The sequence below is a fragment of the Genypterus blacodes genome, unplaced genomic scaffold (assembly GCF_046128005.1).
Source record: "Genypterus blacodes isolate CSIRO-AG114 ecotype Tasmania unplaced genomic scaffold, CSIRO-AGI_Gbla_v1 ptg000020l_1, whole genome shotgun sequence".
NCBI classification, from domain to species: Eukaryota; Metazoa; Chordata; class Actinopteri; order Ophidiiformes; family Ophidiidae; genus Genypterus; species Genypterus blacodes.
In genome coordinates, this window is record NW_027466833.1 from 1,204,494 (window position 1) to 1,273,857 (window position 69,364).

A 69,364-nucleotide genomic window follows, 5' to 3' on the forward strand; every position below is an offset into this window, starting at 1 on the left:
CATGTAAAGACCCCCGAGCAGCGCCTCCTCTCACACACTGCACAAGTCTGACACTGACTCTCACTCTCAAGCACCAAAACTAATATCGTTCTTGTCTATCAGCCATTCTCACATCAGTCATTTCAGATAATAACTCTCTGAGCTGAGAGAGAGAGGGAGAGAGAGAGAGAGGGAGAGAGAGAGAGAGAGAGAGACAAAGAGAGAGAGACAGAGAGAGAGAGAGAGAGAGAGAGAATCAGCAGACACGCTTTGCGCCTGCCTGGCTTGTTCTTGGTGTAAGGATGGGATGAGGATGAGGAGAGCGTGGGTAACTATCAGTTATCAGTGTGAGGATTAGGGACTGTCATCAGCAGCCATATGCCTCATATTACCCTCCTGATGACACTAGATGGATCGAGCGAGGAGAGAGCGAGAAGGAGGCTCGGGGGAAGGATTACGCCCGCTCTAAGATTTCAGGGTAAAAGTCAGGTGGAGAACAGAGCCTGTCAAAGTAAAGTCTGATAAATGCGGAGACTCCATTCCTCCTGGGGATGTGGGGGTTTGAACACACACACATACGCACACACATACACGCACGCACGCGAGCACACACATGCTTACACACAAAGTAAGAGCTCTCTCCTACCACAAAAAGTCAAGCGAAACACAATGGAAGTTCCTGTTGGAGCAGCGTTGGTGTGCAGCAGGGAGCGAGTAGACTTCAGTACTGGAGTAGAAGTATTAAAGTAACACAAGGACAACAACAACAACAAGTACAGTAAATATGCTGCGGTCAAAATATGGATTTGGTAAAAAAGGATTAGTGTTGAGATTTAGTATTTGATATAGGAAGGGACGAAGGAAAGAATGAAAGTCAGAGAAGGGAAGTAATGGGGAAGGAAATGAGGAAGGAAGGAAGGAAGGACAGAAGGATTTAACAAAGGACAGAAGGAAGGAAAGAGGGAAGGAAGGGAGTAAAAGTCCACTTTCAAAATTCAATTAAATTCACCACTAACAAGAGGACACTTTCTACCACTGTGTGTGTGTGTGTGTGTGTGTGTGTGTGTGTGTGTGTGTGTGTGTGTGTGTGTGTGTGTGTGTGTGTGTGTGCGTGTGCGCTTCATTCTGCTTTTGGCCCCCGGCTGTGCGTGTATTATCCTGTACAATGGGCACATACTGTATGTGCTCTGCATCGATCACGTAAAGGGAATAAGTCTCTGTGTGCGTGCGTCTGTGTGTGTCTGTGTGTGTGTGTGTGTTTTTGTGTTGAGGAAGGGGAGGGGGTCAACAGTGACAGCAAAACAGTAAGTGTTTCCATGTGCTTCTCTTATTCACACACACACACACACACACACACACACACACACACACACACACACACACACACACACAACTCATGACTCAGTGGGTGACTCAGGTCTCCTCAATAAAAATAACATCTGAAAACATTTACAGTAAATTCATTAACAGTTTGTCCAACTTATAATAAAACTGGGATTATAAGAAAAAAACACATTGTGGATCGTCGCCATGGACACAAAATTTCCTGACTCATTTGATTTTCCAGGCCGTCTTCACCTGTCCACGGGAGAAACATCGACTAATTCTTTCTCGTACAGTACACACGCGGGTACACACGCGGGTACACACTCACGTACACACACAGGTACACACACAGGTACACACACAGGTACACACAACTAATTGACCAAATCACTCAAAGTTTCACTCGACACTTTCCCGCTCATTTTCCCCCCCCAAAAAACTAATTACACATTTTTCCCGAACGTTCCCAAAATGAGGAGCGGAGTAGAGATCCTCCCTGATCCTGGGAGGCTTAAAGTACTCACATAGCAGGGAAAATACGGGATTAAACTGCTTAACGAACAGATGCATTAACCGCTCTGTGCCGCTTTGTGCCGCTCTACACGTAGGCCACCTTGTTTCCATATTTCTCCTTCTGCTTTCCCGTTTCCACTTCCTCTTTTTGCCCTACTTCCCGTGTGTGTGTGTGCCATCACAGGCCGTCGGGCTACAGGTGGGGATGATCGGCTGAAACGTTGACCAAGTACGGCGTGCAAAATAGTGAGAAACTCCTTCACCTGCTGTGGTGGCGTGACAAGTGTTGACTGAAAAGTTCTGAGCCTGGCAAAGAAGGAAGTGAGGGTAATAGAATTCACATCAGGGTCACATTTGGGATCAGAACTTTTCAATCAACCTTCATAAGCTCATTTTTGGATGATACAATATGATCAGAGGTTGCTGTGTTGTTGTTATGGTTACTTGCAACTTCTCTTACCTGGTGTGGAGCAGAACTGATGTCGTCCCCGAACACCTGCCAGCCAATCAGGGACGAGTATTTTCCATGGCCGCCACGTGACGTTAGGTGACGTTTGCGGTGAAAACACTGAGATATTAACTTGATTAGTGAACATTTGTTGGAGGATGTTTGCTGGTTTCCCTCAGCAGACCACCAGGAAGAGAAGCAACAACACACCATATGTGTGAGCATGAGTGTGGGCACACAGAGCTGATCTGCCTGTGGTCCTGAGTGGGCTTATGTGTGTCTGTGGGAGGCAGAGTATGACTCTGTACATATACTGTAGCCTGTGTGTGTGTGTGTGTGAGAGAGAGGGAGAGGAAGAGAGAGAGAGAGAGCGAGAGCACGCTGGTCTACACGTGTGGGTGTGTGCATGTGTGTACTTTTTCCACTGTCAGTCGTGCTGCTGCTGTCTTTGGTAACTTACAGTGCGTGTGTGTGTGCGTGCACGTGTGTGCGAGCGTGTGTGTATGTGTGTGTTTCAGCTTTTGTTTAATTTCTACTTCCTGTTTTATTCTTGGCCTAATCCAAACGCAACACAGCTGTGCAGTCAGCCAGAGAAAGAGGGCTTGGGGGATGGGTTGCCAGGTCCTGGTGCTCTACAACTGCTACCAACAGATGGAAGGGAAATGGGGTTACCAGCTTGGGTTTATCTTCTCTTTGTAGGCCAGACTGACCTCCACCTCCCTCCCCAGACCCCCCATCACCACCACCACCAACCCCCAACCCCCATTTGGTCATAACACAACACTTAAACCTCTATATTTGGTGTGTGTGTATGTGTGAGTGTGTGCCAGTGGTTTTTTTTCTTCTTCTCTCCTATGTGGAAAACGAGAAAGACGAGCTGGACCAGAGCTTCTTGTCGCAGACGGCGTGCGATGCCTTTGCCGTGTCAGAATGTCTGGTTTTCTGTCGTATCAGTGAGTGATGACACACGGCGAGGCGTCCTGGTGTACAAAGTAACGGCTGTGTGAGAGTTTCAGGAAAGCTCAGAGGGAAGTTTTGGTGCCAAAACATGAGCACTTTCTATCCCAATTATCCTCCATTTTGAAGGTTTTTTTGGTGACTTTACTTCAGTACTTTCCCTTTCTCGCCTCTACTCGCCTTCTTTTACCGCCGCCAAGGAGATCAGGTTTCTCCCCGTGTTGGTCGGTTTGTCTGTCGGCTCCTTTGTCAGCTGTGAGACGACTCGGAAACATGTTGGCAGGCAGGCTGTCATGGTTCAATGGAAGAAACTATGGAATCTAAATCAAGATTAGCACTAAAATAAAGAAATATTTTGACTTTATATATAAATATTTCATATATTGTATCAAAAACACGATGACAGACTTTGGCACTGAGGTAAAGGTCAAAGGTTGTGGGCCCAACGTTAATGCAGGAGGAACCGACTTCAGGCATATGAAGTGGGAACGACATGAGAGCTGACAGTAGAGGAGTAAACATGTTTGCTCTGGTCATGCTGCACGTGTTTATGTGTCTTATTCATCCTTTTCCTCTTAGACGTTTCTAACGACCGCCAGATGATTCACATGTTCAAAGCCAAACATCCGTCCGCCGTGGAGAAGAACCCCCTACAAAGAGACGACGCTTATTGGGGGGGGGGGAGATGGAACGTCTTCGCATGTACTTCTCTCCGCTGTTGCCCCGTGTTTGTGTGTATGAATTTGCTGAAGAGGCCAAATCAAAGGCGAGACGCGAGACTTGTCGAGCTTGATCTCACCTAGTGAAGCGGGAGGAGGAGGAGGAGGGGGGGTTCACTTCACCCTCGTCTGCCTGTGGAGAACCGGAGCGTCTCGCAACCCAGCGCATGCAGCACATCCATTATTAATCTACCACAGTCTCTCTCTCCCTCTCTCTCTCTCTCTCTCCCTCTCTCCCTCTCTCTCTTTGCTTCTCAGCTCAGCCAATTACAGTCGGGCCCTTGCGACCGTTGCCTGTCTCATTCGTCTCTGAGCTGGATGGCTTTGATGTCTCTATCAACACGAGAGAGCCGGGGCCCGAGTCTTAATAGAGCAGAGGGGGATTATGTGACTGCCTGCCTGCCTCTGGAGGTGGAACACTTTTGAAAAAAAAATATATATATGTATAATTCATACTTTATTTCATTATCAGGAGACTTTGGGCCATGCTGTAGCCGGGGTCTCGCCACTCCCTGCCTTCCTATCGCGGCGACACGGTGCTTAATCCTGTTACTCTTCATTTGCACGAGTCTGGCACGAGTCGGAGAGCAGAGGAGGCTTGCTGTCCCTCCTGGGCTCTCGTGGCCTCCTTGCATCCTTTACTCATTTCGTCTTGAGCGAACGCCTCCGTCACCGGCAGGCAGCCACCGAGGGGGTCTCGCTTACGTGACGCCGGGCCAATGCGGTGTCGGCGGCGGAGGTAGAAGAGGCAACATCAGCATGTACGAGGCTCCTTCAGGTCCTGGATTAACACGGCATTAAAGGAGGAGGAGTGTTTATGGAGAGGAATGTCAAATATGATGGTTTTGATTTTAATTTTATGGTGATTTAAGTATTAAAGTGATGCACCGGGGGGTATATCTAGTAAGTTGGAGCATTTCTGAGGTATTTGCTCTTCATTCAGGGCCCTAAGGGAGCCACAGAACACCAGCATTACATGCATGATGATGTCAGTGCAGTTAGATGCCAACATGCAGTGTTTCCAGATGACCTTTGACCCCTGACATGACTGTATTTCTCATGGATTGCTATCTGGAGCGACTCGTCATCAATCATTCAGTGATCTGTGATGTACAACTACTGATTAAATCCAAGTGCTAAGGAGTAAAGTTGCTAAATCAGAAATAAAAATACAAGTTTGTCTGAAAAGTACTTTGCAGTTGAGGAAATGGGATTAACTGCACAAGTTCTCTTAATATCTGATCAGGTTCAGAAGATATAGTTCTATAGTTCTCTTCTCAACTACATCCTGGTGTGTCAGATGTGGGTCTCATCTAGCCCAGGTTCATATCCTGAGGTCTCTGCTTCTGTACCACACCTTCGCCCCTCCGGGTGAAGCAGAGTTCATTACCTAGACTCCTCTGCTGGCTCCTCTGCCCTCAGTTTAACTTGAATACTAATCCCCGCTTCTGGTCTCCACCTCGGCTCCCACCCTCTATTCGCAGCTCTGACCTTTGCAGCAGGAAGTCACTGTTAACACAGCCCCAGCCGCTGCAGCGACAACCTGCTCTACTGCATTTTTCTCATCAAGCTCGGCTCTCGCACATTTCCCTCCGACTCGCTCGTGCTCCAGTTTGACTACAGTCTGGCCGCCATCGCTTAGACGGGTAAGAGACTTTAAAAAAGCGACACCTCGGCCCGTCTGCAGCCGCAAACAGGACCGGGACTTCAACCTGTGATGCAATTCTCTGAGCCCCGCCCCCCCCACGCACAAGACACATCGCAAAGCTGGTTTCTTTAAGAAAAGACAACATTGCATACATTTATTAGGGATGGACGCCAATTCCAATACATGCAAATCACCATTCGCCTTTAAATGTAGTGTTGACATTATTGCAAACACTTGTCTCCCTGCTGTTTCGTGTATTATATTTTTATTATCTTAGGATAAAAAAAACATTGACAATTACATGGGATGCCTTGTTCTGCATAATTTAACGTATACACAGTGGGAACAGGAATGGCAATGCTTTAGACATCATCACAGCCTCTTCATGACCCCCGCCCACCCCCAACCCGCTGCCCGCATGCAGTTTGCACTGCACAAAGGCCAAAAGTCACGTGAGACAGCCTGCAAAGAGCACAAGAAGCATTCACAGTAAAGGAGGATGGGGAAAGGTGAAGGGGGGGGGGGAGGGTGGGGGGGGTGCAGGAGAGGGAGAGTAGAAGATGAGAGGAGAAAGAGGAGGGAGGGAGGGAGGGGAGGAGGAGGAAAAGAGAGGGAGTGAAACAAAGTGACTGCAGCACTGGCCTTGGTTTAGACAGGAGAAGGAGCAGCATAGTCCTGGTTTATCATTCTAACTTCTCCCACACTTTGACTCCCGTCTCCTGATTGTGGTACTCTTTCCATTGTCTTTGACACAAAAAAAAGTTGGTTTATATATGCATGTGTATATGTATATACATATACGTATGTATATACTGTATATATAAACACATTTTTATAGCTACAGCACCTTTTCCCATGGGGCAACAGTGTCAATACCTTGCACATGGTACATGGCCGTGCCGAAGAAAAAAAGAATAATAAAAACAATATATTGGTCAGAATATTTATCTTTTTTTCCCTAAAATTGGCATTTGACATGATGATATTCTATTGCCGTCTGGGGGAGGGAAGGGACAAAGGTTCTTCTTTTGAGTTTATATTCAAGTTTTCTCCTTTTTTTTCTGATGTATATTTTCTTCTTTCATGTTAAAAAGAGTTCACACTTTCGTGATTTGCGTGTGCTGCTCCTCGTCAAACGGTTCATTCTCCGGGTCAGAGTCAGTGGTGTCGGAATATCGGTAATGGTCTGGCTCATTGTCGCTAACATCCGGGGTGACGGACGTCGAGGTGCTCGCCTCGGAATTCGGCTCCTCCACGGTTTTCGTAAAATACAACTTCACCTGCGACGGAAGGACAGGAAACAAGAAACGGACTTCAGATTGATTGTTCCTTAACTCATAACGGCTCATTTGGTCACTTAGCAGAGTTGTAAGATGGCAGGAAGGTCACACACACACACACACACACATTAACACAACTCAATCCCGTCTCTTCGCTCTTACCTTGAAGTTTGGCGAGAAGTAGCGGTTAGCTTTGTCTTTATTCGCCTTGTCCAAATCGTTCTTGGTGAGCGTCAGGATGAGGTAGTCCCTGTCCCTGTCCCTATCACTGTCCCTGTCCCCCCTGTCCCTGCGCTCGGTGCTCTGCGGCTGGTCCTGGGCCTGGCCCGGCCCCCCCTTCTGGCCGGCGAAGCCGCCCTCACCCGCCAGGCCGCCCTGGCTGGCGAGGGCGCCGAGGCTCCCCTGGCTGGCGAGGCCGCCCTGGTAGGCGAGGTTGCCCGTGTCGCTCACCACCGCGCCGTTCTCCACCTTCTCCTGGCTCTCCTCTGGTCCGGGGATGAAGAAGGTGTTCACCCAGAAGTGAAACATTTTGTCCTGCAGGGGGAGAAGAGAGATTCCAGCGACCTGAGACAAGTTTAGGGACAACTTCACACTTCCTGAGGTGTCAAAAGGTCAAAGATCATGAAGCTTAATAAGCGGCGCCACTGTGGAACCACAAACAGACACACACACCAACCTTCTTCATCATCTTATTCTGCTTATGGAAGAACTCCACTTTGATGTCTCCGCAGACGGGCAGCGGCTGTGGGAACTCGAAAAACATGTGCTTGTCCTCGCGCCGCGTGTGCGCCGGGTTCGACGTGTGAATCTTCACTTTCAGCTGGTACACCACGAACTGGGGATCTGCGGGCGTCACACGGGTGAGACAGGGGGTGACCAAAGGGGGGGAGGAGCCGCGAGCGGAGACACAAAGATCAAAGCAAAGGAGGACCAATCAGAGAGAGGCGGGGACGTCGGGTGGTGTTATTGACTTTTTGTTTAGTGTCAAGAGGGGGGAAAGCACCCTGCCACCACCCACACACAACTGCTTCTGAACAGGTGTGACAAGTTACTAAACAGTCTCCCAAAATAAAGACAGAGAAAGTAAACAAGAGACAGAAAATCAAAAACACCCAAAGAGACCCAGAACCAAAGATGCAGGACCCCTATTCTGATTTGGGTCGGACCTGGTCTAGGGACCCCCCTTGTGAGGGGTTTGGGGGTGGGCGGGGCTGGGCTGGGAGTTAACCTTGACCCTGCCTGCTGGATCTCTGCGACCGTGACAACAGTTGAGTGACATCATAACAGTGTACAGTAAGAGTAAGAATGGATGAAAGCTCATTTACCCCAGTGCCAATTCCCTTTCTTGAAGCCCTGAGGGGTCGGCTCGCTCCTGTTTTTAAAGGTGTCCCCTTAGAGAGAGAGAAGGACATGGTCACACACCGGGGCCTGGTGGAGGAGGGGGGGAGGGGAGGGGGAGGGGGCTGGGCGGGACAACACAGCTCACGGGGAACAGGACAGACGGACATCGATGAGGACCCGGGGTGAGAGGAGAAGACCTGAGTGTGTGTGTGTGTGTGTGTGTGTGTGTGCAGCTCTGAAGTGGAGGTTTGTGTGTGTGTGTGCGCGCCCTCGATCGTCGACACAGGAACTGTGTACTGAGAGAGGCGCAAAGGGGAAGGAAGCGAGGAGGAACTTGAGACTGCTGACAACCTCAAACACGGGGTTTGACACAGAGCGACGTGAGAGAAGTCCCTCTGAGATTATTACAGAGGTGTGTGTGTGTGTGTGTGTGTGTGTGTGTGTGTGTGTGTGTGTGTGTGTGTGTGTGTGTGTGTGTGTGTGTGTGTCGAGAGAGAGACGTCAAACTCAGAATAGGGTCTTTTTTCACGGGGGGAGTTAGAGGCAGAGCTCAGTCAGTCAGTCAGTCAGTCAGTCAGTCAGTCAGGTGTGAGCGTGAGAAAGCCGCAGCAGTAAAACGGGAAGCTCGCTCTGACCAGCAAACGTCACGCAGAAGAAGATAAAAACATTCTGTGAGTCACATGGGAGCAGAAAATAGGATTATTTCACTGATACACACACACACACACACACACACACACAGAGATGCACATGCACAGAATCACAGTCCTGACAAAGTGAAGCAGCACCGGACAAGAAATGTTCATTCACACACACATACATGTATGATACACACACATCTTCTTCTGTTTGCTTTATAAACCATTTTACAGCTAATATGCTAATGAGCCTAACTGAGTGATTACATGATCAGATGCCGTAAACTAAACGGCCTCACATTGTAATAATATGTAACTTTGCCGTGACAGCAGGACGATCGATTCACTTCCTGCCGGTGTGAAGATCAATCTGCCTGCCGTTTGCTTTGTTTCGCTCAAAAACCTCAAATTATTACAAACTAATTCTGGGTGCTACACTTTTTGGCGCCCGGCCGTACCGAGACCACAGCGGCTGAACTCCGCCTTCCACAGCTCTACAGGCTGCGGCGTGGGCGAGCCCTGCTGTGTACGTGCGTGCGTGCGTGCGTGCGTCGGCGCCTACGCCCTAGTGTGGAGTATCGTGCGGGTGACTCACTGCAGGTGCCCCCGCTGAACATGGGGAGAGTCTCAAACACCATTTTGTGGAAGAGGAGCGCCACTGGCTTGTACTCTAGCCGGTTCTTCAGTAGGTAGCTGTAGTAGTAGACGTAGCGACGCTGGCTGGGGATCGTCACGCCCTGCAACGACAGAACGCCGATATGTTGAGTGAAGAACACGGGGGGGGAGACGTTGGCGTTTCCTGTGCGTGTTCATAACAAACAAAAGCCCTGGCCTCACCTTCTTGTCCCTCGTCCTGACCTCGCCGTAGAAGTCCAGCGCCTCCTGGGCCTCCATGAACTTGCCGCGGTGCAGGAGATAGGCGCAGATCATCACGCCGGTGCGGCCCTTCCCGGCCTTACAGTGGATGGCCGCCACGTGATTGTCGTCCTCGCTGAGCCACTGGTCCAGGTCTTCACAAAACGGTTTAATCAGCTCCAGCTGAGGAGGGTTGTGGTCTTCGAAGGGGTACTGTGCAACTGATGTGTGACGGGGATGCAGACCCACGCAGAGGAGTAATGAGAGGGAGAGGAGGGGGGGGGGGGAGAGAGAGAGAGAGAGAGACGGGGCACCAAACAGGTTGGGGACAGGACGGGGAGGAGGGGAGGAGGAGACACAGTGGACACAGATTGCAGTGAGACCGCACGCTCGGGGTTTTCAGGTCAGAAATAATGAGCGGCTACGACAGAGCGGATGAGTGCGTCTTACGCGTGAGGCGGCTTACCTCTGCAGTTAAATTTGGCAGCATCGTAGTGTCTTTCTGCACAGCTGAGAGGGGAAGAACAAAATCCAGTTAGCCTTCACACACAGAGAGAGAGAGAGGGAGGGAGGGGACAGGGGACATTTAGGGACAGACGCCGGGGTGGAGACACTTACAGGTTGTAGATTTTGTAATGGTCTTTATGCTTCGAATCGAGGAACCTGTTGGGGGAGAGAACAGAGAACAGAGAGTGTATGTATTAGATCAGTCGCCAAAGCAAACCGAGTCAAAAAAAAGGAAACATCCCTTAATGAAATGTTTTGCTTGCGCTCCACATTTCCCCTTTTTCCCCGTCTCAGATCAAAATCCGGCGACTCACCGTACGACGTCGTCTATATTGTTTCTGTACACGCCTTCGAGTCTCTCTGCTGGAAAGCCCATAGCGATGATGTTTGGGTAGATATCTGTTCGGGGGTCAAGGAAAGGTACAACATTTGTGCTCCGCCTCCTCTGGAGACGCGAGGGGCCATTACCACGGCAACACACGCCACATCTGTAACTCTGCCACTCCTTCGGCCGGAGGAGCACCTGAGGCGACGCCGGACGCGGAAACAAGACAGAGAAATGGGTGGCAATTACTTTTACCGGAGCACATTCCTCTCCAAACGGCACGGAGGTCTGGGAGGAGAGGTTCAACCGTTACGCCGCAATTGTGTGTGAACGTTTCAGCCATGTGTCAAGGAGGGAGTCGGTGTAGTTATGGATAGATGAGAGCCATGGGGAGGGGCACTGATCGGCGTGTGCATATGTGTGTGTGTGTGTGTGACAGATGGCCTTGACAGTGAGCGGCAGGGAGAGAGAGGACAGGAGCAGCACGGCGCTCCTGCTGGAGTGGAGCCGGCGTGTGTGTGTGTGTGTGTGTGGGTACACGAGAGGAGAGTCTCCGCTCCCTGACCTGCGTGTATTTATAGAGCCCCCAAGTTATATTCAGATCATCACAAATGCTCGGCTTATCCCTCAGACGGAATGAGATTAATACGCAACGCGCACACACACACGCCGCAAAACTTCGGGACCATCAATTGTGCGAGGACCCGGGCGAGGGTTGGGACGGAAACGGCGGCAAATTTAGGGGCAAAAGCTGCGATTCTGTGTGAAGTAACTCCACATTTCCAGGTGATCCAACCGCCGTGTCACCACCAATTACAGCGCAACGTACGGGCGATCTCACAGCGGGCGATCAGTGTCACGTTGCAGCGGGGAGAATAATTGAGCTGGCATGCACGTCTGCAACGCCTACCTGTAACTGAAGTCTGCTGAGGGAACACACGTGAACCGCAGACTAAAGGGCAACCTCCTCTTACACTTCCTGTGTCACGGTGTCAGAAATAGAAAAAGCTGAATGTTTCTAATTGGATGAGTCGCTTTCATATTACATATTATTTTTTCCCCCGCTCAGTTTTTTTTTTTTTTTTTAAACCGGTCAGAAAGATTTGACACACACACACCTGACGACGGCGGTGAGAACGGGCAGCTGCTGCGCTCGCTCGCGTACACACACACACACACACACACACACACACACACACACACACACACTTAGTGCTATGTGAAAAAAAAACATTTGAGTACAGAAGAAGTGGCAGCGGAGGTCGACTGCATGAAGGCGGGCGAATACACGATGAAGATGATGGCAAATAGAGCAAACATTTTTAAATGGAGAAACCCAAGCGCTAAAGAGTGAAACCCTGTAGGTGGAATCCTATAAAGACCCCGCTGCAGCCTCATCAAGTGCACTCTAAAGGGAACCAACACGGCCCCGACGCACAAATCCACCAAACCCCACAGCTAAAAATCCGTCTATTTATTTGCATACGGCCCCGCAGCCCCCGACACAGGAGCCTATCTGTGCGTACTGTACCGTAATCCCTGCCATTAATGCCTCAAAGAACTAATTAGGAACCAAATGCAGGTTTTCTATTCTGATTTAATAGGCTGCTCTAACCCCTGGACCTACTGGCAAAGTGATCCCAGTCACTCTATTCTAAGTGTTTTTAAAAAGCCCCACAGCTCCCAGGAGAGCTGCAGCCCAGGGCATGGGGGGCTCGCTCTCTGCAGCTGGGAGGAAACGCACATGCGGGACCCCCGACGGAAGCTCCAAGTAGGAGGGAAAGAAGAAGAAGGAGGAAAAAAAAAATCTGCCGTTTCAGGCACGCCTTTTCTTTAAAGCCGGCCCTGCTTCGGCTCTATGCATCCACCAAATCCACAACTGAGAGCGAGAGGGAGAGAGAGAGAGAGGGAGAGGGGGGTGGGGGGAGGAGGAGGGAGAGTGGGAACCGGGGAGTGCTGAGCGAGGAGGAGGGGGTGGGGAGGACAGGAAAGGAGGAGAGCAGAGGAAAGGGGGCAAGCGGGAGGGAGAGTTAGAGTGGGAGTAGTAAAGAAAAGGAGCAAAGGAGAGATATGAGCGAGCGAGAGAGAGAGAGAGAGAGAAAGAGAGGGAGAGAGAAAGAGAGAGAGAAGGGGAGAGAGAGAGAGAAGCACTCAGACAGCAATGCTGATACAAGATCACTGGCAACTCTATTTTAAGGGCAATTCCCAGAACTGTGATACTGCATTACATAACTGCAGAGGGTCCATATTGTTTTTAGACGCCGTGCCAAAAATTATAAAAAGGGACGATCCAAAAAGGACCCACACGTCTGAACAACAGGACCCCTCCGGCCCGAGCCAGACGCCACTTTGAGTAGCAAGACCCTTCACACCTTCACACTCCTCAGTCCTGCCACCAGCCGCACACACACGACACACACGCCTTGCCACCTATCAGAACCAGGTGAGAAACATCTGGGAGAGATTGGGGGGTGAGAGATCCCCCACATCTCAGCGTCTACGGTTACACAGAAATCACGCCGGACGGTCCTGCTGCAGGTCGGGCGCCGTGGATCCTTTTCCACCCGCAGACGCAATCTTTGAATTGAGGTAATTTTAGATTTCCACTCATTTAGAAAAGAGAAATCCCATCCCTGCGCTCAGAATCAGCCATGTTATCCCTCAACACTACCGTGCATCTGAGGTTCAACACCACAACACCGATACCAAAGCCAGCAGATTTTGAAGATAAATACTGTTAAATTCTTTACATTTTAACCAGATTTAACACCAAAAGACGAGCAGCCGTACTGAGCTCATCCAGAGCAGCATCTCATGTAACCGAGCCTCCTCTCTGTCACACATTACATCTTTCTCTCCATCGTCTGAGGTCAAATCACTCTGCCGGGTTAATCGATGGACTATCAACCGCCTAAAACCTAAAGGTGCCAACTTAAAGCTCCATAAATACTCCAGGAGGGAACCAGGTCAACTATTATCAGTGATCAGACGAGGAATTAGTCCTGCCTTAGTGCCTAAAATAGCCATTACACAGTCTGAAATGATGACAAAAGGACTTATAGGAGGAATATTACCAACATCTAACATTCATATCAGCTGGATTCTTAAACATTTAAACACTTACCTCAGGCTTTAGTTACCTGTAATCAAACACTGAGTCATTTGCATAAATATAATGTAAGAATAAGTAAGAGTATAAACACATTCACAACACTAATCTAGGTGACTAGGGGGCAGTTTAAGCCTTCAAATTCTCCCTTATCTTTGCATTAATGTGACATATATATATGCCGCTCTGACAGATCCACCATCTTTCATGGTTCAACATGCTGGCTGACAGCAGAGCCTGCTAGCCGAGTAGCAGCCAAGCTAACCGCCTCACGTTAGTCTGACATTTTGTCTGCAGATCTACTAATCAATGCAAATATAAAATCATTACTAATCACTGCCCCGGCCGCTGGGAAATGACTTATACGGGGAAGGATACACGTTAAGTCCAAGTCGAAGCCGTCCTCTTGATATCTCCTTTTGTTCCGACTGACCATTTCTTTTATAATCGCAGCCATCGTAGCAGGTGAAAGGAGTCTGTGAGAGTTTAAAATGGTGAAAACTGTTTTTTGGAGAATTCGCAGTCTGATGGTTTGTGTCGCAGTGTGTCGCTTTGCTCTGCGGGTTTTTGCAGGTCCCCCCTGAGCCCGCAGACGTAGCTGTGGATTAGAAAGGCTTCCTCTGGATCAGAATCGGGCCTGGCTCCGCTCCTCCGCGCAGGCCCCGCTTTCCACAATCCGGGAATTCGTCTTGCAAACAGCCCCGAGTTAAATACATGCAGTTGTCCTGGGGGAAACCTTCAGACGGCAGACGCGGTCCACGCCGATGGCTCGACCGCAGCCGCCGTGATTGACAGTGAGGGGGACAGAGGACTCACCGGCTCCCGAACCCGTATCCAGCCGCTCAGACGGAGCTAGCGCGCTAGCTAACGGGCTAGCCAGCGCAGCTAGCTAGCAACAATAGCTAACACTGCCTCCTGTTTCGATCCAAACGCCTCCTAACGAATCAACATTGTCATCGACCGATTGCCAAAAAAGCATCTGAAAAAAGTGACAGGCTCCACCTTGACTGTATATAAGCTATACAAAGCTCAAAGGTCTGCACCGATTGGTTTGACAGCTCCGTCCCGGGGAATCATCTTCTCTGTGGCCGCTGTGTGTCCAGCTGAAGTCTCAGGCTCCCATCACGGCCTCCGCGAGGAAAAAAAGAAGCTAGAGCAGGCTGGGATTTTACAGCACATACCGCTCCGCCCCCGACATATAGTCCCGCCGTTTCACCAAAACCGACACTTGCGGTTTATATCTGCATTATTTCTATTCTTTATACGACGTATTTGTGAGTAACTTGTTATACGCGGTGCCGTTTTAGTCGTTAGACGCCGTAGTAATGGAGTTATGACTCGCTTTCGGCGGAAGGATCAAGTGAGACCGCACGCGACGCGCCCTTCTGTCAAAGTGATCACGTGTGTGTGTAATTAGGGAAGTTTCCAACATAATGTCACAAACTGTCACTTCATACACAGCAATAAGACACAATAACGCGTTTATCTGCCGCACAAGGGAATAAAAACGCGTTCTTTTCTCTTCACGTCATATTTTAATATTAATAATAGATCTCAACGACGTAATTAACCGCACGGATAAACCACAATGCTACAGTAATATGAATGTACATGATAAAATATTGATTATTATTTAAGAACGATAGCAAATACACAGAGATGACATCATGCGGTGAACAGTGCAGATGCTCACCTTTATATATATTTTTAAAAAATATTTCTTCTTTATATATTTCTCACACGAATACATTTTCAGAACCGTATGGTATATTTTGAAAAATATATTTTATTGTATTGGTTTAAAAAAAACTGTAAGCGTCAAATTTGTCTCAATATCTACTGTGAATGTGTGAAAACGTTGGCAAATAAATCTAGTGCCACCACTGATTAGTCATAGTTACAATCATTGTAACACAAAATGGTCAGACTACAGCCACACATGCAAACTAACTCCGGTGCCAACAAACTTGAACAAAATGGTTACTGGACATAACTTTCTAATGTTTTATTCAAAATCCTAATTACACATATTCCTCTATTAAAAGATACTACTGTTCTTTGTGACTCCTGCTGGTCCTGAAAATGTTTATAAGCTCCCTGTGAATATTAACACGATTCTGCTTCTGCCTCATTCTGGCACAATAAGCAACCACAGATCAGAGTTATTATGGCTCTGGTCTGCGTTTCTATTAAAATTTTAGCACACATACCGAAGATATACAGGTATTATAGAACAACACACCTCCTCATTGTGTTCTCATACTGGAATAAACTTGGAGCAAAACACTCCACATGAAACGAGACTGAAGAATCAGACATTTATTCCGATTTGTTATCATTGTTAGGATTTCATAAGACTTTCTCGAACCACAAAATCATCATATCAGTATTTTTGACCCAATATCTCCTGTTGTTTCACTCAAAAATATGGTCTTGTGACGTGTTTATGTGTGATTGATCTCTAAATATAACAGAATTGTAGTAGTGTTGTATTTTGTAAATGTTTCTTATTTCAAATAGATACAGAACATTGCAATAACACACGAGTCAGTGTAGTAGTAGTCAATGTGGCTTTTACTTTTCCATGGTCAGTTAACAAAAACAGCTTTTAGGTTGAGAATAATACCATATTAAGCCCTTACATATAATCATGAATTATAATCTTTATGCAGAGACATAATTTGCCTGTTTAGCCCATAAATTGGTTGTATATTGCTTCAATTCATTTCCAGCACCATTCATCTCTCCTGTACCGTTTCTCGCCAGTAGGTGGTAGCAATGCACTTCCCTCTGTGCATCACTGAAAATGTCAACCTGCACCATCGACTTTGATCTTTGACCTTCATTTGATAAGCGTGCACTCCGTACAGCCAGAAATGGACACACATTATGTTGCATAATCCTACACACGAGATCAAAGCTGAGATATCACAACAAGAATTCAAGAATACCGCCGCAGTTGTGGACGCGACTGCTCGGACCAGTTTGGATACACAACCTCCCAGCACGCCGCCAACAGGGATTCACAGTAACAAATCATTTCCTGTATGGTTTCATCTTCCATATTTCCTCTTCCTTATCTTACAATCCTATTTGTTTTAATATATGAATCTTATTCAGATCACATTGAGGACATTTCGGTCAAATGCCAGTGATAAATATACAGAGTGCTGGTTTTGTTGACATTCAAGACAAAGGCACTTACAATAGAATAATCTCAGTCATCAGAACATGAACTGTATCAAATGCATTTTGTCGTGTAGCCTTCAGATATTCCCTTAACATTAAAACATTAAAAAGGATTTAGAAAGTGACGCTACGATTAAAAGCGTTGCAGAACTATAAAGAAAATAATATCATGTTACTTTTCATTAATTAGAATATATAAGTTAATATGTATACAAACATACAATTGATTAAGATTGACTTACACAATCACATCAGAGTAAAGTCAAAGTTTTGATTTGGTGACAAAATTGCCAAGTCTGCAAGAAATGACATCATTGCAGTTTAAACCCATCAGCTTCAGTAAATGTATTTGGATGTATGCTGGACCCCCGGTGACTTTATGAACAGAACCCGTCTCTCAGTGTGTCGTGGAGCGCTGAGCCCAGTGCCGTGTTTGTTACTTGTCCTTCTTCAGAAAATTGTAGTAGTCCACCAACACCTTCCAGGCTTTGGGGGCCATGAAACCATCCGGAGGGTTCTCTCCGCTCTGAGCCATGTTCCTCATCTTGGTACCGGAGATGAACTCAAACTCGCCATGGCTGAGCGGGATAGAGGAAAAGCAGTGTGGAGACAAAGAGCGGGACATTTAGAGAGGAGTTTCAATACATATACCATCGGGAAAACTTGTTGTGATGCGTTTGACTCACCGCTCTTTGTCGTAGAAGTCCATGGCCTTTTTCGTCTTGTTGTAGGCGGCGACCCGAAAGGGGATGATCTCCACAGAGGTGAGACCCGGGGCCATGGTGAGGACCTTGCCCCCGTGGGTGGGCTCATACAGGTCCTTTTTACTCTCCGGGTGCGGCATTCCAGCGGGATCCCGACCCACAATGTAAAAGTTGGCTCCGGCGATCATTCTGGCCCTGCAGTGCCACTGCACCTGAAGAGAGAAGGGAAGACTTACAGACTCACATCATGGAGAACTGGCAACTTAACGTACCATGAGGACATACCGGAGTAGATTTATGATCTCTAACCAAACCTTGAACTTTAAAACTTTCTCTCTAAGCCAAACTAACATGATCCAGGAGCGTCCTTACCTCTGTGGGTCCAGCGTACATCATAGGTGAGGGGAAGATTGCCACGATGGTGCTGGCCGGGTCCAGGACGCCCTCCTCCAAGACGGCGGCGTGCTGCTTCATCCGCCAATCCAGAGGCACGTCGTCGTCTTTGGTCCAGCCGCCCAGCGGGTGCAGGAGCAGGACGGGCTTCTTGTAGCCTCGCTCCAGCAGGCGACGCTTGGTGTCGTGCATCAGGAGTGCGTGGCCGTTGTGGACGGGGTTACGCAGCTGGAAGGCAAACACGGCGTCTGGAGACAGTAGAGAGGAGGGAGGCGGTTAAAGCGGCGTGACAAGTATACATTATGTATGCAGTAGCAACAGAGAGCACAATCGTTGGTGTGGGGGGTGTTCTGCAACTTCCACAGCAAACATGCATCTCTCAGAACTCAAACGCTCTTTGTCCCACGATGACATCTCTAATAGTTTGTGGTTTTGTTATTGCCAAGTGCACATCACAACATGCACACACCAGAACTAACATGAGCAAAGAACACTGAGGCCAAAATACATCACAGACCAAACCATCATCACTAATAGGCTACTTATTTGCTGTTGGATGTGTTGAACATTGTCAGCGTTGCTAAACATGAGGTTCGTGCCAAAACAAATGCATCCACAGGCCTTGAACTGTCCTGAAGTTTGTTTTACTTGTGTCACTTGATGTCATTGCAGGACACATTGTTTACACTCAGGATGCACAGTGGTGCTGCATTAAACTACAGTAGGATTTGCCGAGCTGTTTGTGCACGAAACACTGCAAACATATTCCTTTCACCACATAAAATGTCATGCATCTTAACATTTACCATTCTACTTGCCATCTGGCCCTTTGTCAAGTTCCTCTGAAAGACAAACGGCACACTGCTGTACTGGGATCTAAATGTCATCCATTTATAAATAGAGAAACAAGAGTTGATTTCAGTGTTGTTCCTGTGCTGTTTGGTGATTTTCGATACCTGCATTCATTGCTTTAAACTTCTGCTTGAGCTCCTGTGGAGTAAAGCGGTACTGGTCCAGCCCGTCGTTCCACTTGATTCGCTCCAGCACCTCCAGGTCACCACCTACCAGCCAATCACCTCCCTCCATTACCATCTGCACCAGGGGAAAAAGAGGGAACGGCAATTATCTCTATGAATGCAACTTTTACAATGGAAGTGCATCCTTTTAAACTAACAGCCACAAAGGAAACACAATCAAATAGACCAAAGCCTCTTTACCTTGATGTACGGGTGCTGGGGACAGGTGGTGCCCCACTGCCTGGCACAGCGTTCCTCCTTACGGTGCTCGTAGAACTCTGGGTTCCGGAGAATAGCCACACGAGAGCCCTTGTACTCCAGAGCCACGGCCGCAGAGCCGTCCAGTTCCTCCTTGGTCTCGGTGGTGACGGGCAGGACGATGGGGACGGACATGTTGATCGCTCCCTCTGCGACAAAGACGGAAGAAACCATGGAGCCAAAGCACAAAACTCAGAGACATTCTTGATATATTTCAAACCAAGTCACTTTGGTTTCCAGCTTTCTCAGGAAATCTGGATTTGTCTAATTTTGTGTGGATTTTGTTTTGTTTTGTGTTACTTAAGTGCTAGTTTGTATTCCTGCTTCATCAACTCACATATAAACCATTCCCAACACAAATATTCACTACCTGACTTTTCTAATTTGGGCCCTCAGTCACATTTGCTAGATATGATCTTTCGAATTCGGCCCCGCCTTTCCTGTTTCACTAAAAGAAGGCATAAGAGATTGTATTTGTCCGGCAAGTTAGGATAAAAAGTCGACTTGCCGGCCTGGTGGTCTCTTACCGTCCAGCAGATTGCCAAAGTGTAAGACCTGGAGGAACTCTCTCTCCGTCATGAAGCCCTTCAGAGGACTGGCCCAGCCCTCGGACAGAACCTGCACCCACTGAAGGTCCAACTGTGGGAAAAGAACAATCACTCAGCAAACCGTGAAAGGACAATGAGATTGGATTTACACAAGATAAAATGTAGGTAGAGGGGGGGCGCTTGTCTTTTAACTCCTTTGATGGCGCTGGGGAGCTTTGTAACTGTGCCACATTCCGACCAATATGCTAATGAGGCGGCCTAGAATCAAAAAATCATGAATGAAGGAACTGTGGAAGTCAAATGCTGAGAAAGACGGAGATGTGGAACACGAGCTCGCATACCCAGATACATTTTTAAACTTGTCTAACCATATAACAGCCTCACTATTGTTGACGTGCACATGGCCAACTCTCTCATTACGTCATAGCACAGGCGGTACACGCACGTTTGACCACATGACTCATACATCCTCTAATCTTTACTCATACATGCAGAGGGACAGCATCTTTAAAGCTTAGGTACTAAGGTATACACTGTATTTGCTGTATGAGGGTGCAGCTTCTACAACACTACACTAGATCCCTCTTTTGTGTGACTCCCTCGCTTCTAAAAGAGCACCTATGGTTATCATGGAATATTAATTTGTGTTTGATAGAAGTCTTCATCGCTGGGGATTTGACCTCTGCCGTGATTAGATAAGACAGTCGTGTTGGCGTGCGTGAAACACGGCTGGGCTCAGGCTTTTATGTCTTTATTAGCGCCCAGGGAAGTCAGAGCAGTTCATTAGGAGATGAGATCCAAACAGCAGAGGATTTTTATGGGCCCAGCATAAGCAGCACCCCTCCTTCCCCCCCCCCCCCCGCTCCACACACACACACACACACACACACACACACACACACACACACACACACACACACACACACACACACACACACACACACACACACACCACCCTCCATCCCTTTAGTGTGTGATAAAAAAGAAGCTTATATGCTGGGAGTGGAGTGTTACCTTGGTGATACTGATGGTGGGAAGTGTGTTTGCGTCAGCCACAGCCAGATTCAGCTTGTTGTCCGGAACAAAGAGTTCATTCTCCCCCATGATTTCTGTAGGTACAATATTCTACATGCAAGCATAGAGAAGCAAAAGCCTCATGTGACATTTGGAATCTTTTTGATAGAAAACAGATCAAATTACACCCACACACACGAACACACACACACACAACCGGTTAGGTGAGGTGAGGTATTGTACAAGTCCTCTAAAACCCTACAGTTCGTCAAGATGAAGTTTTAAGCTTCAGGTCAGTAGGCGGCAGTGCGTAGTTTGTATTTGCACAGTTTAGTACGGCCCATGGCCCAGGGCTCAGGGCTCAGGGCTCAGGGCTCAGGGCTCAGGGTTCAGGGCTCAGGGCTCCAGTTTGCTCCGTGTCCATACTGAGGTAGCCCAGTGAACAAGACATGAGTGGACTTCCTGTACAGTCAAACTGACACAGCTTGTGTGTGTTGCACGTGTCCACACACCTGATTATGTAATATGACCTCTTGGTTTGGGTTTATGGCTTCTTTTCATAGTGCAATAGAAAAGTAAGATAGTCACTGAGTGCAGGGCAATACCTGAATACTACACTTATTATGATTGTATCTCTACATACAGGACGTGCTGTAGATCTTTGGTTTGCTATGGCCTGATGAGTTCACCTACATACCTACAGTTTCTATAGTAACAGTGTTCAATATCTACAGTGTTTTCCTTACATATGTGTCCTGTAGTGGGCTGTGACCCGTTATGGGTTCACTGCCTCAAGCACAATGAACGCTACGACCGGCTCCACATGACCTCTGACCCTGTGCAGGATGTGTGTGTGTGTGTGTGTGTGTGTGTGCATACATCATGAATGGATACATACGGCTGCATTCCTTATTGAAGCATTATGATACTGTCTTCCCTGCTGTCTGTCTGTCTGTCTGTCTGTCTGTCTGTCTGTGTTGGTGGTGCCTGTGTGGGGCTCTGTGCTCGCCTTTAAACATCCTGATTTAAGAATCGTTGGAGGGATGTGGCGGTGTGAGAACGGGTAGGTGCGATGTTTTCCGTGGCTCCCACCTGTTCCTTGAGCAAATCCAACACTTGGCGGAGACATTCGTTCACAGACAACTCGCTGGTCTTCAGCACCAAATCTGGCACCTCGGGACGCTCATAACCCGAGTCGATCCCAGTGAAGCCTGAAGAGAATACAGGAGGAGACGTCTTTGAATGACAGAGGACGTAAATATGACAGTAGAACAGTGGAACCGAGCACAGTGGCATTGTAGAACGGTGTTTATATGGATGTCATAACTTGGATGAGGAGGGTTTGTCAGACGGACCTTTAATCTCTCCGGCCCGAGCCTTCTTGTAAAGCCCTTTCACGTCCCTCTGCTCACACACCTCCAGAGGAGCGTGGATGAAAACCTCAAAGAAAGGAAGGCCGGCAGACGCGTGGATCTTCCTCGCTTCCTCCCGATCCTGCAGAAAGACAACAACAACATATCGCCTTTATTTAGGGAACATCTGCAAACCCTCGACAGCAGCAGAGGTCCGAACTGTCATCTGCTGAACGTTTAGACGACCTCCTGACCTTAGTGAAAGGAGAGATGAAGCTGGTGACGCAGACCAGCCCGGCGTCGGCGAACAGTTTGGCCACCTCGGCGATACGGCGGATGTTCTCCTCGCGGTCTTCTGCGGTGAAGCCCAGGTTCCTGTTCAGGCCTTGGCGGATGTTGTCTCCGTCCAGCGAGTAGCAGGGGATGGCGTGCGACACCAGGTACTCTTCCAGTGCAAAGCTGATTGTCGTCTTGCCAGCGCCAGACAAACCTGTGATCAAAAATTCATAGCAAACACAACAAATCAGCACATAGAGCAGGTCGGACGAGCTGCCGGGAGCCTTCAGCAGCGACTGCGCAGCATTGGTGTTTCACTCTTTGCCTTTATATGACACGTTTACAGTTTGAAGACGAGGTGGGGGCGACTCACCTGTGAGCCAGATGGTGCAGCCTCTGAAGCCCCCCCTGGTGCCCACCACCTGCCCCCTCTTGAAGCGGCTCACATGGTGGGCCTGGTACACCACGTTGGTCGATCTGTGGAGATCCTGTGGAGACAGAGGAGCGCATGCTCAGACAAGGAACGTCGGGAGAGACACACCAAGCATTTCCCGCCACTGAAATGACGTAAAGCAGCTTTCCTGAATCTTTGCGAAATAGATCCCACGTCCAACTCGTCATGCGTGACTACAAGGGTTGAACTCGGAATACTTGGCTCACTTGTGTTCCATTTAATTAGAATTTGACGTTTTGATTTTGTCAAAACCTGCAAAACAGGAATCTGAGCCGCATGCACGCCTCCGCCTGTAGCAAAGATCCGGACCATGTTTAGTTCTATTGGTATAGAACTGAATCAGGTATATAATTAAAATCTGTTGTTTTGCCGTGTGAGTCCACAGGTGTTCTGTGTCTTTTGTGTAATTTTGTGTAATTCCCAGTCGGTCCCTGCTGGAGTGTGTGTGTGTGTGTGTAGGAAACACCATTTGGACCCTGTGAGCTTTGGTGTATTTACATTAACAAAGAGATAGTTGGATTTAGAGATATTAAAGCAGGCGGCACCTCAGGTTGCTGCTAAGTTGGAGATCATATAGAAACAATGAGGTTATACATTTTCCCTTTTGGGTCCAGCCCGTCTGGCCAAGACCCGACGGAGCCAAAGTAGCATGACTGCGACTTTGTGGACGGCAACTGTGGATAAATGAGGCTGTATTGACTTCTGAGATGGGAGGGGACGGCTGGGGGGAGGGGGGGAATGAGGGATGGAGGAGGGGAGGGCGAGGACCGACTGGACAATGTGTCCAGTGTGCTGCCTGCAGTCCAGCGATGATGTGGCAGTGCTCATGCCCACACGTTCGCCCTCTGCACCCACTCTCCCATCCTCCCTCCATCCATCCCATCCCTTCTTAGTTTACATACCCCCCTCCCCCTCTCTCCCCCTCTCTCCCCCTCTCCCCACCCTGATCCCTTTCCTCTGGGGCCACACAGTGCTGGCTCTCCCACAGCCCCACCCAGTGTTCCACATGCATATGAACAAGCCTGATTTGCCTTGCAAGGTTCAGGAGCCTGGTCTCTCACGCCACAGCCACAGTTGAACATCTGAGACGTCACCGCACACGTCACAAAGGTGTGTTTGGGTGAAGGATATTGACGTCCAATATCGACGTCACGGATGCTCTCATGGTTTACAATGTGGATGTGTGCACCAACGTCACCATTCTGCCCTTTGGCAATTTTTAACCAGTGATTGGATGATGATGACCCGCCTCTTTATACAGCTTGGTCTTCACCTTTACCTGTACTGCTCTTTTCCTTTGTGCTATAAAGTTTTACTATTGTCTTATTGTCTTGTCTTATTATCATGAACTGTTTTCTACATTTGTTCCTTCATCTCCTCTGCCTTTTCCTCTCCTTTCCTTCCCTTGAGGTCTGACCAGTTAAACACACTGTCAGTTCTGTTGATCTTGGACGGGCATTTATTTGTTTTACTCTAATTTCCATCAACCTTATTATTAATCCTTATACAGAATTGAATCACCGATAATGTTCTGGCTGAAGCGATAAGAAAAAGTAAAGGAGCCAGAATTATGATAACAAAAACGTAGATAATATTCAACCAGTGAGTCTGGTAATGCTGGAAGACAGCTGTCACACTTAACAAAGGCAGAAATGGTACGATCCAAACATTCCTAAAGGAGCCGGCATGCTGGATTCTCCCAGTCAGCGTATTCCCATGCAGCGTTTCTGCTCTCCGTCTGCCATTTCACAGAGGTTTCTTTCTTCCTGACGCGTTATGAAAGCTACAGATTGATAAAGATATGTTACTACAACAACTAAGCCATTCAGGGCTGCGTTCAGGAGCAGGAGACCTGGTACGAGCCAGAGCAGGAGCAGGAGGATGGACAGAATGTACTGAGAAGGAATTATGAAAATGCAGATGTTTGGTTATCTTCCATGTGTGCGGGGGATAGAACTTCCCTCCTTAAATTAGATGATTTGATCATCTGACCTCTGCTGACGTTATAGGAAGTCTTGCGTCACTTTTTGAGGCTTTTCAGTGAATTTGTCTTTTTTGTTAACAGCTACACAGTGACAAATAATGTTTCATCTTCTTGTTTCTCTGCCTCGTTCCAACACACTGACACACATTTCTTGGAAAGTTCCTGAAATGAGCTTGTTTGTCTTGGGAAACATTCTGGCAGTCTCAGCAGAGAACTTCACACTTTACCAGGACACGATGGAGACGCTTAGTAACTCCAACATGAACATATAATTATTATTTCTCCTTATATAATCCAAATAACAACACAAACACAACTACTTACTTCACTTTTTCTTTAAAAAAAATGAAAACTCTTCTTCATAATACCTGTTTCTACTCAGTGTGCACGCTAGATCACAGTTAATAATCTGACTTTCTGGCTGGTTTTGTCCACTTTTGTGTTAAAATGATGATTTAAAAAGTTCTGACCAACAGTTGAAACTTCAGAGGATAAACATCAAAAGAAAGAAGGAATCTAGGAAAATCTGTCTAACAGTCACTAGGGGACTCTGCTGACTCTGCTGTGTGTTACAGTCTGGACTCAACTCAACAAAGTTCAACTAAAAAGTCACTTTAAAGCGTTTAAAGTGTTCGCTCACACACACACTGACACACACACACCGCCGTTAAAAGTCTGATGACAGCTTCGATCTGTGCGGCTGCCGCTGTTTCTTCCTCCGGTGCAAACTTACCGTGCGAAGCTTTTTCACCCCGGACATTTTTCTCGCGAGTAAACGCCGCCGCTGACGGGACTGTGGAACCCCGGACTCGGAACTGAGCGCTGCACCGGGCCGTGGATTGCGGGAGAAACGGTTGGAAGTTGTCGTGGAAGTTGTTGGCAGCGATGAGGGAGGAAGACGGAGGGGCTTTTAAAAGGGACTTCCAAGACACGTAGCAGTCCGCTGGCCCAGCCTCCATCCCCCTCCTTCTCCTCCTCCTTCTCCACCTCCTCCTGCTCTTCCTCAGCACACACATACACTCATCGTAAGGATCAGCAGCCAATGCCCGAGCCTGACGACACCGAGGGGCCGAGCGAGCAGAACTGACCGGACCGGGCCGTCAGATGACCCCTCGGTCCGTAGGAGTGAACCGACGACCGGACTGCAGACAACAAACTACAAAATGTCGTTGTTTTGTTGCTTTTTGCACGAAACGATTACAATTACCACCGCCAAGGACGTGGTGTTTTCGGTCGTGTTTGTTTGTTTGTTTGTCAGTGTAACGCGGTGGGCAGGTTGGTTCTGATCCAGAGAATAACCCGTTAATGTTCGGTACCGCTCGGCCCCATGGTGGCGCTGTAATGTCCACCTTAAGTTTGAGTCTGTTGATCTCGAATAACAAGTCATAGAATCAAAATTATTCTTTTATCTTGTTTTATCTTTGACAAAGGCAGACAGGCAGACAGCTAGATAGCTAGACAGACAGACAGACAGACAGACAGATAGCTAGATAGATAGCTAGATAGACAGACAGACAGACAGACAGACAGACAGATAGATCGATCCAGCAAACAGTGTCTCTAAAAATCAGTTTATTTGGAATGCTGTGGGTTTTACAAAACACTTCAGTGCTTCTTGGAAAGCAGTGCAAAGAAAGCAACACTTTGATCTAATTGTATAAAAACTCCTATTAAAAGCTTATATGGTGCAAAAAATAAAGTCTTTGATGTCCTCTGTGAGTGAAGACTGAAGACCCTGTAATACTCTGTCCTGTCAGTGGACAACACTAATACTGTAATGGGACAGAGGAACTCCTGGGATGGGATCTTTGGAGTTTGGAGGATCATCTCTCTCTCTCAAACTATCATGTGTTCAATTCAAGCCAAAGTGCTGCTACAGAAGACAAAAGAATAAAACCTGCATTATGTAAACTCTTGGTCACATAATTACTCAAGGATAAGCGGAGAGAAGAATTCCTTCAATCTGCCCAATTAAAGGAGTATAAAGCCAAAGTTAAGCAGGTGGAGGGAACAGCTGACATTCACTCTCAAAGTCACAGCCGCGGAGAAGTTCCCCGTAGCGTGCTCTGACATCGCTGTAGAGCGGCACGGACGTCTGCTGGTCCGTCATTCCCGGGAACGCCATGGGCCTCTCGTTGAGCAGCGGCTGCAGCCTCAGCTGGCCTCCTCCGCAGTCATACAGCACCAGGAGCAGGTTGGCGGCGTAAGGCAACATGCGGCTGGTGCGGAAGGAGCGCTGGGTCTGTGCGGCGTAGTTGGTTGACGTCAGCCTTTCCGGGTCGTTGAAGAGGCCCAGCAGGGTCAGCAGGGGCAGGAGGGTCTCGGCGTGTCCCACCTGGACAGTTACGGCCTCCGTCACCTGCTGGCCATTTCTGGTATGGAAAATGTGTTGGGTGGGAGAGGGGAGGTAATGGTAGAATATAATCAGAAGTATGGATGGATCCTTTTACTCCCACATACATCCAACAGATGAGATATTTCCAGACCGCCACTTTCCGTGCAGTGGCAGCCACAAACCACATGGAACAACTATAGGAACGTAAAGCAGGACAGACAGTTTAGATGTGAAGAACGAGATGCGTCTCTGAGACCTGAGGTTTACTAGAAAGCGGCTTTCGTATTTAGGATAGAAGACATTTGGAAAATCTGCGTCGGTTTAAGTCTGTGTTAGCCAGGAGGCATCAGAATCTTGTGTCTGTTCAACGCCTCAAAGACAGTTGGCTCCACAAACAGAACAACAGTTACAAACAGGTAATCAAAACTCAAAAAGCCCGATAGCTCAAACTTCTCTGAGAAAGTTAACATAATTCCAGCGGTGCTGTGTTACCACTGGTGTGAGCATATTGTCGTTTAAGTAGTTCAGGGCCACTGGACTGACCTGGTTTGCAAAAAAAGTGATAGGGATCTCCCCCTAACGAGCCACTACACACACATTTAGATTTAGATCAGATAAACCCTCTTCCTGACACACACACACATGTGCAAAGGTGTGCTCACACAACATCCTAGTCACAATGGTAGCAATATAGAAACAGCATCGCTCACGTTTCTGTACTTTTCCTGCACGATGTCATAGAAACATTTACTCACATGATCTCATTGGCAGCCTTGTCCAGGCGACTGAACACATCGTGGAAGAGGATGCAGCTGGACTTGCTGTTGATATCGTAGCCGTAGCTTCTTTTCCAGAATTGTTTCAGGTCGTTTGCATACTCCATGACCTGTGAGTGCACAAGACAGGAAGCATAGTAGGTCGGCCTTTATGTAACGCACACACACACACACACACACCACCATCCAGAGCTATCGCTATCTGACAGGCTCTTGTTGCATTGGGTAACATCTAAGCCAGAGTTAGATCAGTCTGTAACACAAGACACAAAACAGGCTTTGTGACAGGAATAATGACAAACGGTCTCCAAGTGATTTAATACCGCAGCACAAGAGAGACAGAGATCCCTTGTGATGTTTGTTTTCAGCAGGTCATAGAGGGGAGGTGTTGGTTGCTCTGGCTTGTGTTGCTTTGATTCGTGGCAGAGTTTAGTCTTCCCGTTCCCGACGTTCCTACCTGTGCGTCGGTCTCATCAAACAGGCGGCACCAAGGGGAGTTCACGGTCTTGATGGCAAACTCGTAGGCACACAAGTAAAATGCAGCTTCAGCCATATCTACCAGAGACAGGAAGCCACATCATGTTGAGATCAAACTGAGACACGGGGCCTTTAAAGTGAACACAACAAAGCACATGGAGGTACAACATTCTACAAAACATAAATATCGCATTTTATAAAGCATGTGACTGCAGAAAACACTGGAATACTTAGTCTTGTTTAATAATGCACTGGCTTGTGGACTTTAATCAATGCCAGTCAACAAACCACAGTGCTAGCAATCTAGAAAACAGCTCCACCTAGTGTACAAGTACTCACTTAGAAATAAGACCAATGAGACTTTCTTTGTTTCCAAGAGCGAGAACTTTGCTATTTTGGCTTTTAGATTGGATTTGTTTCATAAATTCTAGGAATATAAATCAAACATAACATGCGTGTTTGTTTTGTTTGATTCAAACATCTTTGAGAAACAGACCTGGAGCCCTGGAGCCGGTTAGTAACACCGATAGGAGGATTCATACATATACTGTGTATGTTTAGAAATCAGATTTGTAAGTGACATCACCATCATTCATCAGATTGTACTGGACTCTGATGCGGTCTGCGATCTTCTCCTGCACCCTCTTCATCTCCGGTCCTTTCCTGAACTTGTCCACCTCCGCCAAGGCTGATGGGTTGTCACTGACACTCTGCACAAAACGCGTGCACTGGTCGAAGAACCTCATCAGAGCATCGTTCACATCATGGTCAAACTGCACATCTGGACACAGGGGGAGGGGGGAAGGCAAAGGTCAAACAAAAGTGGTAAGACCCTTCACATAATCATATCACTGCCCGGCCAAAAGTATGTGGACAACTGAACTTTACATCCATATGTCATCACTGAACATCTCTTTTCAAAACTGGAATATGAAAGAATACAGCAGGTTCCATAGTGTAGTGGTAATCACGTCTGCTTTACACGCAGAAGGTCCTGGGTTCAAGCCCCAGTGGAACCATAGATCTTTTAGGCGGCAGCTCATTCTGCAGGGGGACTTGGCTGGGAGCCTCAGTAGACCAATGGATTTGCTGCGTTTGCATGTGTGTGTTTCCTAGTCTGTGTACATGTGATGTAAACAAAGAGGAAAAAGAATTTCCTAGGCAAAGCAGTGTGTTTCTTTCTTTCTATGGTGTTGATTCTGATTTGCAGTTACACAACCTCGCTGCCTTGTCGTGTTTTATCTTTGAGTCTCCTGTGTCAGTATGAGGGGATGTAGCTCAGTGGTAGAGCGCGTGCTTCGCATGTACGAGGCCCTGGGTTCAATCCCCAGCATCTCCATTATGTTTGCTGTTTTATGTATATTGCATGCATCTTATATGTAACTTTTTAATAAGTGATTGTGTTGTAATTGCACAATAACTTGTGTAACAAAATGATCGTAATGTAATGTAATGTAATGTAATGTAACTTTGGAAATGTGGGCTTAGAGTGAAATTGTGCTGTAAAACTTCTTGCAACAGCTTGTTTATGACTTAGGGATTAAATTGGCTTCATTTTCACGGTAAATCCTGTTGAAGTGCAGTTTAATTGACCCGATTGTGTAGTTAGGTTTAATTGGGTTCAGTGTCCTAAGAACTTATCTGTGTTCAGGGGCCGTACGTGCCTCAGTGTCTTGACTCCATAATTCATGCTTTTCTTTCATCTTGCCTGTTCTCCTGGGATTCATCACTCATCTGCCTCACAAACGGAGCTCTGAAGAAGCTACAGCTGCTGCAAGATAGAGTTCAAGATCCTCCAATAAACTAGACGTCCTTACTGTCTCCTAACTCACACATGACCTGCAAAAAAAGTGCTACCACAAAGTCAGAATCACATTATTGTCTAAAATACAACTGTAAACACTTTAGTGGCTCCTCCTCCTCCTCCTCCTCATCCTCCCTGTCCTACCTTGAATCCCCCACAGCTGTGTCAGTCCTGCTTTGAAGGCCTCCGTGCTGTTGACACACCTGTGCTTGGAGCTGGTGATGAACTTGATGCGTCCACCTCGGAGTTTCTCCTCAGAGATCAGAGAAGGAAACAGCTTGGATAGCCTGACAGCCAGATGTTTGTGATCGTCTGCACCTTTCTGCACCAGTCTACCGTCCATGTCCTCCGTGTACCACATCCTCCAGTGCTCCTGGATCTCCCTCAGCCAGCTCTCTTTACCAGAGGCCTTCTCCCGCACTAGCTGGTTCATCTTGTGCATCTTCCTGACGTTCTTGCTGGTTGGGTATCTCGTCCCGTGTCTTATGATGGCCGTCAGATGGATTTGTCGACATTGCGCAGATGGAGGCTGGAGGATCGATGTGTTTACGGCGAGTATGTCGTCCACGAGCTGCGGGTTCACTTCCTCGTATCGCCCTTTCGTGCTGAAGTATTTGGCGATGGCCGGAATGTTGTGATTCTCTGCGCAATTCAGGGAACAAGGCGAGATGAGAGGAAAGGCGAGAATGTAAACAAAGCTGAGGAATCCCCGAAGGGTGATCGGCATGTTTCCGACCATGTTTCACCGCCGATTGGAGCCGTAAACGGCGTGCCGTCACAGCCCGAGCTGCCAGCCAATCAGCTACCAGGATGTTCAGGCTTGATGGTCCAATCAAAAGATTTGGCTTAGAAAATGTCTCTCGCGAGCTAAATAAAGTAAACAGTGATTTTAAGTGAACTCACACACAAGATTACACTAAACTAAACTAAACTAAACTTTCTCTTTTCTCTTTCTAAACTTACCGGAAGGTACCAGGATTACGCCACACATTCTTCACACGTGTGCATTTAAAGTGACGACAAACATATTTGGCATGACATCATAACCACAAAAATTATGGTTTGTTCCGTTTTAATTAGTTGCCCGATTATTTATCTTTTGAGAGCATTGACAGTCTTAAGTATCACACAGTGTATTTATGTGTTATTGTTTATTATAATAGTGTTTATTATAATAGCAGCAATATTCAGTCTAACTCCAGAAACAAAACTCAACAGCACACTAAATGTTGATTCAATTAGTCATATTTTTTAGATGAACCAATGAGAATAACCCAAGAATCAACTACACAACTTTCGTTTCACTTTGCAAATACAAAATCATACCATTCTTTCATCTCCAGTATCAAACACATGCAGACCTAAAGTTCAGCATCATGTTGGAACAGCTGACACTCGCTTTCAAAGTCACAGCCCTGGAGAAGTTCCCTGTAGCGTGCTCTGACATCTCGGTAGAGCGGCATGGAGGAGGTCTGCCCGTCAACCATTCCCGGGAACGGCACAGGCCTCTCGTTGAGCAGCGGCTGCAGCCTCAGCTCGCCTTCTCCGCAGTCGAACAGCGCCAGGAGGAAGTTGGCTGCGTAAGGCAACATGCGGCCGGTGCGGAAGGAGCGTCGGGCCTGCGTGAGGTAGTTGGTTGAGGTCAGGGCGTCGGTGTCGTTGAAGAAGCCCAGGAGGGTCAGCAGGGGCAGGAGTGTGTCTGCGTGGCCCACCTGGATGGTCACAGCTTCTGTTACCTGCTGGCCAGACCTGATGTAGGAGATGTGGGTGTTGAGCATACGATGAAATGGATACAACGTTGATGTTTTGCCCCTTTATATCTAATTTCCAATGCAATCCAGTCAAGTTTTCATTGAAAGTTCACTCACTTGCTCTCATTTGCGGCCTTCTCCAGTCTGCTGAACACGTCATGGAAGAGGAGGCAGCTCGACTTCCTGTTAATATCATGACCGTAACCTCTTTTCCAGAATTCCTTCAGGTCGTTTGCGTACTCCACGACCTGTTGGCCGGGGAGATGGTGAACATGACAGGATGGATGTGGGGTGGGCTCGGCGAGAGTGCAACAACAAACATAAAAGGTTGCACCAGGATAGCGATCTGTCACTTCCATTGTGTGAGGTAACCTTCAGGCTCCATGAGAGTTAGGTCAGCGTGTAACACAACACCCCTTTGATATGAATCACTAAATGAGTTCTGTGGCAAAACAGAGAAGGAATTGTGATGTATTTTTGGTTTTCAATAGGCCAGGGGAATGGAATGCTATTTTTGTATACAATTAAAGTACAGGACTGCACTACCCTTCTGTATTCTGTGTATTAAGTCACAAAATGTCTCGCAAAACTCAATGACAGGAACACTGGAGGCTTCGCACGAGCTTCATACCTGCGCGTCGGCCTCATCGAAGAGCCAGCACCAGGGGGAGGTCACAGCGTTGATGGTAAACTCATAAGCGCACAAGTCAAACGCAGCTCCAGCCATATCTGCAGGTGAAAGGTGAACAAGTTAATAAGTAGTGAAGTCACTGAGTACTTGCAACCATTAAAACACACAGCGGAGAGAACAGAGAAGTGGCCTCCTCTCAAAATATACACGGTTGTATTTTTTGTGGAATTGCAAGTAGAGGACTAGTCTCATATGGAACCATGTGGTTTATGTTCCTATTTTCTATACTACTGTTGAAGGCTTGTGGTACTTGCGTGGCCACAGATGGTTGAGACAACTCTGGTTCAAACCTGATAGAGGAGGAGCGTTAATGTGCTCATGTTAGAAAACAGCTCCATCTAGTGTATCAATTCTGACTGACATGAAAGCTGACGCTTTGCTTTGAAACCGGGATTAGATGGAATGTAAGGCAAACACACTCAGAAATCAGGAATCGGTGTTTTGCTTGGAGGACCTGCAAGAGGCTGACCTTTCATTCTTAATTTAAGAAACTCAGTGAGAATATAAAGGCTGAGTCTGAGAGTAGAATGGATTTGTACTTCAGCTTCATAGATGGAAACAATTTGAAAACTTTCAACAGTGGAAAAAAAAATCCACTTTGTGTGAATAAATCAGAATACTGCTTAGATGTGATAGAATTCTATGCAAATGTTTAAACAAATTTTGCAGAAGCTAATCTTTATGTTAATTAAAGAATAACCATCAACTAAAGTGGGCCAAAACTGCTTCCCTCCAAAATCTGAGCTCGTGATTTTGTCTCCTTATTTCTGTCATACATACTAAACTAAATATGCATTTAGAAAGTGCAAGAGTTTAGAAAGATGATTTCTCCTAAGAGATGACCTTCAGTGATCAGACTGTGCTCCACTCCCAGCCGGTCTGCGATCTTCTCCCGCACCGTCCTCATCTCTGGTCCTTTCTCAAACCTTTTGACCTCTGCCACAGCTGATGGGTTGTTCAGAACGTCCTGCACAAACCGGGTGCACCGGTCAAAAAACCTCATCAGAGCATCATTCACAGTGTGGTTAAACTGCACATCTGAGGGAGGAACCATAGTCCAAGTAGGTCAGGTAGGTCATAGCAGGAGATGTATGCAGGAATTTTTATGCTATCATCACTGTCCTACCTTGAATCCCCCACAGCTGTGTCAGTCCTGCTTTGAAGGCCTCCGTGCTGTTGACACACCTGTGCTTGGAGCTGGTGATGAACTTGATACGTCCACCTCGGAGCTTCTCCTCAGAGATCAGAGAAGGAAACAGCTTGGATAGCCTGACAGCCAGATGTTTGTGATCGTCTGCACCTTTCTGCACCAGTCTACCGTCCATGTCCTCCGTGTACCACATCCTCCAGTGCTCCTGGATCTCCCTCAGCCAGCTCTCTTTACCAGAGGCCTTCTCCCGCACCAGCTGGTACATCTGCTGCATCTTCTTGATGTTCTTGCTGGTTGGGTATCTCGTCCCGTGTCTTATGATGGCCGTCAGATGGATTTGTCGACATTGTGCAGATGGGGGCTGGAGGATCGATGTGTTCACAGCGAGTATGTCCTCTTTGAGATTCAGGTTCACATCCTCATACCTGCTTGTTGGGCCGAAATATTTGGCAATAGCCGGTATATTTAGATCATCATCTGGCTTTGCATAAGTCAGTAAACAAAACAAAGTGGTGACGAATTGAAAGATGGTTGTTTCCCGAGGAATGAGCAGCATGATGCACACACACGCCTTTCAAAACAGCTCTGCACAAAAATCCTGCAGAGAAGTTTAAAATGGGACTGAGTAAAGTCCAACTCACCCGTTATACAAATACATCATAGTGACGTCGGGCAATATTGATCAAAGCTTCACAACAAACAAAAACAACACCACACAGTGTGAAAACAGTGAAAATGGAGAACCATTGAACCATCCAGGCTGTCTTTGTCATAGATATCAGTCTGATCATTGCCTGGGTCCACATTCTGTTACACTGTAAGGAACGTAATATAGGCTTAATTCATTTGACCTCATTGTGCATAATGGTGTTGCCTACAGCAGCATTTCACTGCACACAACTCTGTGGTTTGAAAGAAGGCGTCATTATGCAAGCAAGAGTGGCACTGCAACCGCTTTCAAAGATCAAAGTAAATATGCTCACGGCGTGAATCCATATGGGGCTTAATGATACAAAGTAAAACACACACACACACACACTGTAACACCATAGATCTAACATGGGTGAACAGGGCATGTTTGCGTTGCCTGATCTGTTTATTCTTAAAGAATTGTTAAAGGTTAAACATTGTGTATTTTACTTCTTCTTTTTACTTCTTCTATCGATTCTAAGTAACTGGAGCGTGATAGTGTGATAGTAGTCAGAAGTATATAGAGTGAAAGGGCACAGGGGTCACACAGGGGGTCACATGTAGGAGCACCAGAGTACATTCCGTAAACAAGGGGCTTGAAAATACTGGGACGACGTGGTCTGTTGTCCTGGAGCCAATCAGAAGCCACTGTTACTGGACCCATGGGCCAGAATACTGAAGAGTGACTAATGACAGTGTCAAGGAAACGGAATCGCCTGAGCAGGAAACAGTCGTAGGTGTGTATGACTTTTCCAAAGCTAAATAAAGCTCATTTCATAAACCAGAAGTTATTTGTTTATAGAAGTTGACGGCTTAATCCTCGATCATACTCATAGAGTTTAATGTCATAGCAGAACTGTAGAAGCCACTGTGCTGTGCAGTCTTGTCTCAGATCAGAAGGGTGTAACAGGGGATAATATTGACATAGAAAGTTACATTACATTACATTACATTACGGTCATTTAGCAGACGCTTTTATCCAAAGCGACTTACATAAGTGTGTTAATAAGTGTGTTCAACAAAGGTAGATAAAAGAACTTCAGGTCACAAGAAATCGTAAGCGCATTACCTTCCTAAACCAACAGCTAAGAGCATAGAGCTAGAGTAGAAGTGCAATAAGTTAGGTACTATGATGAATGAGAAAAAAAGGACAGATTAGAAATGAAAGATTAGAAAACAAGAGCATCAGAAGAGCTAGGACAGAGTAGGTGATGTCCTAAGAGGGAGGATCCGGGTAGTGTTTCTTGAAGAGATGGGTCTTCAGCCTGCGGCGAAAGATGGGCAGCGACTCCGCTGTCCTGACATCAGTCGGGAGAGCATTCCACCACTGAGGTGCCAGAACAGAGAAAAGCCGTGACCGCATCGATCGCAAGCAGGGGCCGCTGAGCGCCGGGGCAGCCAGTCGCCTGGAGGCAGCAGAGCGAAGTGGTCGGCCGGGGGTGTAGGGCTTGACCATAGCCTGGAGGTATGAAGGAGCTGTTCCTTTCACTGCCCTGTAGGCTAGCACCAGAGTTTTAAACTGGATGCGAGCAGCTACGGGGAGCCAGTGTAGAGAAGGCAAGTTGTGTGGGAGAACTTGGGAAGGTTGAACACCAGACGAGCAGCAGCTTTCTGGACGAGCTCCAGAGGTCTGATGGCGGAAGCCGGGGCGCCAGCAAGGAGGGAGTTGCAGTAGTCCAGGCGGGCGATGACAAGAGCCTGGATCAGCACCTGCGCTGCCTTGTCGGTGAGGAAGGGACGAATCCTTCGGATGTTGTAGAGGAGGAATCTGCAGGAACGCGTCACCGAAGCGATGTTTGCCGAGAACGACAGTTGGTCGTCCAGGGTCACACCCAGATTCCTCGCGGTCCGAGTAGACGTCACCACGGAGTCATCTATGGTGATGGCCAGGTCTCGGTGCGGGCAGCCCTTCCCTGGGAGAAACACCATCTCAGTCTTGTCCAGGTTGAGCTTCAGGTGGTGCTTCGACATCCACCCCGAGATGTCTGCCAGGCAAGCAGCGATGCGCGTCTCCACTTGGGCGTCAGAAGGAGGAAACGACAGAATCAGCTGGGTGTCATCAGCATAGCAGTGGTAGGAGAAGTTATGGGAGTGGATAACCGAACCAAGAGATGTTGTGTAGAGGGAGAAAAGAAGAGGGCCCAAGACCGAACCTTGCGGAACCCCAGTGGTGAGCCTACGCGGCTTCGAAACAGAACGTTGAATTAGATATGAATAATAACAAATCTATACGCTGGTAATGAGTTGAGACGGTGAATTCCCCACTCAGTGGCTATTTAAGATATGCAAAACCACTCATCCTCCCTCATCATGAAGGATAATTCATTCAGGGGTGTGATGAACGACTATGAACGAGTAAAAGTATGAATTCAAATGTCACTGGTGGAGTTTTTTGCTGTGGTGAAGCAATATTTTTAAACTTTATTGAAGGACATCTTGTAAATAGGCCAGCCAGGTTGCTTAAAATAGTCCAACTGGAGGTTATGACACAATTTAAAGGGTTAAACAGTTTCCATTTGCTCAAATTGTGTCACCGTCACCTTGTTGTTTTGTGACTGAATAAGTGCCTAAGTGTGATTTCTGTGAAGTAATCTCCAGATGTGTTGTTCTCTGATCTCAAGCGAGTGTTGTGGTTTAATACTAATGAGAAGAAAAATAACCTGTGACGTTTTAGCTTTTGATTCACTCATAAATACATATTAAAGCATTCATTTACCTATAACCCAAATGTCATATATAAAAATGTAATCATAATTGCAGCATACACAGGGCATTGAGCAGCTGCTGGTAGAATGAATGTAACAGGTTTGTCAAACACAGCCACAGTTGAAATATGGGTTCTTTATATTCCCATTCAGCTCAAGAGGTCTCGGAGAAAAAACACCATTTGTCATTTGTACACTTTGCTATAAACCCCTGACTGCCCTTACAACAATGCCTCATTCTGTTTTAGCCACCTGAAAGCAGCAGCAGGAGGATTTATGTGACCCATACAGCAAAATAACAACAGTGTACTCTATGTGCAGGTGTTTAGGAGGGCTGCTCACCAAAAGCCTGATTTATTCCTCTCGTGACGCTGCAGAACAATTCATGTTTCTACTCCGCTTTTAGTATCAAAACATTGACATTTTACAACACTCCCATGGAATATTTTCCCACGCATGTCTTCCTATCCAAACAGTATCTAAACTGTATCTACTCCATATTTCTCCCCACTAAATGTCCATGAGCCCTGTACTCAAACTAGAACAAACTCTAGATTTAGATTTCTGTTGGATTGGTTTAAATGTTCTTAAAAGTAAGGAATAAGTGAAACAGTTATGTATGTTTGTTCAGCCGACTCCTCTCTTCACCAACAGATGGGTTCTGATGTGTGTGAGGTTTTGACTTTTGCTCCTCCAACAGCACACTTTCTGCATAGCCGGTGATGCCTTGGTGTGTTGCTCGTATTTTCCAGCTTCCCAGTTCTAAATATATACAGTCGCTATAGATAGATATCCATAATACCGCACATGAAGATATGATACTGCAGTGAAACAGTTTCTTAGATGTTTTTGTGCACAAGGTACAAGTTTTGACATTTAATTTATACAAAATCAAAGGGTGAAGGTTTGGTCCACTTGAGAGCACGACCTGATATGAGACCCATATTGGCTGTAAAAAGCTCGGTAAAAACTACAATAGAAAACCGGTTGGCAGTGGATTGTTTTATTTCAATGTTTTTTCCAAATAGAGGAAATTGGCCTCCACCGCTTGGACAAGAAGCACAAAACAACAATTTGTGTCGTTGCCATTTTGGAAACAGCGCCACCTAGAGTCCTTTTATAGCTCTGGCGCGTGCGGGGGGGTCTCACAAATACCACATTTCCGCATGTCCGTGAAAGCAGCGCGTGTGACGACGTGCAGGGGAACTCCCCGCTCCTCCAACTGACACACTCACACCGCCTTCCCACGGAAACACAGCCGGACTCCACGCAGGGATTCATGCCCCGGACCCGCGTCTCGTCTCGGCGGACACTTCAGCACTTCGGACTCGGAGGAAAAAGCGCCCGGGCATTCCGACGCTACTAAGGTAAAGACGCGACACAGCCCACGCTGTAGTCCGGGGGAGCGGAGCGCAGGTAGCGGCGGCTCCTTCCAGCCTGTGCGGGCTAAGAGCACCGGAGCGGAGTAGTGGGAATGTAACTGTTAGTTAGCGTGTTGTCAAACTCCGCTACATGGCGGAGCAGCTGCGTTACTCTGTCTCTCACTCTCACTTACCTCTGTCGCTACTGTAACGTAGCCAACTTATGATGAATCTGCTCACTGGTAACATTTTGACATATTGTGCTTGTAGCGAAAGAACGCGTTCATGTATCATTCATCTCCATCCAGGCCAGCAGGTAGCGGAGCTGCTCAGCCCCGCAGCGTGTAGATTATTGCACATTTATCATTCAAATATTTATTTTATAGCGCTGTTGTCCACATTAATTCACCATTTAGAGCCTATATGTCACTATGACACCATATCCTTCTGTTAGCTTGCGTGCTAGTTAGCCCGCAATCCGCTGCAGACGCCAGCTTGCTCATCTATTTTTAGGCGCTATAAGCTCTTAAGCTACACCAATAAGCTACACCATACATCACCTTTTTTTCCAGGCCTCGGTGTGAATAAATCAGCGCTTTTGCACCTTAAGCTACCCGTGTGCAGCTGCATGTCGTCTGGATGTAGCGCTATGTATCTCACAGGTGGGAGTGAATCACAGAGAGCTGACAGATATCAGAGCCATGTTCCTCTTTCTCCTGCACACACACACGCTCACCTGGAGGAGTAGCGGAGCCATGTAACTGAACCACGCGTGGACATTTGTATCTGTTTTGCTTATTCCGTTCCTCCGAGGCCAAGGCAGAGAGGGCGAGCTGATTTGAATGGTAGATTCGTGAATTCTACAATGAAGTGGTCGCCCATAGAGAGTCATGTAGCCACTGTTTGGCATGAGAGAACAGCTGTGTCAAGGCAGTTATGGCTTCTCCCACATGTTTGTATTGTATTCATCCCTTAAAAACATACAGGAGTGGCCCTCGCCTCCGTTGACACCCACTGACATTTGTGTAGTGTCATTTGGATCAATTTCCCCTCACATTGCAAATCTCTCCACAACCACAAAGCCTCGTTTATGTTGTTGTTTTCACATTTAGTGAATTGTGTCTTCTGTTCAGATTAACAAACGCGTCCCACTTTAGGGGGGAAGAGGGGACAAACTCCAACGCGGATGGATGTCTTAGAGGAGATGTATGTGTTTGTAAAAAAGACAAGGCTGTGCTGTGCTGAGGTGCTAAAAATAGATCCACACTAAGGACACATTACCACTTGCCTGAAGACCGACAGATATTGAGGCGAAACCAGCGATTATTGTCTGTATTGAATCGCCGAAAGCTCCTGACAAATCCCAGAGCTCCTCTGTGACTTCATCTTCAGATTGCTTATTTAGTCTGACGAACAGCAGAGAACCTCTTAAGAATTACAGTGACACGAAAATGGTCATCTGCATATGGATAAATAATAAAGCGATGAATAACTGATGAAGTGATTAGTGGTGTTGTAGATGGTGCGATAGATGAGCGGACAGGGAGAGGTCTGTCGGTGGCGAGGAAGCAGCTTTGCACAGACATAGATGCACTTGTGTCTGTGTTGAGTGTCGAGGTGTGGGGGGGGTGTTAATGTGAGTCAATGAGGTTTATTGTTGTCAGCAAATTCAATCCAGTTGCACATCGAGCCTCATTGCCAAAGCAAAGCATGTCCTACTATGAACAAGCGGACTGACATGTCTGACAAGGAAAGTCAGTGTTTTCTGTATTTCTGTGGAAACAATGACATTTCTGTGACTCGGACGAGCAAAACTGTCCCTGCTGCTAAACCAAACTCCTTGACCCACAATGGCTCGGGTCATCAACTTCCTTTTGCCCAGGAAAGACATTTCCATGTCCCCTCTTCCATTATGTGTTACCATCCACACTACCAACAGCACTACTTTGAGAGCTAAACAAAACAGGCAGTGGTCTTCTAGACTTCAACCACAAATTTGCATGTTTAAACGTGGTTAGGACCTGGACAAACCAATAGGAATCAATGGATGCAGTATTCCCAGAAGTTCTTTGGCTGTAGTGTAGCAGGCTGGACAGTTTAAATATTCACACGGTTAGTACCTGAGTAATGCATCACTGTTATTACTGTTACCGTGGCAGCAAAATGTGCTGTGACATGTTGTGCAGTCTGCCGAATATACTTGGAGACCATCCAGGAATCTGCTGGAGTATAGTGCATATGTGAATAGTTTGATATGTTCCTTTATTCATTCTTCAACAGCTTTAGAAAGCTAACAGGAAGACTCGTAACTCTGAAAACCTGTGATTTTCCAGCGTCTCTCTAGTCTAACCACAGCCTGGGTTTAATGCTATTACCTGATCACTTTTATTTTTACTCTACCGTTAATGTCAGAGAGTCACTGCCTGCCAACGGCTATCTATCGATCAGGGGTCTGTCTTTAGAGAAACAAACGTGTAACTGCCTCAGTGTTGTTGCCCATAATTAGAAACATGTGGGTGTTGCACCGCCGATCACATGATGCCCTAGTTTTTTCCGTGGCCTACAACTGCCTTTTGGAAATCTAGGCTAGTGGCCCTTTGATGCAGCCTACTTTGTGTAGTTGAGAAAATAATTCAGATAAGATCTTACTCAAACAGGAGAGCCTCGTTGTAGCCCACGATCTTCTTACATGGCTGTAGGTTTGAATGAATGATGAATGACACACAGACTTGAAATGAATTTGGCACAGTTACACAAGTAATGATGTGTGTTTAAGGTTGTACCCTAGACTAGATTATGCAGAGGAGGTTTATGACCAACAGAGGGTGACGAATATCGAAGTGCTCGTGGGTGTGGTAGTATTGGGTAAGGAATTTCAGAATTTCAGACTTTACAAACAATCTTGTCTACTCTTTCTTTCCCATTGTCTCGTCCAGCCTGCTTACACCTCCCTGTCCTGACTTGTTTCAGGTGACTCTCACTTCCCTCTGCATTCCATTAGTGCTTCTCACAAGGCTATATGTCCATTAAATCGGAAACCTTTTTTTAGCGTTCACCGGTATGACATAGAGACGGACCAGTACAGAGTTTTTATGCTGGCGGACAGAGAAAGAAATACACAGATTGAGGAATGTGATGTGTAATGAGGCCTGTTGCCTGTCAGTTGAACAATAAGATAACAGCAAAGCCACTGTAATCTTGACCGGAAATGTAGTTCCACACAAATAGTAGCACGTTTGAATCATCCATAAAAACTCAACATCAAGTCTTCAAACATGTCTGTTGATGTCTGATAAGTCAATATTGGACAGATATTGGCTGGGTTTTAGGCCAATTAGGTCTGGCCCTAGTAGATTTGTGCTATTTTTAATGCAAATTGCTACATGATGCTGTATTCAAAGTGGGTGTCCAGGGTCTGGTTTGCTGACTACAACTCTGATAGTGAAGAAAGCAACATTACAGTGTAGTGAAAGTTGGTTACTGCCTTATCATCAACCTGCTGGCTCCACAACTTCGTGAAATATGTTGGGTTGTTCCCAAAATTATATTGAGAACATCTGAATCTCCTTCTGTAAGGGTTTGAAACAACTGTGGACCTACTTGGATTCATTTACACGTGTGCATGGTGTTGCCAAATTCAGCTTCAATTATGGCAGTTGCGCAGAGTTTCACATGGAAATGAGCCTAATGACGGCACAAGACGACGCGTGTTACGTCTCTGCAGTCACAGTGTCACCTTGGCTCTGCCTGATTTTTAAACTCGTAAAAGAATCCAATAGCGCAGACAAGGTGGAAATGACATGGTGGCAGCAGAAATGACTGCATTCGGCAGTGCAGCACAAAGTTAGGAAAATAACTGATAGCACAGAAACCTGAACCATGGACTGATTGTGGAGGAATTTTCTCCCCTGGTTTAAGAATGCATAGCTGAATTTCCTACAGTGCCTTGCCACATGGTCTTTATTAAAGGTGGGTGGCACGTCTGCGCTCATATGAAGACCCTATGCAGTGTTTTCCTTAGACTTTGCCCAGCCCCCCCTCTCTTGCTGAAGCCGAATCCCAATGTGGCGCGACACATGTTTGGTTGTGCTGTGTGGGGGTTGTGCAGTGCTTCTGAAGTTTGCCATGCCTGTGGTTTTGCGTATTTGTTTGTGTCTCATGTTGTTGTTGAGTGAGCTGAAAGTATGGCTGAAGCACGTGGTGGGGAGCTCAGTACGTCAGCGGCTAGTGGAGTGGATGCAGACACTGTCGGCGCTTACATGTCTAGACTGCAGCTTATATGATATTGTATTGATAATCAATTAGTCTTTGTCATTAATCAAGTGAAGAGTTTCATGTGGCAAAAGTTTACTGTTAAGACTCTTTGCTGAACAAAACACATCTATCTCCAGAATCCCTTTACCAGAGTTTACCACCTTCAAATAGGCCAATAGAAAGTCCCCATGTTATCAAAGTCTCTTATCTCAGCACATAACTGAATATATTGGTTTTGTGAGTTCACACATTAATGAACTATCAGTGGCGCCGTAGACTTATTTAAAGGATCATATCTGTCAGAGTTTACACGCTTACACCAACACATCCAATAACTGCAAACATGTAACCTGTTTTCGTTCTGTTTTCCACTTTGTGTAGTTGATATGCAAAAGGTGCTGCAGGCTAATTACTCCCTGCTCACAACAAGTTCCGCAGTGCAATATCCTCGATGTAATTTCCGACTCGTCTGCTGCGCACAAACAGTCAAACAGGGGAGATGAAGGGTGTGGCGTGTTCGGTCCTTTGGGTCTGCGACAGCCTGACACGTTAATCAGTGACTCATGAAGCCACAGGTGGTTCTCTCATTAGCAGAGAGCGCCTAATGGCACAGCGGTTGTTGTGCCGCTCATCTCTGTCCTCCAGACATTACCGCCAGAGTCGTCGATGCGTTCTGGTGTGTCTCCTTTGCCGTTGGCCTTTATCAACTTCTTGCCCTGTCAGTTCTCGCAAGACTCTTAGGACTGTTGTACAGTTTTTCTATGACCTTGTTGCTAAGTCTGCGTGATGCAGCGTGTTCTTGGACCAGGTTTGTTCGATATTATATTATTTGTCACCTCCTGATTTATCAAATAATTCAGATTGTTTGGAGACGTCTCTTAGAACACTGTTTGCCATATAGTCCTTAACAACTTCGTCTTTTTTATCTTCATGGCAGCAGAATAGAGGCTCACAATTATTGGAGGGAGGAGTTGACACCGGCTGTAGTTTACTCAGTGACTTAGGAGAAAAGCAAAGAAGACAGAAAAAGAGACGGTGCGTGTGTGCATTCTCTGAATTAGAATAGAATCTGTTTAGTGGGCAAATGCAGAGTTGAGACGTGTTGCTCTGACAGTAGGGGAGGCGGTGTATGAATGAAAATAAAAGTCCTGCGGGCCCTTTCCTGGTGACGCAACCAGCCATGCAGGGGTATCGAAAGTTGAAAAGAGAGTTTGTGTCGGGGGCACAACACAACTAAAAGTTCTCCTTCATATGCTGTACACTGACTGAAGACATTGTGGTTTATAAGCACTTGGTTATTCGGTTAACATTTAAAACTAGAAAGGCTAGGAAATCATTAATTTTTCCGGTATTTTTTCAAATAGGTTTTCCATGGAAATTGTGTTTGTTGCCTCTACAAAGTAAGTTTTGATTTCATCTGTTTAGGTCTGTATTCTAGCGGTTTTTCAGGTTTAGCATGAGCCACGGCAAGCCCATCGAATTTTATTGATGATGTAGATCCAAATCTCGTTGGGGTCGTTTATTTTGGCCGCATTTCAAAAACCAGTGAAAACATCTGAACAAAAAAGGCAAACAAACCCCACAGAGATCTCCCAGATACTCATCTACACGAGGCACATCTGGCAGACTGGATAAGGATCGGGGGTATGCAATCTAATGACTGCCCTTCTAGTTAAAAAGTGACTTTACAACTCCTGAATGAAGCAAGTTAGGCTAATTGAGGAAAGCTTTGTCTGTGTCGGCTAGTTTTTCATTAGATTGTAAACGTAATAACATAATGGAAAGAAAACTAACAGAGTCAGCCATGCAGTAACTCACACTGCCTAGCAACCGTTTAAAGTGACTGCCCACTGGGAAAATAAGAGTAATCATACGGTATTCAATTTGGCATCTGAAATTAACTTGTAATATTCCTTTGAAGAAGCCAGTAATTGGAGGGTGTTATGTATGTTTCCAAACAGCTGTAGTAGAACAACTTTGCTTTTGTTTCTAAGACTGTTTACTATTTATAAAGCTATTATTTGAACAGGAACACTGGAGGGGTAAATAAATAAATAAACAGTTTCTTTGTCCTTTATTTGTCTTGGCCCGGAGAGGCTTGTGTGAAGGTGTTAAGACTTCACCCAGTTAATGGCTCATCTATTCTACAAGCTCTTTATCTGAAGGCTGGTGTTGACATTCTTTGTATGCGAAGGTGGCTTTTGTATCTCTTATTGCTTTACATATCTGCCATCACAGGAAGGTTTGCTGTGTCTTTCTCTTCCAGGAACTGTGTGTACTGGTGTGTGCACATGGCTGCGTTGATAGGTTGACATATAGGTTGTCATGTGTTTAGTGTCTAATCTATGCACTATAGTATAGACACACACAGATAGTGTTGGAAGCCGTCAAACACGTGATTTGTCACATCAGGGAACGAAACCTGGAGGTAGTGTGCCAGGTTTACAGCTAGTCCAACTTTTATTGATTCTCTTATGAATTACAGTAAAGGTATGTTGTACTTTCAGACCCATCTGTGTAGGTTTCAATATTGATTTGATTATATAGTAGGCTCCAAGGCCTGATGCTGTTTTCCTGAATCCACCATCGTATCAACCGTCATAGTTCATGTGCTACAGCTACACTTCATTTGTTTTCAGTCAGTATCTTAATGTAAATGATTTATTTTATTGCTCGCTTTTAGTAAAGAATTTTTTTTTTTTTACAAGAAGCAAGCAGCAGCACTTTAACACTGACGAAAACAACTTTGTTAGAACTGTCAACACAGCTGTACTGACAATTAGGTATAAAATGATAAGCTTAACTCGGTGAGCACCAACAATTATGACGTGAGGTCCATGAGGTTGGGTTCACATTGTCATTACCTCAGGCTTGTTTGTAGAGTAGCTTGTTTGAATGATCACAGACCATTTTGCCAGCAGCATGTAAACATTAAGTTAACTCTTTGTGATTTGGTCCTTATCCTGACTCTTGTCACTGTCCACTTGTTGGTATGAAAAGCTCTTAACAGCTGTACTGACAATTAGGTATAAAATGATGTGCCTAACTTGTGCGCCAAGAATTATGACTTCAGTAAACTAACTTTATTAACGTAGCACCTTTCAGAAACTTGGTTCGTAAAGTGCTTCATAAAACCTGGGAACTTTGACTCTTCCTTTATCCGCCCTCTATTAAATGGAATACTCCTCTACAGTTCCGAAGTGATTTACCAGACAAAAGCACTGTCAAAGCACGTTTACAAACGAAAATACAAACAACTATGTATAGAATTAAAAGGAAACCAATAAAGCTTAGTGTTAAATCTTGAAACATATTAATGTAAAGTGTCCCAGTGTTGTCATCTGTGTATTCTTTTACATTGACTGATACTGACAGGTCTGCATCTTAAGTTAACATTCCTTGGGTAGCGTTGGACTGTAAACAAGGGGTGACTCCAAACACTCATTTACACTCTGTGCTTTTAGGAATTTAATCTGGAAAATGCTGCACATTCCAAACATTGTATCCTTCACCGGAGCCAAGTACCTTTTCAGTCATTCAGCCTGTCTTACTCAAATAGTTTAAACAAAGATGGCCTGTTTAATGCTGTGTGGAGGCAACCACAGGTGCTTGTGGTGAGTGAGTGAATTGGAACCGTTGAGTGAGGGGCTACTACTCTCAAAGGAAACAAGAACAGAACACTGCTTCAGGAAGTTCGGGTTAACCACGATAAGTCATTCTCATCATAAATACACAAAGCTGCAGGGACAACCACAGCAGTTCAACACACTGTAAATTTTTATTTACAGTGTGTTCCTTAAAAACTGCTTCCTTAACTGAAAGGAAGCAGTTTGGTTAACATTTGCCTTCGGATTATTAACCTGTGTGATATTGTGTTGTATGTCACGTGTAAATTAAACGCAGGTGAGAATGTGTTATTCGCTCATTGTTGTTTTGGATCTCAAGATAAATATTCTGTAAAGAGATCTCTAGAGCCGTATACAAGGAAAAGGACAACACCCAGAGGCCACAGGGACAAAGACAAACAAAGCGTTCCTTGAAAGGGTTTTTTGTAGGGGGAGATTTCATCTTTGTTTAGCTTTTATTTGCCTGGAATTGTTTGCGGGTTACGCAACATACTTTGTTCTAATTTTTCAAAGATTTGGCTCAAGAGAGCATTATGTCTGAAATTACCACATTAATCCACCCAGGTGAAATGCAATACGAGCCAGTCAAATGTGTGGATTCTCTGTCAAACCAAGGTATAAGACCAGTTATTTTTTTTATTACTCGTTTGGAGAACAAGCAAACCTTGTTATGAATTTAAAGCTCCTGTAAGCAGATTGCACTCAAACAGCAATCGCAGCATACCAGAGACAGCCATGGCCAAATCTTCTACTTTGTTTACAAAAAGGTTGAAATGCACAGTAGAAACTTGTGAAAACTCAATAACGTCTTTGGTGTTTATCAGTTACTTATCATGCCGCCTCTGTTAAACGATTATAAACAACTTCTGGATTTGAAATGACCCGTGTGCATCACTATAGCCTAGGCTACATTACCGTACAGGTTGCATCGACATTTGCTAACCCTTCAATTTAATGATGAGATCTTCGCAAACTTTCAAAGGCATCTTGAATTCTTCTGCAGTCGAGCCTTCCTATTTGTATTGGACTCGGGTTAAGGTTTACATTGCTGTCATTATCTCACAGGCTTGTTTGTAGAGCAGCTGGTTTGAATGCCTCCTTGGATCACAGACCATTTTGCCAGCAGCTCTTTGGTCACGTAAACATTAAGAACTGTTTGGATATTTTGGACCTTATCCTGGCTCTGTCCCTGGCCACTTGTTGGTATGAAAAGCTCTTGTCATGTAGGTTTCTTGAATGTTCAGTGACTCAGCATTACCTAAGAGGCTTACACACTGTGTCAAAACCCTGGGAAGGACGCAACATAGTCCGGTTGACTTTGTGAAGCTGTTGACAGCAAAGGCCAACTGTGATACGCCTTAGGCTGATGAGCCTATGTATCCTCCTCTGTGTTTACCCTCTATCTCTGTACTCGCATCTTAGAAGTACAATCCTCCATCCCTGTGTCTGCTCTTCTGCCTACTTGGCAAAGGATTATTCTTTTAAACAGGACATTTCAGCCCTCTCAAGCCCCAACTGAGGGGTGGGGAGACTCATTTCACCTTGAAGGGTGGAAACACCGGTTTGTAGTGATAAAGGCCCAGAGGAAGAAAGTGTGCAAAATTCTTTAAAATGGGCGGAGGAATGGAAGCAACGGAAATTGAACCGTATAGAGGGGAGGTGGTGCCAGATGAGAATAGGCAAAACCACTTTCCTCCCCTGTGAGTCACACATGAGGACTAAATTCAAGAGATGGCTGTACTCGAGGAAACAAGGGGTAAGTCACGTGTACCATTGATGCCAATCTTTATCCAGTGCATGAAGCCACTGTTTGAGGACCTGGAGCCAGGTTGTTTTTGAACTGCGGCCCGAAATCTTCAGACTTTCTCCGGCCCAACGTAAAATAGCTCCCCTTGTCTGTGACAGGCCCGCCAAGTTCCTCTAAATGAGTCATTTGGTTCCATTCTTGGCCGCCGGGTCGCTGGGAGGGCAGGCGACTGTCTTAAGCTGGGCTTTGGACAGCTTGTTTATGATAGTGTCGGCTTGACATATTGTCCCCTGGGTGGGATCTCTTTATGGTGATGTCAGATGGGTTGCCTCGTGCTAAACCAGCCCCCACCCACCCACCCCCACTCCCCCACCCTCCCCAGAGGGGAAAGACTTGCAGCATGTGGCGGTTGGGGTAGCCTCATGTGACTGTGATGCATTTCCACCGACAATTTTAGATCTGTGACTTTTTCCAGTGACTAATAATGACTAAGCCCTGTTTTAGTCATCTCAGCCATTTAGTTCAGAGCAATCCAACCATTTTCTATTCTCTTTTTCGATTAGTTTGACAGCTTGAGTATACACACTTGGACCATGCCTGTTATAACAGGGAGAGAGATGACCTTGAGCATTACAATTGAGTGTGTAGTGTTATTCAGTAAACCAGCAGTACAGACAGAGGGGCTGGGCTCTCTGACAGGGATACTCTGTTTGTTTAAGTGTGTGAAATGGGCCCAGGGCATTGCTGGGAGAGTAAACGGAGGCTAACAACACAAGAGATGTGAATGTTAGTGACAATTCCAAATCTCCTCAATCTCATCCCCTCATACAGTTTGTGGTCTTTGTTCAGTAATGGCTCAAGTGTAATTGACATGAGTGCTGACCTTAGATGTGCAGCCTCAATCATTTATGTTCATGCTGTAATCAGACACATAATGAAAAAGTTTCTCCAAAGTTAAAGCTCAAGCTAATGCAATCTAGTGACAATGACATGTCCCCCCAATCCCCCCCTCCCCATGTCATTCTGTTTATCACTCTGAGCACAATTTGCTGTTGATTTATCGCCTTAGTCATTGTGAACTTTGAACCGTGAGCAGTGTAAAGACCAGTGCAGATGGCAAGCTCATATTCAAAGACCTCTATCATATTTATTGTGTGTGTGTGTGTGTGTGTGTGTGTGTGTGTGTGTGTGTGTGTGTGTGTGTGTGTGTGTGTGTGTGTGTGTGTGTGTGTGTGTGTGTGTGTGTGTGTGTGTGTGTGTGTGTGTGTGTGTGTGTGTGTGTGTCTCATCTCTTGTGGTTACGTTACAACGCCGACTATCCACAGCTACAACAGCGATGTCAGCGTGTGTGTACATTAAGTAAACATATAACAATAGACCTCCTCGCTCTGTAAATACACGCCGGCATTGTTGGAAATGAACCCTCCACGCTACAGCAGTTGTGCCGGTCTCTCGCTGTATGTGACAGTTGTCTTGCTGCCAAAGGTAATAAAGTGAAATGGAGAGCCTCTTCCAGCACAATCATTTTTGGACCAAGGAGCCTCATTTTTATGTTTCTTTGATCTCACATCAAATTTCACTAGATCACAAGGCTGAACCGTTTCCAGACTTCCCCTCGGTTTGCCAAGAACAAAACATTGTGTGTGCGTGTGCGTGTGCGTGCGTGTGTGTGTGTCTATGCGTGTGTGCGCTCAGGTCACACTTGATCTGACTTTCATTTGATTTGCTCCAGGCAGACAGATCTTGTAAAGGCCCGTTTCCTGGTCATCATACGCTGGTTAACCCATGAGCGCTTCCAGGATTTTGCTTGGGAGAGACGCTGCCCGACAGGGCGACCTCGTGAAATTGATTTGTGCGTCCCTGCAGGTTTAAGTTACTACAAATGAATTTAATGCGCATGTACTACGTATACAGTGTGTGTTCCCCCCCCTAGTCCTCCTCATGTTTCCATCCTGCTCTGCTGTAGTTGGTTAGCAGCAACCTATCCTGAAATTCTGAGGTGATCCTTGTATTCCAAAAACAGGATAAATATAGACGTTCCAATAAAGGATTAGTTTGTTTTTTCATTTTACAGGCCAGATGATTTGAGTGAGATTATTTCCACAGTGAGATGTCGGCTGATTCATGGCCCAAAGGTCGCCGGCACGCGGCTGACGTAGTGACTGATAATCTCTCATGTGTCTCATTTGTTCACTGTTAACAGATTCAAGTACGCAGTCTTTGTCTTTTTATCTTCAAGCAGTAGTGCATCCCTCTGCGGCTTTCACACACTGTGTCCAAATATGCAGCTGCGATGAGGAACGCGTGCTGTGTGTCGCCATGTTTGTTTCCTTACGGGCTCCATCGTGTTTGTGTCTCAAAGGAAGAATCGTGAGGTTACCGGGGGAAACCACTCAAGGCCTCAGCGGGGATAAATCTGAGGCCAGGTGTTGTATGTATTAAATGAACCCCGCTCTCAGTCACGTTCTTCTGGCCTGAATGAACGCAGGCTCCGAGAGGCACTGAGGTGAGGTGAGCCGAGGTACCGACGGCCTCTTTTTACTGCCCGAGCCACCGGCTGCCCTGCGAGTGTGTTGAGCCGCCGCTGGCCCGAGATGAGCCGCGCTGGCTGATTGCCCTCCTGACTCGGGTGGGGCTGCTCAGCACTGACCTTCAGTCTGATTTATGTGTTCCTCCTTGGAGACTCTCTCTCTCTTCCTCTCTCTCTCTCTCCCTCCCATCTTTCCTCCTATCTCTGCAGTAGATCGGAGTTTGTCTCCAGCTGTACCTCGCACTCCTCCAAACACAAGCAGAGCACCGCTGCTGTGTTCTATAAACAAACCCAGGATATGTAGCAGATGTGGGTGATTTTATATTCTTTTTAATGTCAACCACTGGCTATTGTCTAAAGTCTGGATGAGAAACAATAACACTATGCAGGACTAAGGTACATTTATACATTCTCTTATATTTCTCTTGGGTGATGAATCGGCATAGTAACCTGAATTACACGGTTGGTTGATGAAGGTGAAACTTGCTGCTGTCTGCTCCGCTCATTAACGCGGAGATTAATCACCGCTCGCATGTCCGCTCACGTTCCTCTCCTCCCGCGCGTCGCTTTGTAAACACATTAGAGGTGAGCTGACAGCAAGACAAACCCCGGACTAATAATAGGGGTTCTGAACCGAGACCTCATCCGGCGCGCTGTCCAACCACGGCAGATCGCGGTGCGTTTGTTGACAGATTCTAAGTGGAGACGAGGGTCTAATCCGCACAGGATGTTGGCGCTGATCTCTGAAAGGTCTCCCTGCAGAGAGGTTCAGAGAGGGGAAGCCTGCTGGTCCATTTAGCGCTCGCATTGTTGCTGTTCTTGTTGTATAAAAGCTTTTGAATAGCGTGAATAATTCAGCTAATGTTTCACGTCTGTGGAATGGAGCTAAAGTGTTTTCAGTCGTGATTTACACTAGTTTGGTAGCGGCCGAGCAACCTGTGGCTCGTGCTCCTCTGTTGTTCAGCGACAGGGGAAACTGCCTACTGAGTGTTTCCTGTCGTGCGGCCCAGAAGTACACCCAAACGCTAACGTGGTCATTGTAGTGATGACTGTGTTTTGTTTCTCTTTGCAGGGGAGGAGTGTGTGTGTGAAATCCAGTGAAAGGAGGATCGTGAAACCAAACGAAGGCCACTGCGCTTCAACCTCTGCCCCGACGAGCTGCTCGCTTTGCCGTCCCACCACTTTGAGGGGAGTCTGGGGTCCCTAGGGGTCTCCCCATTCTCGAGAAACGCCATGTGCCACACCTGGAGAGGACTGGTGACTGCCCCATAGATCAAACCTCTTTCCAGACCTCCCTCCCTCGTCTGCGGACCCCTGTGATCTCACACGTTACCTGCCGGCCAACATGAAGAATGTAGGGGCGTGGTCAGAAGAGGATGTGTCTCGCTGGTTGAACGAAGAGGGCATGCAGGAGTACGGCGACGCCCTCCGACAGACTAACGGCGCTCGCCTGCTCGGGCTCACCGAGGACGATTTCCAGATGCCGCCGCTCTCGCTGGTCTCGTCTGACGGCGGGCGGCAGCTGCTGGAGCGAGTGGAGACGCTGCAGATAGAGACCCACATCGAAGCTCACAAAAACGGCCACGCCAACGGGCACGCCGGCGGGCTGCCCAACGGGACCAGCAAGCCGCTGAGGAACGGCTCGCTGGGGATGAAGGACTTCAGGAAGGAGATGGTGCACATCCCCATCCCGACGATAGAGGTCGGCGCGCGCACGTCCTTCCCCTCCGAGTGGGGGAAGACTGGCATCGCGTTCGTCTACGCAGTGGTGGGTTTGGTCTCCACCACCGTGGTCATTTCCATGGTCCACGAGCGGGTGCCGCCCAAAGAGCACACGCCACCGCTGCCCGACACGTTCTTTGACCTGTTCGACAGGGTGGAGTGGGCCTTCTCCATCTGCGAGATCAACGGCATGCTGCTGGTGGGACTCTGGTTGGTCCAGTGGATTCTACTCAAGTACAGGTAAGCGTTCCTGCTCGTCAACATTGTGTCTCAGTTGCAATGTTAATCCCCTGCATCCTAATAACGTGGTGTCCCTCGTCTTCCTCTCCAGGTCGATCATAGGCAGACGCTTCTTCTTCATCGTGGGTACACTCTATCTGTACCGCTGTATTACCATGTACATCACCACTCTACCTGTACCAGGGATGCACTTCAAATGCTCTCCAAAGGTACACACACACACACACACACACACACACACACACACACACACGTTATCACTTATTCATTCAAGAATTCAAGAAGAACATCCACTTGTTTTTGATTCCTCTTCTAATATGTCTTCTGCGTGTGTGTGTGCTGCTCTTACGTAACTTGAAGTTTCACTATCGAACATTTCTTTCAGTTGGCACGGTTGAGTTTCATTTCCTTTTTGAAATTGTCTTGTCATAAAAAGACTTAACACACATCCTTTTTCGCAATGACGGTTTGTCTCCATCTAAAGAGTTCTAATCCCTGCTTGTTGTCCCTTTTCAGCTGCTTGGAAACTGGGAAGCACAGATAAGGAGGATCATGAAGATGATCGCCGGCGGGGGCCTGTCCATCACCGGCTCTCACACCATGTGTGGAGACTATCTGTACAGCGGCCACACCGTCATGTTAACACTAACCTATCTCTTCATCAAGGAGTGTAAGTGTCCTTGTACCTATAGCCACTCCCGTTTCCTATTTCCTTCCCTCGCGTTTCCTTCAGCATGTGCTTGTTTAGCCCGGACAAGTGTTGCCCGACGTGTGAGGTGGTGTGTTTAAAAAAAGGCCAGAGGTTGTCGGTTCCTGTCAAAGGCCACATTAGGTTGGGTTTTGTAGATAAGCAGTGGCGGTGGGAAGTGCTGCCAATGCCAAGTTTCATTTAAGAATTATTTTATTTCATCTGGCACGCTTTGTGAAGCCGCAGAAGGTTTCACTTTGAAGAGCCCCGAGCGTTTCGAAAGGTGAAAGGTGCTGCATTTCCTCATATTATAATTACCGGCGTTTTATTGGAGTCACAGTTTGAAGAGTCAAAGCAGTCGGGCGCTTTCATAACCTTCTGCCACTGGAATGTAATCATTTAATAATGGCTTCTGTGTTTGGAACAAAGATGAATAGAGCCGATTCTTAGTTCGTACAAGTGCTTGTGCTTTCATAGTTTTGTGTGATGTCATCTCATTCTCTGTCAATGTTTAAACCTCCGCTGCTTCTCTCAAAAGCCGACTCGGACGCCGTTCTTGTTATAATATCAATGTGCTTTTAGGTTCAACCAAGTTTTATGTTTAAATTGCAACGTCCCTGTTCAGATAAGCAATATACAAGTTATGTTTCAGGATTCAGGGTTTGGGCTGTCGTTATTTCATCATAGTCTTACATGAAGTGTAGCACAGCCGGACCAATACGCCACTTCTCTGAGTTCTATCGGGAAATGTACACACAGGAAATGTAGAGGAAGTGTTGCACCATTCTGTGACACAGCCATTAGCGCCTTAAGCACATTTCTGACTTTGATCCACAGAGTAAAGTCTTAGTTTTTCCCCATGTTCTGTTTCATGTTTCACCACAAAGCCGGTGGATCCCAAAGCGGGGAGTGGAACATCTTGGAAGGATGTACAGATTGTTGCATTACTCACCCTTTGCTCTGCGTGAACTTTGGCCTGCTCTGCTTCATGAAACATCACGCTGCTTCTTCATCAGGGCCGGAACAATGTGACAGCGACATCTAGTGGGGGGCAAAGGGAACAGCTTTCATCGCTGAAGCACATCGTAGTGAAAGAGAGTTGTGGCTTTTGAGTGTTAACATTGATTTGATTCTTTTGGTCCGAGCTGAGATGATTGAAGTGGCCCAATGAGACTTGGTTAGTTTGATTATATTATAATAAATCAATGCTCTCTTCTCTGTTTGTTTTCCATGACCAGATTCCCCAAAACGGTTCTGGTGGTACCACTGGATTTGTTGGACCTTGAGTGCTGTGGGAATCTTCTGCATCCTCTTGGCTCACGACCACTACACTGTGGACGTAGTGGTGGCGTACTTCATCACCACCCGCCTCTTCTGGTGGTACCACACCATGGCCAATCAGCAGGTGAGGGCTCGTTCCGCATGTTACTATAGTAAACATCGCCGGTTCATTTATTGATCCCATTCCCTTTTGTCTGTGTGGCCCATGTCGTCGCAGTCGCTGAAGGAGACGTCGCAGAGTAACCCGTTCTGCCGGGTGTGGTGGTACCGGCTGTTCCAGTACTTTGAAGAGAACGTCAACGGCATTGTCCCGCGGAACTATCAGCCGCCGTTTTCATGGAGAACGCTGCCATGGAACCGGGGCGTGAAGTACAACAGGCTGGACAGCCAGTGAACACGTAAACAAACAAACAAACACAAAGAAACAAACAGGCGAGGACTGTGACTCCCCAAAGTGCTGTTTTTAATCGGAGGAAGCTAGCACGGTTCAATGTAGCGCTGTCCTTTCACCTCTAGTAACAGACGCATCCCTGGACAAAGGGGCGTGGCACTGTGACTCACCTAGTATTTTTTGATGATTTTTTTCCACGTGTATATATCTATATATATATATATATATATCTCTATATATATATTTTTCAGTTCTCTGTCACCCTCTCCATCTTCTGGTAGTGTTTGTGAACACAGAGCACTAATTTAAAAACGGTTTCCTCTTCTCGCTGGGCCACGATGCAATCTGTCTGCTTTGTTTGCAGATGTAGGAATCATTTCAACACAACGTCTCAAAGCGCAACTTTTGGCTGTAAGGATTCAGAAATAACGTTTTTTTTTTTCTTCTTCCTCTCTGCACAAAAACATAGATATTGTTGTCATGTTCATGTTTTTCTTTTTTTTAGTGCAAATAGTGTCAATGAATGCTTATTTGATAACCAAAATACCATAAGCATTTTCTTCTCCGTTTTCTTTCTTTTTTTTTTTTTTTTTTATAGCAAATTACTTTTTTTGTAAAACTTTTCCTTGCTAAAATGAGTCAAAGGTGCAAAAAAAACAAAACAATTTTCTAAGTATGTCAACAACTTTATTTTTCAAAAACAAAATGATGTCCAGCAAGAGATTTTTAGATTTTTACCTTTTTCAAGATGGATGACTTGAGAGCATAAGAAGCTAACGTGGTATATAGCATTTTCCCAGTGCCTTTCTTAGCTTGATTGTAAAAACAGTCAGAGTTCTTCTTCTTCTTCTTCTTCTTCTACGTGTCTTGTTTGGCTCTGACGAAGAGTCGACGGGGTCCTCGTCACCATGAATGTAAGAGCATCTACGCCAGCCTTACCAGGAGATCGGTCTTCCGAAGTACTGAGTTGGAAAACGTCCCGGTTTTGTTTATTGATTCTGATGTCGGCGTCCGTTTGGTCCGGTCCGTTGCTTTCCTAATCGTTAACAAAAAAAGAGACTGTTAAATGCATTTCACGTCCGTTGTCATTTCCCGTTACTAGTCAAGTCTCTCACCAGCTGTTCCTCGGTTGAACACATCTGGATCCTCTTCCCTCTGCAGCACCATCTGTTAAATGTCACCGTCTGAATGTCAAATCTCACTCTCACACACACACACACACTCCGGACATGGACGTGACGAAAATCATCGAGCCCCCACTTCAAAAATCAGAAACCTTGTTACATCTCTGATTATTCGATCTTCTGAATCATCTTGTTGTTGTTGTTTTTTTTAACCTTTTATCGATCGGAGTAGAAGGAAACGTCCATTGTTGATTCACAATCGGTGCCATTTTCTTAAAGTAACAGTTGTCGAGTTTACGCGTGAGCAGATGTGAGATGGGAAGCTTCAGACAAACCGTTCTGAGCACGTCTGAACGTCCGTGCCAGTAACATTAATACTTCCCGTGTACGTCAGCTTGACGTTGGTTCGATGCCCAAACTCGCTATGTTGTTGTTGTCGTAGTAGCACACAGGCGCCATAGGCCGGCGACATCCTGGGCCAAATGTATGCAATCGTAACGTTGATTTCCATGAATGTGAAGACGCGTCCTTGTTTATGGTCCTTACACGTTGTACGCATGCGTCGACTCGTGTTATGATTTCTTTAACCACGACTGAACTGTAAAGTCCCTTCACACTTTATTATGTTGAAGCTTTCATGAAGGAAAATCTACTTTAACTTTAGATTAAACGACAGTGTAACAATATGATGAGTTTCTAATGAATACGGTTAAAGAGGGGTTAGAGAGGATTTTTTAAAGTGAGCTCATTATATTATATTTTTATGCCACCAATGTCTTAATATGGGGCTCTTAAGAAATACAGTACAGGCCTCTTCCCCCTCTTCTTGTAGCATTGTCACAACATTTCACCGTATACATTATACATTATAACAGTTTCTCTTTACGAGCACAGGACATATTTTATTTTCAAAATGATGTCGAGCCTGTGCAGACGCGACACTCTTTCACACTTGAAGTGGACGTGAGGGTTCACCGGGGCGGGAATGAACTCAAAACATTTGTCTCCCGGTTTAATCAAGCTTGAATTTCTGTAAACTAGTCGACTTATTATCTGTGTTTCTCTGAAATGCTCGTCCACCATGTCCCCTTTTTTTTTTTTTTTTTTTTTGTTCGTGTACCAGATGTTTGTAAGATATGATAAAGGATGCTACTCGGGACGCTTTTGAATAAAAGGTTTTTAATATGAACATGTTTTATTCGGCCTCCGTTTGTTTGCCCGCCTGCTTGGAGAAGATCCAGGTAAGAACCCATTTAAGTTTGGTACCGGTTGGCCTGATGGTCGCGCTGTAATTTCCACTTTGAACTAAGCGACGGGAGTCATAATTGGAGGGACTACTCTACCTTGGCGGAGGCATGCCTTTGTCGTCAGTGTGTCAGCCAATTCTGACAAGAGATGATGTCATGGCAGTTCCACCAACAACCAGCAGATGGACACGTTAAGTTGAGTGTGAGGATGGCGTGTGTGTATTTCCTTCCATTAACTTCTTGTTAACTCTGCTCTTGATCTCTCATCCCCTCCAGTTGTTTACACTCGGCCTGTGTGTGTGTGAGAAGACTGCACAACAGCAGCACGTGATTCTACACGTGGGCTCTAAAGTGCAAGCGAACATTTTGTTGTTTTGCAGCGATGCTCTGCAGCTAAATGAATTTCCTAAACCTGCCTGCACTTCATTACACTCGATAATAACACGTCATCTTATTATTTACTACACACGGACAAACTAAACAGATCTTCATACTATGGGAAGCTATCATTGTGGATTCTTACCAAACTAATAGCCATGACCTCAGATGTTGATAATCCGCCGTTGAGGGATTTCATTTACATCAGCTGTTCCTGCACTTGCCTGCTAAAAGAGCAAGAGGCTCTCATAATTCCTTGGATGAATAGAGACGCATATTTATCTGCAGTTGGCTCCTCTGCTCGCGGGAGAATTTGCTGGCACCCTGGAGAGGATGAGCTGGCCTGTGCTGCTCCACTCCCACACACTACTACTGCACGAGGCGAAGAGAGCGAGCCAGAGGGAGGAGTAAGGCTCTTAAAATGTCTCCTTTCAGCTGACTTTATTAAATATGTCACAGCGATGCTCCGAGGATAGTTTATGACTTCATTTAGCTGCAAGCAAACCAAAGCTATACTTTTTTTTTTTTCTTTAATCGTCCAAATGCTTTGATACCACAGAGTACAGAAGAATGCAGGGTCGCTTCAGAAGGTTAATCCCATCAATATCAAGCTGCAGGTTTGCACAAATGACAACTAATTTAACGCAGCTATTAAAGTTTTTGATGAACTGACATTTAAGTCAAACATGTTTTATTTTTAATGTGCAGCCCTGTGCAAGTGTTTACTTACAGGGAGCAGATCATGCAGCATGTTAGTCTTATTTCATTGACTGCTGTGTGAAAATGATTCATATTGTGCAAGTTTGACTCATACAGTCTGGTAGTGTTGGTGACCATTTTCTACTTCCCCCGTATATTTCCCAGTATAGTAGTGGATTATAAATACTATTGCAACATGGCTGCGGTGGTGGTAAATGGTATTACACGTTGTTCTCATGCAGTCTGCAGGGGTTTGCTTATATGCAAATGAACAGCAGGCTCAAGTTCACTGTGGAGGAACAGGAACGGTGTTTGACAAGGTCCATACTGTCCTGAATATGTATAGTTTAGTATGTGTATATGTAATGTATAAGTGTGGCACCATTGTTGTACTTCAGTTAGATTAGATGACATCATTATTTTTTATTGGCTGACATCATCATAACCACTTTGTTGGATGACATCACTTTGTTATTTGTAACGCCATTACATCATTATTTAGGAATTGCCTATTAAGCAAGAACAGGAAGTCACTGGGTCCATAGGAGTAGACGACATCTTCTCCCGGCCCGAATGGTGAAAAGGTCGTGTTCTACATCACAACGAGGTAAGTTGTGTAGCATCAAGAATCCCAAGTTTACAACTCATAAGTATGATATTAAAGTTGGTATTTCCTGTTTTTCAACAACCCCTTGAACGCAGCACAAGTCGGGGCCGACCTTACAACAGTTTGAGTAAATAATGCCGCTGTAGTTGGAGTGGAAAATCTGCTCCCACCATATCTGATATCAAAATTTATGCTGAGTCGTCTGACAATCCGGTAGATAAATATTAGTAAGCTGTCGAGTTGAGTAACGGAGGGCCTGTGAACGATATTTAACCTAAACATTTGTTCAATTTGCGTTCATTTGAATTCATTGCTTGAAACCTTTGATCCGACGGGGCGACTCCCTCCTCTCTCCACCCGTCATACTGCATAAATTAATTTCCACTGACGGTGCCATAATCAGTGAAAATACACAGTTCATTTCTACTGTCTGGAGCACCTGCCCTCCCCTCAAGGCCACGCGTAGCCAAAGAAAACAGTCTTGATTCCTGGGTTCACAAGCAAATTCTGTTCTATTCTAAGCGATCCTGAGGTCGTTCACCATAATACCATACTTAGTCAGGAGTGCAAATGGCTTTTTGTCTATTAATGGACAGCTTGGAGAGTGGGTGGTATGAGAAAGAGAGATTTGAGCAATAAAACTGCCACGGCGTACACAGTCATGATGTGGACTGTTGTGCTCACACTCAGGATAGTTAATGGATATAGAAATAAGAGCATATGCACACACACACTGATCTACACTCCCTATAAAAAGTGGTCCCAGCGTTGACTTTTTGTGTTTTATTGCTTTACAGTGAGTCACAGTTCAATCCCAGTGGATGTAAAGAGGCTTACGTAAGTATTCAAGCGTTCACTATTGATACCACTGCGCCCTGACTGTTTTCATGTTGCACAATAAGTTGCTTGTGTTTGTTCAAGGTGTGTAAAAGACTGCGCCATCCATCAGCTGGTTAATCCTCTGCTTTTATAGGCACTGCATGCGTCAGCTATTATTATATCTCTCTGAACAATCGGCAATAACTTAGAGTGTGAATTCCTCCTCATATCGCCATTTGTCTTCCATCGTTGCCGGCATATTAATGGTGCGCTTAGCTAAGAATGCACAACTTCCTCTCATTTTGTAAGGTGCCGTTGCTCAATCATGTCAGAATTGTAACATTTGTAATGTTGTAATGTGAACAAAAAGGGAACTGAGAACGTTATTCTGTGTGCTGACATTTCCCCATATGACCCAATGTTACATTTTCGGTGGAGAAATTTCAACTCACTGGTTCTTCTTTATCTTCTGGCCTTTTTGGATAATACATCCCCATAATACATCCTTACGTTCACGGAGTTCTCCTGGTTCTCACAGTCCAACCCGTTTTCAGATAGCTGTTAGAGTTCTTGCGTGAGAGACAGTTGTTCCACATGTGGGTTTCAGACATCTTCTGCCTTGAGACTGACTCAACTCTGTGTCTTAATTGGATGCACCTGTTGTTTACAAACAATCGACTGCCTCAAAGGATTTGCACTTTAGCTGACACTCAAACTGCTTGTAACTTCTTCGGTCATACAGTTAGAAACCTTTCAGACATTTTTCAGCACAAATGCATTTCTAGTTAGGGGATTCTCAAAAACATTGTATTTGTTTGCATTCAATGTCTGTAAGCTAGTCATATGGACTCTTTCATCAAACTGTGCAGTGAAATTGTGAGAATGTTCCCATTACTCAGCTGCAGCGACTGCAGCAGGCATGTTCATTTGAAATGAGACCACGAGCATCAAAGCACTCAGTCAAGCAACATTGTGCATGATGATAATGATGATGTTGATGATGATAATGGTCTGTAACAATGAGAGTTTTTTCATTAGAAAACCTAATACCGGTGCTGATGTAATGCCGTGCACTATCTCCCCACCATTAAGGATCCACATATCACCCCCACTAACCGCTGAAAGTTACCTTCGCTCCACTGCTCGCTCATCTCTCCACGCTCTGATGCTCCGTCAGTTGAGCCAGCACTCCCCCCTACCCCCTCCAGCCTGACCACACTTGAAATAGCTTTGCAGTTCCATCTCCCGGCGGAGAGGTGACTCAGAAACTGGCTGTTGTAGCAGCCGGTATGACAAGGTGGTGCCTCTCAGTAGCCGAGGTCGCCTCCGGGGCAAGTCACACTCTGAAGAAGCCTCATATGTCAGAGCCTGACCCCAGGTTTGTAGGTCAGAGCTCACGTGCAACTGTAGTCACCGGTCAAAGTACATTTACTTGTGTGTCTCTTCACTTCATCAGCACTATGTCATATCTGGAGCCCTCTAGTGTTGTATTATTGTCATTTGTTTACATTGTGTAACCCACAGATGTATTTCTAAGCTTCCTCCTATCCTCCCTCCTTGTCTTTTCCTCATCTTTCCTCTCTCACTATCTTCCCATCTACACTCCCGAGCTGCATCACTGTGCACATAGAGTGAAAACAGGCAATTTTCTATATCCTGTCTCTTCCATTCTCTGGAGAAGCCTTTTGGTTTGTCTTACTGGATGCATTAATTTTTGCATGAACTCAAATTTTGAGGCATTGATAATGTTCCAACACAAACTCCCTTGACTTCTTCTTCTCCTTCTTCTTGTTCTTCTTCTTGCTAGATTGGTATGGTATGTTATGTCCCTTTACCACTTTTGGATGAAGGCCATGGCCAAGCTGGAATCATCTCCGTGAAGAACATGGTGTGTGATACAAGAAGTGAAAAGTCAACTCGTGCCAACTGAGGGAACACTCTTGTGACGGATGGAAACGGTTTGTGCCATCTGTCCAAAAGTCCTTACCACCAGCACCAGGCACGGTCGTCATGACAAAACATAACCGTCCTTAACCTGGAGAAACAAACTTAGATGCTCGCTCATCCTCGAAAAGCCACGTTGATCTCTGGCGGCTAAAGTGTTTATTTTTACGCAGCCATTTCTGCAACGGGGCCATTCTGCTGCTGACATGTTCGTGGGAGCAAATGGCAAACCGATGTCTCTCAGCTCAGAGTTGTCAAAGCGTCACTTAGATAAAGGTCGCGGCGGCGTTGAATTGTGGCGTCTATTGGCATCTATTGATCTGTGACATGGATTTTGTGTGTTCTGCGTGAGTGATAAGGCCGCTATGTAATTAAGACCCGGCTCATCGTCTTTCCAGATCATTTTTTTCAATTTCCAGCCTTTATAAAGTGTCATCACAGCAGCATGTCATTACCCTCAGAGCGTGCAACGTGTGATTTAAATGTCAAATCAAATCACAAACAAATGCTGTTACATAATCTGTGCCTAAGTGCCACAGCATATTGTCCAATCAGCAGTATTTTCAGTTATTTTGTGTGAGGTTGCCTCAAACAACACGTGGAGACTTTCGTTAATTTCAGGCTTTTAAAGGAAATTGAGCAACCAAACCCGCCTAACCTTCTTTCTAATCTACAAGCGGACACCTGATGGAAATCTAACCACCAGGTGCCACTGGTTACGCCATCAGGTGACGTCGTAAAGCTACGGGTTCATTTGAGCGAGCTTTGATCTTCCTGCTTCTGTGTGGAAATTCAATCAGATCTGGTGTCTGGATTTGAAGGTGGGACCGCTCGCTCTGTTGTCATGCTATTCTTCATCAGGGGTTTAAATAGAAGTGTAACAGTTCGTCAGCGCCATTAGAGACCCCTGTGTGGTGTTAGTGAGAGCAGGTGGTTGTCTTGGTCGTTTCCCCTCATGTGGCATGTCATTAAAAGTTGTGAAAAGTAATTCTGTTGGTATCCAGCGAGACTTTGCTCTCCCTGAATGCTAAGAATGTCCGCACGATGCTGCCTTCCCCCCTTTTGCATGCTCCATTCCATCTATACCCCATTACAGCCTCAAAGAACCATCAGCAGGCAATTAATCAACGCGGAATAATTCTGAAATATGGCAGCCAAAACAACCCCTGGGAGTGAAGGCGGGCCTCTCTCCTCTCTCCTCCTCCTCCTCTTCTCCTCCCGGCCCTCCTGGTGATTTCTCTGTGGGTGAACGTGCACTGAAAAAGGTTCTTGGCAATCTGAAATTTCAAAGCTTCAAAGTATGCTCCGCCATGTGAATACACACATAAGTGCACAGTTTTCTGATAGCGAAAGCCTCGCAAATTGGCACAGATATGAAATTAGGATGACTTGGCTCTGTGGTAACATTTGCGACTGTGGCACTTGTAGCTCTGTAATTGCGTTGCCAAGGACGGATTAGCGATCATAGAGTTCCTTCCTTTAGCCGGAGGCGGGAACGCATTTTGCCCTGCTGAAAGTGTCCTTGAGCAAGACGCTGAAGCACTACAAGCATCAGGGGGTTCACGTTCTGAATGTTACAACACCAAAGCCCTAGATAACTCCTTCTATATGATATTCAGCGATAACTGTTCTTTAACTTTGTGTGAGACATTAACATAATCTACTTAATTCTCCTGTTTGTCTTTAAGATCCTAAATCCTGTTGTTGTCTTTACATTTCCACCTTGTGTTGTTGTTTTTTGTGTAACTCTTTTGTCATGTGCACGTATCGGCTCTTCTTCTGATGTTTGAATCGTGTAAATAACTAAAAGGAGACATTAAAGTCTTCCAGTCTTGGTGTTTCTCCTGTGACTATCCGCAGGATTTCACAATCTCCTGCAGCGATTCCATCTTTACTGTTTGAAAGCTGATTTATGTGCCCGAGCCTCCACTGTTAAACAATTTGTCCGTGGGAATGTTATATTTTGCTCGGCTATAAAAGCGGGTTTACTTATACTGCTACTTATAAATAATTTGAATCAGCAAACACACTCTTCACGTGGCCATTACCTTATGAGGTAGCAATCAAACGTTTGTGTGTTTTTGCCGATGATTTCTATCTGCATTGAGTGATGCTGTTTTCTCTGAGCACGCACAAGGTCACAGGGTCGCCATAACGGAGACGTGCATGGTTGATTTACTATTATGCACGCTAATGAAGAGCGATCACGCTTCGAGCAGGAAAAACCTGGAAAATTTCCCAGCAGCAGCGCCTGACAAGAGAATTAGATATCTAAAAATTGGTGCTCGAGGCTGAAATCATCCACCGGTTGAGCCAATGAACCGGAATGTGCTCTGTTCCAATCCCCAAACATTTCAGTGATGCCATCATTTCGGTTTGAACCTCATCCTGGCCTTCATACTTTTCCGTGTGAAATCATGTTCTCATGTTTGTATGGGTTTGTCCAGCTTCCTGACATCATTGTGAGTCAGCTCTTGCCTTTGCCCTTGAGCTTGGCTTTTGTATACCAGAGAATAAGCCCAGGGGTGTCGCACTGAGGTCGTCCACTGTTCGTAGGATGAAGAACGGAATTTCCATCTCATTTTGAAGCCTGACATGCCTGTTTCATGCCTAGTTTGCTTGTTGAAATCCGTACCAGAGTTCAACCTTTCCTTACATCGTTTCCTCTCTGTCTCACATTGCATTAAACAGTGTGACTTGTTTATTGACGTGGGTGGTAGCCGATTGGTCGGAAAGTCTCCCGAGGTCACGATGTTCTCTCATTCATTTATTTCCCGCAATGTTTCCTGCACGTTACTGCTCCTCTTATGGCATAACGACCACAGAATGATGATGATGATGCAGCGGCGACTGTACAAGCGTCTGTACAGATGTCTGAGCTGGCACGTTGTACACTCAATACCCCCCAGCCAGGCTCCATGCTCCTTCCCTGGGGAGGCCCGGAGCCTTAATGCAACATTGTTTGTCAGTTCTTTTAAATCCTCTCTGGCTGTTTTTGGTTTTGTCCTTTCAGTCAAATTGTTCTTCATGTAGACGTCAACCCATATTTCCAGAGAGCACTTTGTTTCTCCTTCATTCCAAACAATACCCACAGCTCAGACTGCTGTGTTTGTATGTGTGTGTGTGTGTATATCATGTAAACAATACCCATAATCCATAGCATTCTTACTTTAATTGGTCCTGACCATGATAAAAACGTGTTCTCATCTTCAACAAACTCAAGTTTACCAAGCCCACAGATATCAGAACAGACCAGAAATTTAGTCTCTGTATTAAACATGGAAGGTGTGAGAGAAGCCAATCTACACGTAGATTCATCCCAGTGTCCCTGATATCTCTCACGCGGATGCTGTTCCGTGATTTACATGAGAGAGAGATGACCACACAGCCAGCGCCTATTACATCAGCAAGCTCTGCCTCTGGAGGCCTGTCCAGTTATTCTGGGTGAGCTCCTCTGGCGCCATGTGATGTCGATTAGAAATGAAGGGGGCGTTGCTGGCTACTAGGCAACTGCAACGCTGCACAAATCGGCGACAACGCAAGAAGAGGCTCTGATAAGATCCCCCTGCTCTTCAGTTTTTTCTGTTTTTGTTATGCAAATGTTGAAATGAAATTTGCATCAAATCAGCGGTGAGGCTGCTTCTTCCTGCTAAACGAGGCTTTCTTGAATCAGACATCAAAGCAGATTGTGGATTTTAGCCGCCAAAGATCAAACACGCTGCGATGCTTTTTCACCTCAATGTTGGGAACAATTACAAAGGCTTTGACAAAACAGTGGAACTCCTAACGGCCACACGCCGGCTCACAGCAAAGGGAAAAGTTAAAGGGAGAAAAGACCAAAGATGTTCCAACGGATTTACAAGGCGGCAGATGAACCTCAGCGTGTGTATGTGGGTCGGAGAGGCCGGCCGCGGTCGCTTTTTCTCGCCATCTTCCACCACAGGCTGGGAAGTGACAGCTGAGACAAGACACAACGTCCCTCCTCCCCCCACTGTTAGCATCCCCCCGGGCCAATGTCACTCACACAACACGCTGTTCTTATATTTAACTGTACAAGCCCACACAAGGAAATCTCACATCACTCTCTGTTAAGGTGTGATGTCGACATCGACTCGTTTATCAGTAATGAGCTATTTATAGGGGCGACGTTTGGGTTGCCAGGTTGTGGAAAATCCATTCTGCTGGTGTATATTAGAACCACTCAAGGCCGATGTCAGAGGCCAATAAGTGATTTTATATCTTCACTTAGATCTTTGCTATTTGTGTTTTTTAATTTTAGTTTAGTAAATTTAATAGCTGCCAGCTAAATTGTGGCTGAAGAACCTTTTGATACCAACGTATGAACATGAATGACACTGGCAGCACCAAGGTTGTTCTTATTAATGGCTTGTTATCGAACAAATAATCCTAAAAAAAACTATTTAACCTCTAAAAACGCTATTAGTCACAATTAATAAATAAAATGAGCATCAATTATAAAATGTGGCAATGGAAACATGATTCCCTTTCTATCACATTCTTTATATGTAAAGCTCATTAACTTCTGGATTTGGTGAAAGATGTACATGCATTAGCAGCCCACACAGAATTGTAACTGATAGTTTTTATGTTATTTACATATTTTGCTGCACTCTTGGGCCATAATTAACAGCTTGTTTGCATTTCCTCTTCATTGTTACGTGTGTTTGTCTGTTGCCTGTAGCTGTTGGTGAGATGCACTCTCTGCTCTGTGACCTTGTTTATTGTGAACTCTGGTGGAAAAAACAAAACAAAAGGAAAAAGCTCGACCGCTCTGAGCTGCAACCAGATAATGTTTCAGCTGAGGGTGGAAATAAAATCCAAAGTGAAAATTGGTTTGGGATTTGGTAAAAACAAAACGCTGACGTCCCACATGTCCCACTCTGTCCTCTGCCTATCACTTTGCTGTCTACCTCTAAAGCCTCCACTCTTCTCTTCATCTACATCGCTGTGTTTACGTGAACTCTAAGACTTCTATTGTACTGTTCTATGTTTATGTCATGTGTACACCTTAATGTGATTGAATTAGGCAAAAATTCAAGCATGCAAACGTCTTAATCGGAGCATGTAGGCAGAAGAATCCCAGTAAAAAACAAAAATGAGTATTAAGTCCATAGTCTTCGTCCAATTTCTCAGTCTTCTGTCTCTTCTTTATCAGTTTATTACACGCCACCATTGACTAACGGTTCCCTTAAGCTCTGTCAGACACTATTTTTACTGCCGTGTCCAGTTAGGGTGACGGTAAATGGTTTCACAGTGAGTGGGAAATTGTTAACCCTGTGTAGTTTGAGCTTCGGGTTGTTGACGGGCTGCAGGTGGTGGCCTGCTGAGCGTCCAGCTGAGGCAGGAATGCAGAGGCCCTGTGGGCGCCAGGCAGCGAGGATCAGCCCCTCTGTCTCATTACTAACACTGGCAGTACAAGTAGCGTCCTACAGGCGTGACAAACGTTTGTCATGTTGTTAGTGACATCACAGAGCAGCCTGGTGTAGCATCAAATTACAAAGCCAACGACTAAACAGCAGCTCTCTACATCACAGCCCCGCTCGGTGCAAGGGTTTAGCGGGGTGATCGGGGGAGGATCAGGATAATGGCGGTGAGCTTAGCTGCGCCGTCTGAGGACTCTTTCTAGTCGGGGGCCCTAGGGGTCTCCTTCTGATTTATGGCTGTCCCTCTGACCGGCTGGGTCTATCTTTAGCTCCGCCGGCTTTTACGAGCATGTCGAAGTGAAGGCAGTGATGTGGCAGCGTTGTCAGATTTGGCTCCAGACGCTCGGGACAGACCTCTGCCGTGACTTTGTGTCGCTGGCCTCCATAGACAGTTTCAAAGCTGGCTAAGCATGCGGAGAGGCCTGCAGAGTAAGGCATGCGTCAGAGGAATCCAGGGCTGCAATAGATGTTTCAGACAGAAGGCCCCCAACTGCTGCTGCCCTCCAATTATTTTAATAGTGAGAGAGTATAATTTAGCTTTGTCCCCACACGATCAGCATGACTGAGCTGGAAAGTAACTGTACGGTACTTGGATACAGTTGAAGATGTTTTATTATATCAGTCAGGAGGGGAACATTATCAAACACAATCAAACACACACGCACAATCACAAACCATGTGCCTGTGCAACAATAACCTGCTGCACGTTGTTATCTGTCATTCCATATTTGGAGATCATTTGTCCTCCGCTTCTTTTCTCCTCTCAACTACATAAAGCCTTTTCTCTCCACTCAGAGCAGTCAAAGCACTTTAAGCTCACATGGGCTGAGATGCTTTGTAAAAAAAGATTTAATCTTTACAAGCCTTTATGATTTATGTGTTTTATTAAGGAGGAAGTTCCTAGAAATGCTGGAATTATTAATACCTTTATTTTCACTGGTTAATTTCTTTGCTTTTCGTGACCTTTTCCATATTATTCAAGCTTTTTTTTATTTTTAGAGAGAGAGTTTTGCCTTGTTGACTTAGACTTCTTGGGTTGTTTGTAAAGTAATGCAATATAAGGCTTTGCAAATAAAGATGACTTGATAGTTTGGGAAAAACTGAACATAGCAATCTCACTCAAGTTCAGACCAGAATGGCCGCAACGGATTCAATGTTATTAAAACGTTAGATTAACATATTGGATGTAAGAATCTTCTATCTGATCAATTTACGCCCCGTTCTCCTCTTCAGCCTACAGACAAAGGTATTTGTCGCTGGCACAGTTATGCTTCGTAAAAAGGCCCGAATGATGACCATGAATAGGAACGCATGTTATTCTGTCATTGTTTAACGTTACATAGCAACCGCAGCACACAGTAGCTTCTCCCTGTGATGATATTGTCAAGCTTTCCCCCACACATCTCTGACAAATGAACGCAGCGTCTGTCAGTTTTCAAACGAAACAAAACCAAGGGTTGAATGCAACAAACTAACCAAGCAATCTAGATATCATAACCAGTCACTAAAGTCAAACTGGGACCCTGTGATTCACAGACAGACCAGCAAATGGACTTTAGCTCTGAAACTCAACTTAAATCGTAAACTCAGCACATTTGATAAAGAGAGCCAACACTCATTAATTCTATAAAAAAGTACAAAACGACGAGTTGCATTGTGTGTGTGTGTGGGTTTTCAGAGCTGTTTTGATGTGATCATGATGTGTGCAAATGGGGCAGAAACACTCTCGTCTCTCGTCTCTCAAATTGGCAAATTCTTATTCCGTGCAAATTGCATGTAAACATCACTGACATTCTTTGATAATAATTATTTCGACAGACTGCATGCCCTGAAAACTAATCCTGTCCAAATAGCAGAGCCTTGAGACGTGATGTCTCCAACACGATGAGGTCATCGCCGCCCCACCGTGCTCACTCCATTTATATCGTTTACATCTCTGGGTAAATCGATTTGCAATCACTTAATCTTGTTCTGTCAGAGTAAGCTTATATTGATTCATGCTGATTTTAGCCCAATTGTGGTATTTACATGTTTGAAAAAGAACAACTGT

At 45.8% G+C, this 69,364-nt stretch overlaps 5 protein-coding genes and 2 non-coding genes across 8 annotated transcripts; 3 read left to right on the forward strand and 4 right to left on the reverse strand.

The window, feature by feature from the left end:
* Positions 1–5,713: 5,713 nt before the first annotated feature.
* On the reverse strand, positions 5,714–14,798 carry LOC142991630 (phosphatidylinositol 3,4,5-trisphosphate 3-phosphatase and dual-specificity protein phosphatase PTEN). 2 transcript variants are annotated; one of them, XM_076141706.1, is made up of 10 exons: positions 14,024–14,798; positions 10,526–10,610; positions 10,323–10,367; positions 10,171–10,214; positions 9,687–9,925; positions 9,445–9,586; positions 8,196–8,261; positions 7,547–7,713; positions 7,033–7,404; positions 5,714–6,870 (listed from the first exon to the last, which is right to left on the reverse strand). In XM_076141706.1, the coding sequence occupies exons 1-10, from the start codon at positions 14,100–14,102 to the stop codon at positions 6,688–6,690; spliced, it is 1,422 nt and encodes a 473-aa protein (XP_075997821.1). In that variant the 5' UTR covers positions 14,103–14,798; the 3' UTR covers positions 5,714–6,687. The 2 variants fall into 2 exon arrangements, with proteins under 2 accessions (XP_075997821.1, XP_075997822.1); XM_076141707.1 differs by lacking the exon at positions 8,196–8,261.
* A 2,323-nt stretch (positions 14,799–17,121) lies between these two features.
* On the reverse strand, positions 17,122–26,089 carry papss2b (3'-phosphoadenosine 5'-phosphosulfate synthase 2b). The gene is made up of 12 exons (XM_076141784.1): positions 25,567–26,089; positions 22,769–22,883; positions 22,374–22,609; positions 22,123–22,261; positions 21,860–21,978; positions 20,768–20,878; positions 19,733–19,844; positions 19,149–19,354; positions 18,888–19,023; positions 17,911–18,179; positions 17,521–17,750; positions 17,122–17,412 (listed from the first exon to the last, which is right to left on the reverse strand). Exons 1-12 carry the CDS (start codon positions 25,591–25,593, stop codon positions 17,271–17,273), a joined length of 1,842 nt encoding a protein of 613 aa, XP_075997899.1. The 5' UTR covers positions 25,594–26,089; the 3' UTR covers positions 17,122–17,270.
* A 591-nt stretch (positions 26,090–26,680) lies between these two features.
* On the reverse strand, positions 26,681–31,015 carry LOC142991683 (multiple inositol polyphosphate phosphatase 1-like). The gene is made up of 5 exons (XM_076141786.1): positions 30,370–31,015; positions 29,008–29,202; positions 28,402–28,499; positions 27,924–28,054; positions 26,681–27,205 (listed from the first exon to the last, which is right to left on the reverse strand). The coding sequence occupies exons 1-5, from the start codon at positions 30,962–30,964 to the stop codon at positions 26,827–26,829; spliced, it is 1,398 nt and encodes a 465-aa protein (XP_075997901.1). The 5' UTR covers positions 30,965–31,015; the 3' UTR covers positions 26,681–26,826.
* On the forward strand, positions 29,368–29,440 carry trnav-uac (transfer RNA valine (anticodon UAC)). The gene has a single exon. It is a non-coding gene; the product is annotated as a tRNA-Val (tRNA).
* On the forward strand, positions 29,689–29,760 carry trnaa-cgc (transfer RNA alanine (anticodon CGC)). Its single transcript has one exon. It is a non-coding gene; the product is annotated as a tRNA-Ala (tRNA).
* Positions 31,016–31,437: 422 nt separating the features above from the next.
* Positions 31,438–34,429, reverse strand: LOC142991684 (multiple inositol polyphosphate phosphatase 1-like). The gene is made up of 5 exons (XM_076141787.1): positions 33,794–34,429; positions 33,511–33,705; positions 32,608–32,705; positions 32,094–32,224; positions 31,438–31,974 (listed from the first exon to the last, which is right to left on the reverse strand). Exons 1-5 carry the CDS (start codon positions 34,371–34,373, stop codon positions 31,587–31,589), a joined length of 1,392 nt encoding a protein of 463 aa, XP_075997902.1. The 5' UTR covers positions 34,374–34,429; the 3' UTR covers positions 31,438–31,586.
* Positions 34,430–38,408: 3,979 nt separating this feature from the next.
* On the forward strand, positions 38,409–57,371 carry LOC142991670 (phosphatidylcholine:ceramide cholinephosphotransferase 1-like). Its single transcript, XM_076141766.1, has 6 exons — positions 38,409–38,579; positions 51,803–52,692; positions 52,784–52,901; positions 53,209–53,362; positions 54,619–54,785; positions 54,879–57,371. Exons 2-6 carry the CDS (start codon positions 52,076–52,078, stop codon positions 55,053–55,055), a joined length of 1,233 nt encoding a protein of 410 aa, XP_075997881.1. The 5' UTR covers positions 38,409–38,579; positions 51,803–52,075; the 3' UTR covers positions 55,056–57,371.
* Positions 57,372–69,364: the final 11,993 nt, after the last annotated feature.

What these genes read in the sequence shown, in the direction of transcription:
- LOC142991630 (XM_076141706.1), bottom strand. Translation starts at nt 14,102, where the DNA reads ATGGCTGCGATTATAAAAGAAATGGTCAGTCGGAACAAAAGGAGATAT. An exon ending in CATTACAAAATCTACAACCT is followed by an intron (nt 10,215 to 10,322) that starts GTAAGTGTCTCC and finishes TTCCCCTCTCAG; the next exon opens with CTGTGCAGAAAGACACTACG. An exon ending in TCAGGACGAGGGACAAGAAG is followed by an intron (nt 9,587 to 9,686) that starts GTGAGGCCAGGG and finishes CTGTCGTTGCAG; the next exon opens with GGCGTGACGATCCCCAGCCA.
- papss2b (XM_076141784.1), bottom strand. Translation starts at nt 25,593, where the DNA reads ATGTCCGGGGTGAAAAAGCTTCGCACG. An exon ending in CTGCACCATCTGGCTCACAG is followed by an intron (nt 22,610 to 22,768) that starts GTGAGTCGCCCC and finishes TTTTGATCACAG; the next exon opens with GTTTGTCTGGCGCTGGCAAG. An exon ending in CCACCATCAGTATCACCAAG is followed by an intron (nt 19,845 to 20,767) that starts GTAACACTCCAC and finishes CTTTTCCCACAG; the next exon opens with TTGGACCTTCAGTGGGTGCA.
- LOC142991683 (XM_076141786.1), bottom strand. Translation starts at nt 30,964, where the DNA reads ATGGTCGGAAACATGCCGATCACCCTTCGGGGATTCCTCAGCTTTGTT. An exon ending in TTGATGAGACCGACGCACAG is followed by an intron (nt 28,055 to 28,401) that starts GTAGGAACGTCG and finishes GTGCACTCACAG; the next exon opens with GTCATGGAGTATGCAAACGA. An exon ending in AAGGCTGCCAATGAGATCAT is followed by an intron (nt 27,206 to 27,923) that starts GTGAGTAAATGT and finishes TTTCCATACCAG; the next exon opens with AAATGGCCAGCAGGTGACGG.
- LOC142991684 (XM_076141787.1), bottom strand. Translation starts at nt 34,373, where the DNA reads ATGCTGCTCATTCCTCGGGAAACAACCATCTTTCAATTCGTCACCACT. An exon ending in TCGATGAGGCCGACGCGCAG is followed by an intron (nt 32,225 to 32,607) that starts GTATGAAGCTCG and finishes CCCGGCCAACAG; the next exon opens with GTCGTGGAGTACGCAAACGA. An exon ending in AAGGCCGCAAATGAGAGCAA is followed by an intron (nt 31,975 to 32,093) that starts GTGAGTGAACTT and finishes CTCCTACATCAG; the next exon opens with GTCTGGCCAGCAGGTAACAG.
- LOC142991670 (XM_076141766.1), top strand. Translation starts at nt 52,076, where the DNA reads ATGAAGAATGTAGGGGCGTGGTCAGAAGAGGATGTGTCTCGCTGGTTG. An exon ending in ACTTCAAATGCTCTCCAAAG is followed by an intron (nt 52,902 to 53,208) that starts GTACACACACAC and finishes GTCCCTTTTCAG; the next exon opens with CTGCTTGGAAACTGGGAAGC. An exon ending in CTATCTCTTCATCAAGGAGT is followed by an intron (nt 53,363 to 54,618) that starts GTAAGTGTCCTT and finishes TTCCATGACCAG; the next exon opens with ATTCCCCAAAACGGTTCTGG.